This window comes from Coregonus clupeaformis, chromosome 20 (assembly GCF_020615455.1).
Source record: "Coregonus clupeaformis isolate EN_2021a chromosome 20, ASM2061545v1, whole genome shotgun sequence".
In the NCBI taxonomy this organism is placed as follows: domain Eukaryota; kingdom Metazoa; phylum Chordata; class Actinopteri; order Salmoniformes; family Salmonidae; genus Coregonus; species Coregonus clupeaformis.
The window spans coordinates 44,365,969-44,420,189 of record NC_059211.1 but is presented as its reverse complement, the minus strand read 5'-3'; the positions used below and the strand labels follow the sequence as shown (position 1 = coordinate 44,420,189).

At 44.8% G+C, this 54,221-nt stretch overlaps 1 protein-coding gene across 2 annotated transcripts; it reads right to left on the bottom strand.

Moving 5' to 3' along the window:
- Window positions 1–14,576: 14,576 nt before the first annotated feature.
- Window positions 14,577–49,013, bottom strand: rgl1 (ral guanine nucleotide dissociation stimulator-like 1). 2 transcript variants are annotated; one of them, XM_045205507.1, is made up of 17 exons: window positions 48,396–49,013; window positions 33,183–33,293; window positions 25,749–25,957; window positions 25,347–25,421; window positions 24,953–25,146; window positions 23,285–23,418; window positions 17,635–17,954; window positions 17,440–17,524; window positions 17,228–17,317; window positions 17,003–17,089; window positions 16,756–16,788; window positions 16,513–16,634; window positions 16,277–16,366; window positions 15,843–16,029; window positions 15,394–15,642; window positions 15,162–15,276; window positions 14,577–15,074 (listed from the first exon to the last, which is right to left on the bottom strand). In XM_045205507.1, the coding sequence occupies exons 1-17, from the start codon at window positions 48,549–48,551 to the stop codon at window positions 14,887–14,889; spliced, it is 2,445 nt and encodes an 814-aa protein (XP_045061442.1). In that variant the 5' UTR covers window positions 48,552–49,013; the 3' UTR covers window positions 14,577–14,886. The 2 variants fall into 2 exon arrangements, with proteins under 2 accessions (XP_045061442.1, XP_045061443.1); XM_045205508.1 differs by lacking the exon at window positions 48,396–49,013 and adding an exon at window positions 35,443–35,811.
- Window positions 49,014–54,221: the final 5,208 nt, after the last annotated feature.

Below are 54,221 nucleotides of genomic sequence, written 5' to 3'. Positions count from 1 at the left end.
GGCCGTCGTGGTATCGGCTTGAGGGGGAATATACACGGCTGTGACTATAACCGAAGATAATTCTCTTGGGAGGTAATACGGTCGGCATTTGATTGTGAGGTATTCTAGGTCGGGTGAACAAAAGGACTTGAGTTTCTGTATGTTATCACAATCACACCATGAAACATACACCACCGCCTTTCTTCTTCCCGGAGAGTTCTTCATTCCTGTCTGCACGACATTACTTTCACTGGCATAACAGGTTATGTGCAATGAAACTAGACCCATTCAGGCTGTAACCGTTCAGGTAGAAACTAATATGGCATAGCATGAACATTACAATCAACTCAATACAGATAAACCGACGTGACAAATCAGGAGAACTAGAAGAAAAGAGAAGTGTTGGGACCAGCACCGATGTGGAAAACAGGAATGCAGTCTACTGCGTTACTAACATTAGCTAGCTATAGCTAGTGGCAGTGCATAGTGCAGTTGGCAAGATAACTATCTATGGCCACATGACCTACCAACATATTTTTTTGCAGCATTTCTCCTGCTGTGTTCACCACTGAATTAAATACCTGATATTGTCATCAGACCCTGTAACAAATTTGAACACGTTTCAAGTTTTAATGTCACATGCACAAGTACAGTGAAATGCCTTTCTTGCAAACTCAAAACCCAATAATGCAATAATCAATAACAATGTATTCATATAAAAAAACACTTGAGAAATAAGAATTGGAGATATGAGATACACAATAAAGTATGTAAGTAAGTAAGCATACCATATACAGGAAATATTGAAAAAGTCCGTTCCAATACCATATTTGCAGGGATACTGGAGTGATGGAAGTAGATATGTACAGGGGCATGGGGACTAGGCAACAGGATATAACATATACAGAGTAGCAGCAGCTTGTATGTGAGTGGGTGTGCGTGTGTGTATAGTCAGTATAAATGTATGTGCATATTATGTGTGAGTGAGCAAATTATGGAATGAGTGTTTGTGTTGGAGTGACAGTGTGTGAGTGTGTAGGTGCCTGTGAGTATGCTTAGAGACAGTGCAAACATTGAAATAAAAGGTCAATAAAGATACAAGGTTAACTCAGATAGTCCGTGTAGCTATTTTGTTAGCTATCTATCAGACAATGCTTGGGGATAGAAGCTGTTCAAGAGCCTGTTGGTGTCAGACTTGATGCACAGTTACAGTGGGGAAAAAAAGTATTTAGTCAGCCACCAATTGTGCAAGTTCTCCCACTTAAAAAGATGAAAGAGGCCTGTAATTTTCATCATAGGTACACGTCAACTATGACAGACAAAATGAGAAAAAAAAATCCAGAAAATCACATTGTAGGATTTTTAATGAATTTATTTGCAAATTATGGTGGAAAATAAGTATTTGGTCAATAACAAAAGTTTCTCAATACTTTGTTATATACCCTTTGTTTGCAATGACACAGGTCAAACGTTTTCTGTAAGTCTTCACAAGGTTTTCACACACTGTTGCTGGTATTTTGGCCCATTCCTCCATGCAGATCTCCTCTAGAGCAGTGATGTTTTGGGGCTGTTGCTGGGCAACACGGACTTTCAACTCCCTCCAAAGATTTTCTATGGGGTTGAGATCTGGAGACTGGCTAGGCCACTCCAGGACCTTGAAATGCTTCTTACGAAGCCACTCCTTCGTTGCCCGGGCGGTGTGTTTGGGATCATTGTCATGCTGAAAGACCCAGCCACGTTTCATCTTCAATGCCCTTGCTGATGGAAGGAGGTTTTCACTCAAAATCTCACGATACATGGCCCCATTCATTCTTTCCTTTACATGGATCAGTCGTCCTGGTCCCTTTGCAGAAAAACAGCCCCAAAGCATGATGTTTCCACCCCCATGCTTCACAGTAGGTATGGTGTTCTTTGGATGCAACTCAGCATTCTTTGTCCTCCAAACACGACTGAGTTGAGTTTTTACCAAAAAGTTATATTTTGGTTTCATCTGACCATATGACATTCTCCCAATCCTCTTCTGGATCATCCAAATGCACTCTAGCAAACTTCAGACGGGCCTGGACATGTACTGGCTTAAGCAGGGGGACACGTCTGGCACTGCAGGATTTGAGTCCCTGGCGGCGTAGTGTGTTACTGATGGTAGGCTTTGTTACTTTGGTCCCAGCTCTCTGCAGGTCATTCACTAGGTCCCCCCGTGTGGTTCTGGGATTTTTGCTCACCGTTCTTGTGATCATTTTGACCCCACGGGGTGAGATCTTGCGTGGAGCCCCAGATCGAGGGAGATTATCAGTGGTCTTGTATGTCTTCCATTTCCTAATAATTGCTCCCACAGTTGATTTCTTCAAACCAAGCTGCTTACCTATTGCAGATTCAGTCTTCCCAGCCTGGTGCAGGTCTACAATTTTGTTTCTGGTGTCCTTTGACAGCTCTTTGGTCTTGGCCATAGTGGAGTTTGGAGTGTGACTGTTTGAGGTTGTGGACAGGTGTCTTTTATACTGATAACAAGTTCAAACAGGTGCCATTAATACAGGTAACGAGTGGAGGACAGAGGAGCCTCTTAAAGAAGAAGTTACAGGTCTGTGAGAGCCAGAAATCTTGCTTGTTTGTAGGTGACCAAATACTTATTTTCCACCATAATTTGCAAATAAATTCATTAAAAATCCTACAATGTGATTTTCTGGATTTTTCTTTCTCAATTTGTCTGTCATAGTTGACGTGTACCTATGATGGAAATTACAGGCCTCTCTCATATTTTTAAGTGGGAGAACTTGCACAATTGGTGGCTGACTAAATACTTTTTTCCCCCACTGTACCTCATGCCATGCGGCAGCAGAGAAAATAGTCAATGGCTTGGGTGGTTTGAGTCTTTGATGATTTTCCCGGCTTTCTTTTCACACCACCTGATATAGAGGTCCTGGATGGCAGGGAGCTCGGCCCCAGTGATCTACAACCCTCTGTAGCACCATGCGATCCAGGGCGGTGCTATTGCCATACCAAGCAGTGATGCAGCCAGTCAATACATGTATGCTCTCAATGGTACAGCTGTATAACCTTTTGAGGATTTGAAGGCCCATGCAAAACTTTTTCAACCTCCTGGGGGGGGAAGAGGCACTGTCGCGCCTTCTTCAGTACTGTGTGTGTATGTTTGGACCATTTTAAGTCTTTACTGATTTGGACACCAAGGAACTTGAAGCCGCCCGTTGATGTGGATGGGGGCGTGATCGCCCCCCCGTTACCTGTAGTCTACGATAATCTCCTTTGTCTTGATCACGTTAAAGGAGAGGTTGTTATCCTGGCACCACACGGCCAGGTCTCTGACCTCCTCCCTGTAGGCTGGCTCATTGTCGACGGTGATCAGGCCTACCACCGTCATGTCGTCAGTGAACTTGATGATGGTGTTGGAGTTGTGCCTGGCCATGCAGTTATGGGTGAACAGGGAGTACAGGAGGGGACTGAGCACGCACCCCTTAGGGGCCCCCATGTTGAGAATCAGCGTGGCAGATGTGTTGTTACCTACCCTCACCACATGGGGGCGGCCCGTCAGGAAGTCCAGGATCCAGTTACAGAGGGAGGTGTTTAGTCCCAGGGTCCTTAGCTTAGTGATGAGCTTTGAGGGCACTATGGTGTTGAACGCTGAGCTGTAGTCAATGAATAGCATTCTCACATAGGTGTCCTTTTGTCCAGGTGGGAAATGGCAGTGTGGAGTGCAGTAGAGATTGCATCATCTGTGGATCTGTTGGGGCGGTATACAAATTGGAGTGGGTCTAGGGTTTCTGGGATAATGGTGTTGATGTGAGCCATGACCAGCCTTTCAAAGCACGTCAGGGCTACAGACGTGAGTGCTATGGGTCAGTAGTCATTTAGGCAGGTTACCTTAGTGTTCTTGGGCACAGCGACTAAGCTTGAAACATGTTGGTATTACAGACTCAGTCAGGGACAGGTTGAAAATGTCAGTGAAGACACTTGCCAGTTGGTCAGCGCATACTCGGAGTACACGTCCTGGTAATCCGTCTGGCCCTGCGGCCTTGTGAATGTTGACCTGTTTAAAGGTCTTACTCACATTGGCTATGGAGAGCATGATCACACAGTCGTCCGGAACTGCTGATGCTCTCATGCATGCTTCTGTGTTGCTTGCCTCAAAGCGAGCATAGAAGTAATTTAGCTCGTCTGGTAGGCTTGTGTCACTGGGCAGCTCGCGGCTGTGCTTCTCTTTGTAGTCTGTAATAGTTTTACAAGCCCTGCCACATCCGACGAGCGTCGGAGCCGGTATAGTACGATTCAATCTTAGTCCTGTATTGACGCTTTGCCTGTTTGATGGTTCGTCTGAGGGCATAGCGGGATTTCTTATAAGCGTCCAGGTTAGAGTCCCGCTCCTTGAAAGCGGCAGCTCTACCCTTTAGCTCAGTGCGGATGTTGCCTGTAATCCATGGCTTCTGGTCACTGTGGGGATGACGTCATCAATGCCCTTATTGATGAAACAAGTGACTGATGTGGTGTACTCCTCAATGCCATTGGAAGAATCCCGGAACATCTTCCAGTCTGTGCTAGCAAAACAGTCCTGTAGCTTAGCATCTGCATCATCTGACCACTTCTTTATTTACCGAGTCACCTGGTGCTTTCTGCTTTAGTTTTTGCTTGTAAGCAGGAATCAGGATGATAGAGTTATGGTCAGATTTGCCAAATGGAGGGCGAGGGAGAGCTTTGTACGCTTCTCTGTGTGTGGAGTAAAGGTGCTCTAGAGTTTTTTTCCCTCTGGTTGCACATTTAACATGCTGGTAGAAATTAGGTAAACAGATTTAAGTTTCCCTGCATTAAAGTCCCCGGCCACTAGGAGCGCCGCCTCTGGATGAGCGTTTTCCTGTTTGCTTATGGCCTTATTTTATTAATTTAAATTAAATGTTTTACCTTTATTTAACTAGGCAAGTCAGTTAAGAACAAATTCTTATTTACAATGACGGCCTACACTGGCCAAACCCGGACTACGCTGTGCCAATTGTGCGCCGCCCTATGGGACTCCCAATCACGGCCGGTTGTGATACAACCTGGAATCGAACCAGGGGGTCTGTAGTGATGCCTCAAGCACTGAGATGCAGTGCCTTAGACCATTGCAACACTCGGGAGGCTTATACAGCTAGTTGAGTGCGGTCTTAGTGCCAGCATCAGTTTGTGTTGGTAAATAGACAGGTACGAAAAATATAAATGAAAACTCTCTTGGTAAATAGTGTGGTCTACAGCTTATCATGAGATACTCTACCTCAGGCAAGCAAAACCTTGAGACTTCCTTAATATTAGATTTCGTGCACCAGCTGTTGTTTACAAATATACACAGACCGCCACCCCTTGTCTTGCCGGAGGCAGCTGTTCTATCTTGCCGATGCAGCGTATATCCCACCAGCTGTATGTTATCCATGTCGTCGTTCAGCCACGACTCGGTGAAACATAAGATATTACAGTTTTTAAGGTCCCGTTGGTAGGATATCCGTGATCGTAGTTTGTCTATTTTGTTATCCAATGATTGTACGTTGGCTAATAGGACTGATGGTAGAGGCAGATTACGCGTTCACCATCAGATCCTTACAAGGCACCCCTACCTACGTCCCCGATATCTCTGTCTCTTTCTCATGCGAATGACAGGGATTTGGCCCTTGTCGGGTGTCTGACTCGTTAAAAAAAGAAATCTTCATCCAGTACGAGGTGAGTAATCGCTGTCCTGATATCCAGAAGCTATTTTCGGTCATAAGAGACGGTGGCAGAAACATTATGTACAAAATAAGTTACAAATAACACGAAAAAACACACACAATAGCACAATTGGTTATGAGCCTGTAGAACAGCAGCCATCTCCTTCGGCGCCATTCTTACAACAAGTAGCTAGCTAGCTAACTAGGCTAATGTTAAATATGACGTTGTCGCTCAACAGCAAGCAAGAAACCCTGTAGCTAATGTTACTAGCACGTACCTAGCTAAAGGCACAGCAGGGAGTAGGCTGCACATCCGTTTTCAGATTTAACATTACGATGAAATAGTCGTGATAATTTTAAGGAGAACAAAAACGACTTACATTTGAACACCACGGCAGAAGCTTCGCTAATCGCCATCTTCCAAGTTCTTTTGTTGTTTACTTGAAGAGAAGTGTGTAGCGAATTCTACTAGATGAAAAGTCTAAATGAGTATAACATCTTGGCATTTAAAGCATGTTAGATTTTTGAAAATTCAGATAAAACGTTATATTTTTGCATACTGAGAATGTGTCATGTGCGATTGCGTTGTTTCCCGCTATTCGTTGATTTCGATAGCACATCCCCATATCTAATTGATCAGCTGTTGTCAAAGCCAAAATGAGTATGGCATCCGGACATTTAAAGTATACTAGATTTCAGGAATGTCACCTACTATTAAACTTTCTTATTTCTAGCATATTCAAACGGTCTACTATTTAGGACGCAAGTATGGTATTCGGACAGTTTCTCCAGAATTGAAAGCGCTGTCCTTTGCTCTCAGTTCACGACATTTGACTTGAATCTCCTGTTGACGTCACACTGTCTCCATTGCGTTCAGAGGTTTGAGTAGGTTGAAGCTTGTGCATAGCTCATCATGAGTAGCGATGCTGATCTGTAAGAAGGGTGAACTTCCTCGCATACAAGTACTGGTGAAACGCACTCCAAAAATGATGCCTAGGGCTTCACGTTCTATCTGTGGGTAGTTACTTTCTGCTTTGTTCAATGTCCTAGATGCGAAAGCAATTGGCCTCTCTTCACCGGAAGGCATGATCTGGGACATGATTGCTCCCATACCATATGGACAAGCGTCACAAGCTAGTTGGATGGACAATGACAGGTCGAAGTGTGTCAGTGCCTCAGATTTCATGAGTGTTTCCTTGGTTTTCACGAATGCTTCCTCGCATTGTTCAGTCCATTTACATGTTTTGTCCTGACAAAGCAACTGATGCAGCGGCTTCAGCTTCGTTGCTAAACTCTGAATAAAGCATCCGTAGTAATTCAGTAACCCCAGGAAAGAACGATGAGCCTTGATTATTTCACATGGCAATGTGGAAGCTAAAAGGCTAGCAAGTTTGCAGTGTTTAGCCAACTTGCTAGCAAGGGAAGACAAGCCAAGAGAGACACTTATTTTGCTTTCAAAACAAATGAGAAGACAACAAGAAAACCTCTGTCACTCCCTTGTGAATGTTGCTATTAGGGAGTCTGGATTGGTGAGGTATTAAAATCAAATCAACATTTATTTGTCACGTACACATATTTTCAGATGTTATCGCAGGTGTAGCAGAATGCTTGTGTTTCTAGCTCCAACAGTGCAGTAATAAAAAACAGTACACAGATAATCCAAAAAGTAAAAAAGAAAGAAATATCATAACGAGCAATGTCAGAATGCGTAATATACAGTGCATTCGGAAAGTATGCAGACCCCTTGACGTTTTCCACATTTTGTTACGTTACAGCCTTATTCTAAAATTGATTAAAATATATATGTATCTTATCAATATACACACAATACCCCATCATGACAAAGTGAAAACAGGTCTTTAGAAATTGTTGCAAATTTATTAAAAATAAAGTAAGTATTCAGACCCGAAATTGAGCTCAGGTGCATCCTATTTCCATTGATCATCTTTGAGATGTTTCTACAACTTGATTGGAGTCCACCTGTGGTAAATTCAATTGATTGTACATGATTTGGAAAGGCACATACCTGTCTATGTAAAGGTCCCACAGTTGACAGTGCATGTCAGAGAAAAATCCAAGCCATGAGGTCGAAGGAATTGTCCATAGAGCTCCGAGACAGGATTGTGTCGAGGCACAGACCTGGGGAAGGTTACAACAAAATTTCGGCAGCATTGAAGGTCCCCAAGAACACGGTGGCCTCCATCGTTCTTAAATGGAAGAAGTTTGGAACCACCAAGACTCTTCCTAGAGCTAACCGCCCTACCAAACTGAGCAATCGGGGGAGAAGGGCCTTGGTCAGGGACCAGAAAAAAACAGATTCTCTGGTCTGATGAAACCAAGATTGAACTCTTTGGCCTGAATGCCAAACATCACGTCTGGAGGAAACCTGTCCCCATCCCTACGGTGAAGCATGGGGGTGGCAGCATCATGCTATGGGGATGTTTTTCAGCGGCAGGGACTGGGAGACTAGTCAGGATCGAGCTAAAGATGAACAGAGTATAGAGAGATCCTTGATGAAAACCTGCTCCAGAGCGCTCAGGACCTCCGACTGGGGCGAAGGTTCACCTTCCAACAGGACAACGACCCTAAGCACACAGCCAAGACAACGCAGGAGTGGCTTCAGGACAAGCCTCTCAATGTCCTTGAGTGGCCCAGCCAGAGCCCGGACTTGAACCCGATCAAACTTCTCTGGAGAGACCTGAAAAAAGCTGTGCAGTGATACTCTGTACTTTGCTCCGTTCATCTTTCCCTCGATCCTGACTAGTCTCCCAGTCCCTGCCGCTTAAAAACATCCCCACAGTATACTGCCACCACCATGCTTCAGATTTAAACAAAATATCTTTCTCTGAGCAATTGTATTAGTATAAAATAATATATACTGAACAAAAATATAAATATATGTGTTGGTTCCATGTGCTGAAATAAAAGTTCCCAAAACAATTTCATACGCACAAAAAGCTTATTTTAGAGAATTTGGCAGTACATCCAACCAGCCTCACAACCGCAGACCATGTGTATGGCGTCGTGTGGGCGAGTGGTTTGCTTATGTCACCATTGTGAACAGAGTGCCCCATGGTGGCAGTGGGGTTATGGTATGGGCTGGCATATGTTACGGCCAATGAACCCAATTGCATTTTATCGATGGCAATTTGAATGCACAGAGATACCGTTACAAGATCCTGAGGCCCATTGTCATGCCATTCATCCGCCGTCATCACTTAATGTTTCAGCATGATAATGCAAAGCCCCATGTCGCAAGGATCTGTACACAATTCCTGAATCTGAAAATGTCCCAGTTCTTCCATGGCCTGTATACTCACCAGACATGTCACCCATTGAGCATGTTTGTGATGCTCTGGATCAACAGCGTGTTCCAGTTCCCGCCAATATCCAGCAACTTCGCACAGCTATTGAAGAGGAGTGGGACAATATTCCACAGGCCACAATCAACAGCCTGATCAACTCTATGCGAAGGAGATGTGTAGCGCTGAATGAGGCAAATGGTGGTCACACCAGATACTGACTGGTTTTCTGATCCCCACCCCTACCTTTTTTTAAGGTATCTGTGACCAGATGCATGTCTGTATTCCCAGTCATGCGAAATCCATAGATTAAGGCCTAATGAATTTATTTCAATTTACTGATTTCCTACTATGAACTGTAACGCAGTAAAATCATTGAAATTGTTGCATGTTGCGTATATATTTTTGTTCAGTATATTTGTCCAAATGTTATGAGCATACAACAGAACTCAGTATTTGCATTATTTATTTTATAGTCCTTTTTGCTCATCTTTATCAAGGGTGTCAATAATTATGGGCCAGACAGTAGGTGTGATGTCATTACTCTACTACAATGAGGGGTTGATATTGATAGAAATGTGTGCAGATTAGATGTATTGGTTTATCTGTGATGAAAGGCTGACATGCCGCTGAACAATCAGTTTCTGTTGAACAAACATTCACCTGTTGTTTCTACACATCTTTTTCTGAACATATGCAACTGATTTCAAAATAAAGCATATTTATTTTTCATGGAGGCGATCTCAACAATGAAAATATGTTCACTCGATTGCCTTATTAGCTGATGACTTCAACAAAAATACTGTATATTAGATTTCCATGTATACTCGATCGACTTGGCTCTGGGGTATTTATGTATGTTTTCTCAGGGTTAAATTGTTTGCTCAAAATGCTTTAAAACACGTTTGTCAATGAATTTCTATGAATTTGCACATGAGCAGGATGTAGCTTCAAGAGAGGATAGGTCATGACTGCATTGAAGTCAGTAAAAATGTATTCAACTCAGCAAAATAACTTGAATGATTTACAAAGCCCACAAATTATATGGTGCACTGGCTTTATAGGACTTTATAGTTACTTGTCATCTCATTGAAACATTTTATTTTATTGTAAAGAAATTACCAAGTACAGTGGCTTGCGAAAGTATTCACCCCCCTTGGCATTTTTCCTATTTTATTGCCTTACAACCTGGAATTAAAATTGATTTTTGGGGGGTTTGTATCATTTGATTTACACAAGATGCAAAATATATTTTCTTGTGAAACAAACAAGAAATAAGAAAAAAAAACAGAAAAATTTAGCGTGCATAACTATTCACCCCCCCCCCGCCCCAAAACGTCAATACTTTGCAGAGCCACCTTTTGCAGCAATTACAGCTGCAAGTTTCTTGGGGTATGTCTCTATACGCTTGGCACATCTAGCCACTGGGATTTATGCCCATTCTTCAAGGCAAAACTGCTCCAGCTCCTTCAAGTTGGATGGGTTCCGCTGATGTACAGCAATCTTTAAGTCATAGATTCTCAATTGGATTGAGGTCTGGGCTTTGACTTGGCCATTCCAAGACATTTAAATGTTTCCCCTTAAACCACTCGAGTGTTGCTTTAGCAGTATGCTTAGGGTCATTATCCTGCTGGAAGGTGAACCTCCGTCCCAGTATCAAATCTTTGGAAGACTGAAACAGGTTTCCCTCAAGAATTTCCCTGTATTTAGCGCCATCCATCATTCCTTCAATTCTGACCAGTTTCCCAGTCCCTGCCGATGAAAAACATCCCCACAGCATGATGCTGCCACCACCATGCTTCACTGTGGGGATGGTGTTCTCGGGTGATGAGAGGTGTTGGGTTTGCGCCAGACATAGCGTTTTCCTTGATGGCCAAAAAGCTCAATTTTAGTCTCATCTGACCAGAGTACCTTCTTCCATATGTTTGGGGAGTCTCTCACATGCCTTTTGGTGAACACCAAACGTGTTTGCTTATTTTTTTCTCTAAGCAATGGCTTTTTTCTGGCCAATCCTCCGTAAAGCCCAGCTCTGTGGAGTGTACGGCTTAAAGTGGTCCTATGGACAGATACTCCAATCTCCGCTGTGGAGCTTTGCAGCTCCTTCAGGGTTATCTTTGGTCTCTTTGTTGCCTCTCTGATTAATGCCCTCCTTGCCTGGTCCGAGAGTTTTGGTGGGCGGCCCTCTCTTGGCAGGTTTGTTGTTGTGCCATATTCTTTCCATTTTTTAAATAATGGATTTAAAAATGGTGCTCCGTGGGATGTTCAAAGTTTCTGATATTTTTTTATAACCCAACCCTGATCTGTACTTCTCCACAACTTTGTCCCTGACCTGTTTGGAGAGCTCCTTGGTTTTCATGGTGCCGCTTGCTTGGTGGTGCCCCTTGCTTAGTGGTGTTGCAGACTCTGGGGCCTTTCAGAACAGGTGTGTATATATACTGAGATCATGTGACACTCAAATAAAGTCCACCTGAGTGCAATCAAACTAATTATGTGACTTCTGAAAGTAATTGGTTGCACCAGATCTTATTTAGGGGCTTCATAGCAAAGGGGGTGAATACATATACATGCACCACTTTTCTGTTAATTCTTTTTTATAATTTTTTGAAACAAGTTATTCTTTTCATTTCACTTCACCAATTTGGACTATTTTGTGTATGTCCATTACACGAAATCCAAATAAAAATCAATTTAAATTACAGGTTGGAATGCAACAAAATAGGAAAAACGCCATGGAGGATGAATACTTTTGCAAGGCACTGTATATCGTTCAATGGTAATAACACAGTTATAACCCATTGTTTGTACCAGAATAATAATTGGAAGTATCGTTTAACTCTGGAAATCTTATACGTTTGTTCAAGGTCAAACACACAAAAGTCAATCATAGTAATGATAATAATTTATTTAGGTAGAGAATTCTTTGGCAGTGAAGAAGTACACAGAAAGTTCATGAGAGAAAAATCACAAGTGCTTAATGAGAATCAAGACAGGGGGAAATCGCCCACAGAGTAAACCTTGCCTAGCCTTTAATAGGACCAATAACAGACCAGTGCACTGCTCTCAGTGAAATGGCCAGAATGTCAGTATTAGAGAACGAGTGTTCTAGCCATAACCACAGTGTGATGGAGAGAATAGGTATGAAAAAGAGGAGTGTATATGGCACAGTAGGGACAGCATTCTGTGTGTGTGTGGCAGATGGGGTGGTGGTGTTAATGCTGGTTAGGCAGTGTGTGGGAGCCGGCATGGGATTCTGTTAGTGGGAGGTGTGTGTGTGTAGAGGCCTGGGCACAGGAGGAAATGAGTTAGTGTCATAGTGTGGGCTAGTGTGATTTTTTTTTAAATATCGTCTGTGACTCAAACTATTGGGAGTGAGTGATTGGCTGAAGCTCGGTGCACAGGGGGCTGCAATGTTCAGAATGTTGTAATGTAAGAGCAGACATGACTGCCTATTCTGAATGACAGTCTGTTCTGCACAGTACATTTCCATCTGAACGTTTACTCAAACGGAGCAAAACGCAGAACTTGAATGTCGTTTTTCATCACAAAATCGGCGGCTCTTTTTAGAACGTAAGCCTGCCCAGTTGCTTGCTACGCAGATTTTCTCCACCAAAATGTGGAAATGCAATGTATTATTCCTTGTGTGAGGGTGGGGGCACTGTTGTGTAGATAATGAGGCTGTATTTTACCACCAAACTCACTTGGTTGAAATGGAACCCCAAAAAATAGATTTTGTTCCTTTCTCTTTTGGCACAAAGTTGTTTCACACACTGATGTAGTGGTACAAAAATAATAATATGGGAAGGGGGTGTGTGGTGTGGGTAAACTTATCGCCAGTCGTGGTGCGAAAAGTAAAGCTCTTTATACTTTCAATACATGTTTCCGCAAAACGTTACCCTTCACTACACCACTGGTTTCACGAAATAATTAAGTCTACATCTATCAATTTGCTCTAAAAATCAGCACCAGTGTTGCTATAAATCCGTGAAAACAAAAGTGATGGAAGTATAAACGCTGTTCCTTGATCTGATGCTATGAACCAAAGTAGCCTATTTTGCATTGATAACTAAATATAATCTCAGCGACTGTTTAAACAATAAACCAAACAACAGTATTATAGCCTTATTAGAACCCCCCCACAAAAGGCATTTTGTTTAGAAGTAATAACTACTTGTATTTCGTGGCTATTTTTAAATGGTAAAAACTGCTGCTAGCCATGTGCTTTTTCTCCATGAGCAAAAATGATGACATTCTATCTTTAGCTGATATGGGAGCGAATACATTCAAGCAGCATATTAAACTGGAATAATGTTGTAGGTTACACTGGCAAGTATAATAATATTTGCCAGGGCATTTATTTAATTATATTTCTGATTATTTCACATGGGGAAGATATCGGAGGCTAGCTTGCTTGCTGTTTTTAGCCTACAGCCAACTGGCAGGCACAAAATGAGGTACTGTAAAACTAACCGAAACTTTCATTACATGTAGCTATTATTCAAAAATGCAGTTGGTTTTTACAGTGGTAGTTTTCAACGTGATTCTTCGTTTAATCACAAATGGGAAGACAACAAGAAAATCTCTGCTATCGCCGCCTTGTGAATGTTTATAAATCGGGGGTCTAGGAACACATGGACCGGCGAGGGTATCATGTTACCAAAAGGTGCGCGTTGCTCTAAAAAATGTGACTCCACCCAAGTGCACATGGTAAGTGACGGAGTGTTCTGTAGATAGACCTTAACCATGCACCCTCCTGAATAAACCCCAGTACTCATTAATGTAATGTGCACCCACTGAGCACTAGAGTGGCAGTCTGTCCCTCTGTCACGATTCCAAATGCAGCACAGCAAATCTGGCACTGGCTTTTTTCTGACAATCTGAATTCACATATAATTTAAGAACATCATCCTTTGTAACCCTCTCCAAGTTTGTTGATACATATTTTTCTTTCTTCTGCCCTGTAAAAAAACAAATCAGAGGAAAACAAAACTATACTTCATTTTGTGCAGAGGTGAAAATAAGAAGATGAGATGAGAGTAGGTCACTCATTCCACCTCCTGACGTCACCTAGCCACCAACAAGTGCATCTCTATTAGGACTGCTAATCAGCGCGGCAGGCAGCTCAATCCGGGCCTCACATAGAGACCCATCCTATGTGTCACTACACCATACAGATGAGATAGGACAGCTAAGCAAGTTCAAAAAGAAAGGACTTGTTAAAACCAAGTAGGAACCTATCAGAATGCCTCTATAATGGCATTCGTCACACAGCTCACAATATGAGAGGCGCAGTCCGGTGTGTTACACACAGTGCACACAATGATGTGAAGGAAACAAAGAAGGAAGATAATGACATCACACAGCTCCTGTCAATCAATCACCCAGATTAACACTGACACAAGAGTTCATCATTCATCATCATTAATAAAGGCAACAGGACTGGACATCTCAGTCTCACTCTCCTTCCATGCTCCCATCTCCCTCTGAATGGGACACATAACACAGGCATCACAGGAAAGAAAAGAGTGGATAAAAAAAGCTGAATACTGATGGAGGGCAGGAGTCACTCCTCCTGCGTGTGCAAAACCTCTTCATGTGGAGAGAGGCAGGTTGGGGGGCACTGTCTCGCTCTGCCAAAGGCATCTATATTCTATATGGCACTGCAGTCCCACTACACATCCATAATAGTCCATAGGGGTTGGGGGGTGACAGGGATTGGAAGGCCACAGGCTGCTACTGGAGTTGGGGGATGTGTGTGAATACTGAGAGGTGGGGGTCCGATTGGGGACAGGGGATTTGGGAATAGGGTATTCAGAGTCTATCATCTCATTGACTTCAACTCATTCCCCCATGCCTGGTCCTTCTCAGTCTCCCACCCCCTCCAGTCTGGGGTCCCTCCAGGCCTCATGCCCTTGTCCTGGGAGTCACAGTGTGACCTTGCTGAGGCGCAGAGACAGGCTGGAGCGCTGCTGGGCGCGGGGGAGTGTGGAGGCGCAGCGACTTCTCAGCTGGACCGGCCTCCCCGCAGTGCCTCGCACACGCAGCAGGAAGTCAAAGTTGGCTGAGGTGTTCATGGCGTAAAAGACGTTGGCGTTGTCTGGAATCACCAGCTCTGAAAAAGGAAGGTTTTTTAAATGACTTTTTCACAATATTATCAAAACTCAGAGGCTAAAAAGAGTGTCAGGGAGAATGTTTGTACCTCTCTCGTCAGAGATGACCTGCACCAGCTCGTATCCCTCCCCAGGCTCACTCTCCAGGTTGTGTTTGGCCACAGCTCTAGAGACCACTGCTGGAGTCTTATCCTGACTCGTCAACTGGGGAGGAAACAACACAACATATTTTAATATCAAAATCAGTGTGAATCGTCACTTTTGAACCACCTTTAGAGACATTTTCACAATCATAATCACACATCTTAACATGAGACGTACCAGGATGCTCTTGTAGAGGTTGCCGTTGCCCTGCTCCAGGCTGACTCTGATGATACAGGCGTCCTGGGCCTGGGTGTTGTAGGCCGGGGGCAGGGGGGAGGAGGGGGACATGGGTGTCAGGGAGACAGAGCGACGGTGCATGCAGGGTGGCCCGGGGAGAGAGGGAGAGGCCGGGGTCACTGGAACACTGGCTGAGGACGAGGTGGTGTCCATGGAGTGGAGAGAAGTACAGGAGGAAGACTCGGACAACTGGAGACACACAGATGACGCATAGTAGTTAGCACACAAACGACCTCCATATTGCCAACCTTTTGGATATAATTATAACTTTATTTGCACACATTGGTAAACAAAATACAGAATAGAAAGAAAAAAAACAATAGGGCTTGCGCAAAACCCCCACCAACTAAATACAACAAAAATACAACACAAGTATCTTAGTGCCATACCTTGTTCTGCTGAGTGTCGGAGGTGTGTATAGGTGTCATGGCCAGGCCCTCGCTTTCTGAAGGGCTGGAATCACTGGACGACACGCTTACTGAGTCCATGCTCTCCCCAGAGCTGCCAGTAGGGGGCGACTGAGGTGTTTCCCTCACCGGGGAACTCACTGCCGAGGAGTCTACTCCCAGAAACAGTCTGACAGAGAAAAAAAGACAGGTAAAAAAAAAAAAGGAACACATCGGTCAGATGGATCTAATATAAACAATGATTTAATAGATTCCTGTTAAAACATCAATATTATGTCAAAGGCTAAGGTTCCAAAACTGATTGTAGTCAGAGGAATTCTACACCATTACAATAATGTCTATTATTCAGGGTAGATTTCTTTTAAATCTAAATGTCAAGTACAGTATATGTTATAATTCCTCCAGAGTGTACTTACAGGCTAAGTCTCTTGACCATGCTCTTGCGAGGTTTGGGTGAAGTAGGACTGCTGTCTCCCACTCCTTCAATGTCACAAGACATGGCATAGCTGCAAGAGAAACCAAAAAGAATCATGACATCACTGCTACCAGTCCACTTAGCCTGAGTAAAACAATCAGAAAGAAAGATAGAGCAGCGGATAGAGAGAGCTGATGTAGTGATATATATAGTGTGAATGATTGATGATGTTTGTACCTCTCCTCCTCACTGTGCTGGGGCTGGCTCTTGAACCAGCGCAGGAAGGCAGCGTCAGCACTCAGACAGTAGCTGTTACATGCAGACTGCAGCAGCTTGATCTGAGCTATCACCTCAAACTCCTGAAAGAGAGAGAGAGAGAGATCAATGTCAGTCATGTCAATTGAGCTGACACTACTAACATGAATTACTTTTCCTAATCACCTAATGAGTGGTTTAGAACAGGTTGAAAATTACACTCACCCTTCGCCTCTTCTCAAAGTTGATGAGCCCACCCTGCAGAAGACACAAAGAGGACACTGTGAAAGATTGAACTTTCATACCACGCTGGGCTGCCAAGACAAACAGCGGTGGACTTCTCCAAAAACTGCCAAACAAATTCCTCACATACTCATGGAAACTCATCCTCTAGTTGCAAACAGTGGTCACAACACACAAGGAGTCTCTACAACCACACATAATGAGTGAGTAGGATGATAGTAAGGCTCACCTCTACTAGGTCTGGCAGAGCAGTATCTAGCATGGTCAGGTCTGTCAGGAATGTGCCCAGGTAAGGTATCGTCCCCTGCATGGCACCCTGGGAGGAGAGACAACACATAGGTTAAACCATCCCAATACATCAGCAGGCACAGCCAAGCATCTCACTTTTACCCCTTTCCTGAAATGGAAACAAACAGGGCCGCAAACTCATAGTGCTCATTGCTCCATCTCTCACCATTTCCTTCTGCAGCTGGAGTCGTTTGTGAGTGCGTTTCTGGTGATCCTTAGCACAGCCTTCCAGATTGGCAAACTTAGAGGTGCCCTCCTGTAGGGGAAAGAGTAGATTGTGTAAATATCAAATCACTACTTGAATCAATCAATTAATCATCAATCAACCACTTCCTCAACATCCACAATGTCTATGGTATTCCCAGGGAAGAGTCTCACCCTCATCAGCAGCTCTCGGCTGGTCAGGTAGTTGTTGTGATCTGAGAAGATGTCTGATAGTTCCTCGAACGTAGACATGCTGTCTCTGTGGAAATGACATAGAGAAAGGTTAGAACTAATTGGGAATGCATAGGAACTACATCACATGAGTTGTGACTAATCAATTCATATGCATTCAGCTTGTGAAAGACCCACTTGTGCACGCAGGACCAGGCCCTCTTCAGTCTGTAGAGTGGGTTGGACTGCAGTGCAGATACGATGGCGTGCAACGAGGAGAAGTTCTTACGCATGCGACACTCCTGAGCGACGTCTATCCAGCGCTGGATGACCCGTGCCCTGAGGTGTGGGCGGATCTGGCGTCGGTGCAGTATGGTACTGACCACACATGCTGCCACAGCATTGAACTGGGTGATGGTGGCACGGATGGTGGAAGCACTGTGCTTGTTCTGCTTCTTATCCCTCTGGGACCAGATGGAGCCCAGGCAGTGATGAGGAACAACCTTCTTGAACAACAACTGGAAACGGACAAACAATGAGACTATTAGTATTAAATAATATGCCATTTAGCAGACGCTTTTATCCAAAGCGACTTACAGTCATGCGTGCATACATTTTTGTGTATGGGTGGTCCCGGGGATCGAACCCACTACCTTGGCGTTACAAGCGCCGTGCTCTACCAGTTGAGCTACAGAGGACCACATTAAAACTTTTAAAGTACCGTTGAAGTCTGAAGTTTACATACACCTTAGACAAATACATTTAAAAACTTTGTTTTTCACAATTCCTGACATTTAATCCTAGTAAAAAAATCCCTGTCTTAGGTCAGTTAGGATCACCCCTTTATTTTAAGAATGTGAAATGTCAGAATAATAGTAGAGAGAATGATTTATTTCAGCTTTTATTTCTTTGCCTCCTTGCTCGCACACGCTTTCAGTTCTGCCCACACATTTTCTATAGGATTGAGGTCAGGGCTTTGTGATGGCCACTCCAATACCTTGACTTTGTTGTCCTTAAGCCATTTTGCCACAACTTTGGAAGTATGCTTGGGGTCATTGTCCATTTGGAAGACCCATTTGCGACCAAGTTTTAACTTCCTGACTGATGTCTTGAGATGTTGCTTCAATATATCCACATAATTTTCCTTCCTCATGATGCCATCTATTTTGTGAAGTGCACCAGTCCCTCCTGCAGCAAAGCAGCCCCACAGCATGATGCTGCCACCCCCGTGCTTCACGGTTGGGATGGTGTTCTTTGGCTTGCAAGCTACCCCCTTTTTCCTCCAAACATAACGATGGTCAGTATGGCCAAACAGTTCTATTTTTTCCAAAAAGTATGATCTTTGTCCACTGTAGTCTGGCTTTTTTATGGCGGTTTTGGAGCAGTGGTTTCTTCCTTGCTGAGCGGCCTTTCAGCTTATGTTGATATGGGACTCGTTTTACTGTGGATATAGATACAGTGCCTTGCAAAAGTATTCATCCCCCTTGGCGTTTTTCTTATTTTGTTGCATTACAACCTGTAATTTAAATGGAATTTTATTTGGATTTCATGTAATGGACATACACAAAATAGTCCAAATAGGTGAAGTGAAATGAAAAAAAGAACTTGTTTCAAACAATTCAAAAAAATTAATAACGGAAAAGTGGTGCGTGCATATGTATTCACCCCCTTTGCTATGAAGTCCCTAAATAAGATCTGATGCAACCAATTACCTTCAGAAGTCACACAATTAGTTAAATAAAGTCCACCTATGTGCAATCTAAGTGTCACATGATCTCAGTATATACAGTGGGGAGAACAAGTTTTTGATACACTGCTGATTTTGCAGGTTTTCCTACTTACAAAGCATGTAGAGTTCTGTAATTTTTATCATAGGTACACTTCAACTGTGAGAGACGGAATCTAAAACAAAAATCCAGAAAATCACATTGTATGATTTTTAAGTAATTCATTTGCATTTTATTGCATGACATAAGTATTTGATCACCTACCAACCAGTAAGAATTCCGGCTCTCACAGACCTGTTAGTTTTTCTTTAAGAAGCCCTCCTGTTCTCCACTCATTACCTGTATTAACTGCACCTGTTTGAACTTGTTAGCTGTATAAAAAGACACCTGTCCACACACTCAATCAAACAGACTCCAACCTCTCCACAATGGCCAAGACCAGAGAGCTGAGTAAGGACATCAGGGATAAAATTGTAGACCTGCACAAGGCTGGGATGGGCTACAGGACAATAGGCAAGCAGCTTGGTGAGAAGGCAACAACTGTTGGCGCAATTATTAGAAAATGGAAGAAGTTCAAGATGACGGTCAATCACCCTCGGTCTGGGGCTCCATGCAAGATCTCACCTCGTGGGGCATCAATGATCATGAGGAAGGTGAGGGATCAGCCCAGAATTACACGGCAGGACCTGGTCAATGACCTGAAGAGAGCTGGGACCACAGTCTCAAAGAAAACCATTAGTAACACACTACACCGTCATGGATTAAAATCCTGCAGCGCACGCAAGGTCCCCCTGCTCAAGCCATCGCATGTCCAGGCCCGTCTGAAGTTTGCCAATGACCATCTGGATGATCCAGAGGAGGAATGGGAGAAGGTCATGTGGTCTGATGAGACAAAAATAGAGCTTTTTGGTCTAAACTCCACTCGCCGTGTTTGGAGGAAGAAGAAGGATGAGTACAACCCCATGAACACCATCCCAACCGTGAAGCATGGAGGTGGAAACATCATTCTTTGGGGATGCTTTTCTGCAAAGGGGACAGGACGACTGCACCGTATTGAGGGGAGGATGGATGGGGCCATGTATCGCGAGATCTTGGCCAACAACCTCCTTCCCTCAGTAAGAGCATTGAAGATGGGTCGTGGCTGGGTCTTCCAGCATGACAACGACCCGAAGCACACAGCCAGGGCAACTAAGGGGTGGCTCCGTAAGAAGCATCTCAAGGTCCTGGAGTGACCTAGCCAGTCTCCAGACCTGAACCCAATAGAAAATCTTTGGAGGGAGCTGAAAGTCCGTATTGCCCAGCGACAGCCCCGAAACCTGAAGGATCTGGAGAAGGTCTGTATGGAGGAGTGGGCCAAAATCCCTGCTGCAGTGTGTGCAAACCTGGTCAAGACCTACAGGAAACGTATGATCTCTGTAATTGCAAACAAAGGTTTCTGTACCAAATATTAAGTTCTGCTTTTCTGATGTATCAAATACTTATGTCATGCAATAAAATGCAAATTAATTACTTAAAAATCATACAATGTGATTTTCTGGATTTGTGTTTTAGATTCCGTCTCTCACAGTTGAAGTGTACCTATGATAAAAATTACAGACCTCTACATGCTTTGTAAGTAGGAAATCCTGCAAAATCGGCAGTGTATCAAATACTTGTTCTCCCCACTGTATATACACACCTGTTCTGAAAGGCCCCAGAGTCTGCAACAACACTAAGCAAGGGGCACCACCAAGCAAGCGGCACCATGAAGACCAAGGAGCTCTCCAAACAGGTCAGGTACAAAGTTGTGGAGAAGTACAGATCAGGGTTGGGTTAGAAAAAAATATCAGAAACTTTGAACATCCCACGGAGCAACATTAAATCCATTATAAAAAATTGAAAGAATAATGGCACCACAACTAACCTGCCAAGAGAGGGCCGCCCACCAAAACTCTCGGACCAGGCAAGGAGGGCATTAATCAGAGAGGCAACAAAGAGACCAAAGATAACCCTTAAGGAGCTGCAAAGCTCCACAGCGGAGATTGGAGTATCTGTCCGTAGGACCACTTTAAGCCGTACACTCCACAGAGCTGGGCTTTACGGAAGAAAAAAGCCATTGCTTAAAGAAAAAGAGAAGCAAACACGTTTGGTGTTCGCCAAAAGGCATGTGGGAGACTCCCCAAACATATGGAAGAAGGTACTCTGGTCAGATGAGACTAAAATTGAGCATTTTGGCCAACAAGGAAAACGCTATGTCTGGCGCAAAGCCAACACCTCTCATCACCTCGAGAAGACCATCCCCATAATGAAGCATGGTGGTGGCAGCATCATGCTGTGGGGATGTTTTTCACCAGCAGGGACTGGGAAACTGGTCAGAATTGAAGGAATGATGGATGGTGCTAAATACAGGGAAATTCTTGAGGGAAACCTGTTTCAGTCTTCCAGAGATTTGAGACTGGGACGGAGGTTCACCTTCCAGCAGGACAATGATCCTAAGCATACTGCTAAAGTGGTTAAAGGGCAAACATTTAAATGTCTTGGAATGGCCTAGTCAAAGCCCAGACCTCAATCCAATTGAGAATATGTGGTATGACTGTACACCAGCAGAACCCATCCAACTTCAAGGAGCTGTAGCAGTTTTGCCTTGAAGAATGTGCAGAAATCCCAGTGGCTAGATGTGCCAAGCTTATAGAGACATACCCAAAGAGACTTGCAGCTGTAATTGCTGCAAAAGGTGGCTCTACAAAGTATTGACTTTGGGGAGGTGAATAGTTATGCACGCTCAAGTTCATTTTTTTTGTCTTATTTCTTGTTTGTTTCACAATTTTTTTTATTTTGCATCTTCAAAGTGGTAGGCATGTTGTGTAAATCAAATTATACAAACCCCACAAAAAATCAATTTTAATTCCAGGTTGTAAGGCAACAAAATAGGAAAAATGACAAGGGGGTGAATACTTTCGCTAGCCACTGTACTTTTGTACCTGTTTCCTCCAGCATCTTCACAAGGTCCTTTGCTGTTGTTCTGGGATTGATTTGCACTTTTAGCACCAAAGTACGTTCATCTCTAGGAGACAGAACGCGTCTCCTTCCTGAGCGGTATGACGGCTGCGTGGTCCCATGGTGTTTATACTTGCGTACTATTGTTTGTACAGATGAACGTGCTACCTTCAGGCGTTTTGAAATTGCTCCCAAGGATGAACCAGACTTGTGGAGGTCTACAATAATTTTTCTGAGGTCTTGGCTGATTTCTTTTGATTTTCCCATGATGTCAAGCAAAGAGGCACTGAGTTTGAAGGTAGGCCTTGAAATACATCCACAGGTACACCTCCAATTGACTCAAATTATGTCAGTTAGCCTATCAGAACCTTCTAAAGCCATGACATCATTTTCTGGAATTTTCCAAGCTCGTTTGGAAAAGGCACAGTCAACTTAGTGAATTTTAACTTCTGACCCACTGGAATTGTGATACAGTGAATTATAAGTGAAATAATCTGTCTGTAAACAATTGTTGGAAAAATTACTTGTGTCATGCACAAAGTAGATGTCCTAACCGACTTGCCAAAACTATAGTTTGTTAACAAGAAATTTGTGGAGTGGTTGAAAAACGAGTTTTAATGACTCCAACCTAAGTGTGTGTAAACTTCCGACTTCAACTGTAACTGTCCAGTGAAAATATGACTTAAAAAAAACATAATATTCTGTTAACGCTTACCTACCCAAATATTGTTGTTGACTCGTCCTATATCGTATTTGTGGCCAAAGCATAAGTTGGAGAAAAACCCCCACCTCAAACTTGTATCTTAAAAATGCTTGCTATTTCTTCATAGAACATGATGTCATGTTGGCTCATTGGCTGAGCTGGCCAAATCAGCGGTCTACTCGCATTAATATTTTAAATTATGACCATTCTGTTGGGGTACGCACACATCATTCGAACACAGAAAAGCTGCTTTTTAACATATTTAATTATCATTGTTTTAAAGGAAAACTACTTCACTCATATTGTAATTAATTATAGGTCATATTTCATAGAAATATGGTAACACTGGACAGTTACTTTAAAACGTATATTTATCCTGTATTGTTCAAATCCCACCTGGAAATCCATACTCCAACCCAGCCTCCCTCAGCCTTTCTCTTACCGCATCCATATAGGTTAGCTGCTCAGCAACCAAATCTGCATCAAATGACAGGAAGTCTTCCTGGACCTCAATCTCCACTTCCTCATCCTCACCCAAGCAGAAGGAGCTGTTGCCATGGAAACCGCCAGAGAAACCTACCAAGAGGAGTAATGATCAGATGAATGATTTCATTATTGATGGCAGGGCTGCCAACTTTTGAAGATAGATTCGAGTGAGATCTCTCGAGTGAATGTCATTGGCTCCACCCCTAGCCAGGGTTAAAGTTTGGACACACCTACTCATTCAAGGGTTTTTCTTTATTTTGACATTGTAGAATAACCCTTGAATGGTTAGGTGTGTCCAAACTTTTGACTGGTACTGTCAAAAATATATGCGGGATTGGAAGTAATGCTGACAATTACATTGATGGAAGCTACAATCTATCTGCAATATTAAAGCTGATCAATCCCCACAAAAAATAAATACATTCTAAAAGTAAAAATGGAGGTTTGAATATATTCATGTGACTTTTGATTTCTACACAGTACTCCACATTCAAGAAAAATCGAATGAATATCAATTTTCAGGTGGTTGAGGCTGATTTGCAAAACCTTGCCATCATCTTACTCTACATGGGTAAGATCTTGTGCACAATACTAAAATGACAAAACAGGATATGAGGCAAGGGGCATTTCAATATAGCCTATTCTCATTTTATAGTTTAGCCTATATTCAACACTGTCCGTAAATGCATAGCCCTCATTTCACTTTATTTATTTATTCAAGACAAGTTGGCATATCAGATTTAAAATAGCCTAATTACACCAGCAACATTGTTAAGAAGTGAAAAAATAAAAGTCTGGGGAATAACATTAGTGTTCTTGCTGAAATAAGCACACTAATTAGTCTATATTCTAGCCCATTGTAGGGGATGGTAATTGTTCTAATGACTTACATAATCTATTGTGAAAGACCAAATAAATTAAACAGATAATAAAATCTCCTGAAGACAAGATGACTTCGCCTAAATCTGCCCCTACACCAAACCCAAATTATCTTTCAATGTATTTCTGCGACAGGGACAGGAGTGACAGCAAATGCACTTTTTGACAGTTATGTGTACAAAACAGCTTCAAGTTGCCATGCTGCTCTTCTGAACATTTAGTTCATAAACTTTGATCAGCGGAGAACGAACGTGCCTGTCCTGTCTGCCGTGGCTGCTCCCATAGAAAGGCTGCTCAACGGTAATCGTGAGGGACATTTCTTTACAAACGCGCATCCAATCACCTTGGTCCTGGACCCTCACTAAACCAATCGCCATCTTCAATCTGCTGCGGTTCACAGTGCGGTGGCAGGAAAATTATGGATCAATTGAAAAAAGTTAACGCACTGAACATACACTGTATTCATCAGAAAAGAAAAGCAGCAGGCCTACTTTTTTCAATGCGTGAGAAATAAGAGGTGTGGCGTGTGAAGAGGGTCAAATCTGTGTGTCTCATGCCAATGCGTGAGAATTGGCAGCACTGTGATGGAGAGAAATAGATGGAGATATAAGTAAATAGAGAGAGAAATTAAGAAGAGAGAGAGATAGACAACAGAAGCAGAGGGATAGAGACAAAGATAAGAAGACTACAGAATTGAGGGAGGATAGAGTACTAATGAACTAGATATCTTAGATTGTTCACCCACCCTCGGAGTCTGGATCCAGACTGGCCTCGGCTTGCAGCTGCTCCAGTAGACTCTGGGCTCTACGAATGGGCTCCGATCCAGGCAGGGCCCTCTGTAAATACGCCATGACCCTGTGGAGGCAGGGGTAAGATGGAGGCTCCTGGAAGTCCTCTGGACACTGGTCCAGCCAGACTCGCAGGATGGAGGCCAGGGCACTGAGGGGGAGGAGGGAGGGCAGAGAGAAAGTCAGGGAAGGCTGCTGGGAGCAAGCTGCTGCTGACAGAGGGAAAGGCAGACTGGGGAGCTACACAATAACAACTCAGCAACAACTCCGCTTGAATCCATATGGAAAGCAAGCAAAGACAGACAGACGGACAGACAGACTAAGTAAGTAGGAGATGTTGAGAAATCTTACGTTCGAACGGCTCCTTTGGTTTCAGAGGGTCTACATCGTTCCATCTGTCCTTCACTATCCTCTGCAATTCCATATCTGAGAAAAATACCAAGAAAATAACATTTCAGCACCAACGTCTACCATCAGTCTGTAAAAGAAGTGAGACCAATACGTTTCCTTAGCCTCTCAATGTAGAGCAGTAGTGTTCCTCAGCCATTGTTCTCCAGCCACAGTGTGTCCCAGCCCAACACTTATACATACAATTCACCTCATAAAAATCATGATGATTAGCTGATTATTTGAACCAGGTGTTATAGCACTATGGCTGTGACAAAAGCCTGCACACATTGGACCCACCAGGACCAGGAGTTGTCAGCCTCTGCTGTACACTACAGCCACCATGGCCCCCAGACCCAGACGTACTTATCTAACAGCAGCTTAAGCACGGTGTGTGTGCTGGCGAAGGCGCGGTACGTGGACAGGAAGATGCTGGTGTAGGTGAGGTCATTGTCCCCGAACGCCGTCAGCAGGGTCTCCACCAGCCGCTCCAGCGTTCCCGCCCGGATACTCCGGATCTTACAGGTTTCCAGCTGGCTCACTGTGTGGCCAGGGGGCAGCCGGTCCCCCTCCGCCTGTGATGGGACAAGATGTGAAGAACCAAGGATATTAGAACGATGAGAGCGGGGGAGAGAGAAATGGAGGGAGAGACAGAGAGGTGTTGAGACAAAGGCATGCTATTTTTAATTCTTAAGCAGATGTGTCCGAGTATTGTGTCTGCTGGGAGAAGAATTAGGGGAGAGAGAAAAAGGGAGAGAGAGAGAGACCTTGGTGCTGCTAGCACGCTAAAACAGGAAACTCTCCAATCTGCTTCTAATAACGGAGCAGAGCGCCCCTCCTCCACCCAGTCCTCTGGCTAAGAGAGGGCGGCAAAGAGGACAGCAGACTCAGTCCAACTCCAACACACAGTAGCTCTCTACTCTCATAGTCAGCACTGCTCTCTTGCAAAAATCTAGCCACAAATGACCTGACTGTCAAGTACCAAACATACAGTACCAGTCAAAAGTTTGGACACACCTACTCATTCAAGGGTTTTTCTTTATTTTTACTATTTTCTACATTGTAGAATAATAGTGAAGACATAAAAACTTTGAAATAACACATATGGAATCATGTAGTAACCAAAAAAGTGTTAAACAAATAAAGATATATATTTTAGATTCTTCAAAGTAGCCACCCTTTTGGCATTCTCTCAACCAGCTTCATGAGGAATGCTTTTCCAACAGTCTTGAAGGAGTTCCCACATATGCTGAGCACTTGTTGGCTGCTTTTCCTTCACTCTGCGGTCCAACTCATCCCAAACCATCTCAATTGGGTTGAGGTTGGGGGATTGTGGAGGCCAGGCCATCTGATGCAGCACCCCATCACTCTCCTTGGTCAAATAGCTCTTACACAGCCTGGAGGTGTGTTGGGTCATTGTCCTGTTGAAAAACAAATGATAGTCCCACTAAGCCCAAACCAGATGGGATGGCGTATCTCTGCAGAACGCTGTGGTAGCAATACTGGTTAAGTGTGCCTTGAATTCTAAATAAATAACTTACAGGGTCACCAGCAAAGCACCCCCACAGCATAACACCTCCTCCTCCATGCTTCACGGTGGGAACCACACATGCGGAGATCATCCGTTCACCTACTCTGCATCTCACAAAGACACGGCGGTTGGAACCAAAAATCTCCAATTTGGAGATTTCAGGCCAAAGGACACATTTTCACCGGTCTAATGTCCATTGCTCGTGTTTCTTGGCCCAAGCAAGTCTCTTCTTATTATTGGTGTGTCCTTTAGTAGTGGTTTCTTTGCAGCAATTCGACCATGAAGGCCTGATTCACGTAGTCTCCTCTGAACAGTTGATGTTGAGATGTGTCTGTTACTTGATCTCTGTGAAGCATTTATTTGGGCTGCAATCTGAGGTGCAGTTAACTCTAATTAAAACGTATCCTCTGCAGCAGAGGTAACTCTGGGTCTTCCTTTCCTGTGGCGGTCCTCATGAGACCAGTTTCATCATAGCGCTTGATGGTTTTTGCGACTGCACTTGAAGAAACATTCAAAGTTCTTGAAATGTTCCGGATTGACTGACCTTCATGTCTTAAAGTAATGATGGACTGTCGTTTCTCTTTGCTTATTTGAGCTGTTCTTGCCATAATATGGACTTGGTCTTTTACCAAATAGGGCTATCTTCTGTATACCACCTCTACCTTGTCACAACACAACTGATTGGCTCAAACGCATTAAGGAAAGAAACTGCACAAATTAACTTTTAAGAAGGCACACCTGTTAAATCAAGGCAAAGGGTGGCTACTTTGAAGAATCTCAAATATAAAATATATTTGGATTTGTTTAACATTTTGTTGTTTTACTACATGATTCCATATGTGTTATTTCATAGTTTTGATGTCTTCACTATTATTCTACAATGTAGAAAATAGTAAAATGAACAGAAAAACCCTGGAATGAGTAGGTGTGTCCAACCTTTTGACTGGTACTGTATACGTTCACATTTTATTTACATTTGTATAGCATTTCTTCGGATGGCACTCTATGGGCAGTGCCACAACAGTAAACAAAGCACCAGTGTGGCACTGTGGCTTGCTGTTTACATTATCTTGCTTTCCCACTAAAGAAATGGGGGGATTACAATCACCATCAACCACAGAGAGACAACCAACAGAACAGACAATGTCTTGTTTTCACTGGCTTACTCATACATACGCATATACAGAACTCCCACTCACTCCCACTCAGGGGCTGGATAATGCCACAATAAACAAGTACTCCAAATTTGTACTGTCCTGTTATAATGTGGAGTAGTTGTTCTCCTCTATATGCTTTGCTTTTACGGGATGCAACATGCAGGGAAAGAAGAATTATGGTGGCAGTTGGATCGTTCCATCTCAAAAAGCACATGAAAGACGATTTCAAAACCCACCATCTCAGATTGTTCTGAAATCGTTTCTGTTGTTAGAAACAGATCAAATTAGCATTCCTGCAATGTTATTTTGTTGAAATATACATTTGTTCTCTGAGAAATTAAGCTGATTGATTGCACCCAAATTGGCCATTTTAATTTATAGGATTCGTATAAATATTCAAAATTGATAGTACCCAACATCCGATTTGGAACAAACTTTTTTCTAACAATGAGTAAGACAAGGAATCCAAAGAAGTGGTCAAAATCCATCCACTGACACGCAACGCCAATACCACGCCAACAACGAGTATATTGTATCAGTTCTCTATGTTTGACAAGTTGTATGCCGCTGCAGCTCGGAGTATTGTTTCTTAATCCTATGTAATGATTTCTCAGTGAATTTTGTGATGATTTCTTTCCCCCTGTTCAGATAAATTTGTCAATGAATTTGTTGGATGTACAGTTGAAGTCGGAAGTTTACATACACTTAGGTTGGAGTCATTAAAACTCGTTTTTCAACCACTACACACATTTCTCTCAAACTATAGTTTGGCAAGTCAGTTAGGACATCTACTTTGTGCATGACACAAGTAATTTTTCCAACAATTGTTTACAGATAGATTATTTCACTTATAATTCACTGTATCACAATTCCAGTGGGTCAGAAGTTTACATACACTTTGTTGACTGTGCCTTTAAACGGCTTGGAAAATTCCAGGAAATGATGCCATGGCTTTAGAAGCTTCTGATAGGCTAATTGACATCATTTGAGTCAATTGGAGGTGTACCTGTGGATGTATTTCAAGGCCTACCTTCAAACTCAGTGCCTCTTTGCGTGACATCATGGGAAAATCGAAAGAAATCAGCCAAGACCTCAGAAAAACAATTATAGACCTCCACAAATCTGGTTCATCCTTGGGAGCAATTTCCAAACGGCTGAAGGTACCACATTCATCTGTACAAACAATAGCACGCAAGTATAAACACCATGGGACCACGCAGCCGTCATACCGCTCAGGAAGGAGGCGCGTTCTGTCTCCTAGAGATGAACGTACTTTGGTGCGAAAAGTGCAAATCAATCCCAGAACAACAGCAAAGGACCTTGTGAAGATGCTGGAGGATACAGGTACAAGAGTATCTATATCCACAGTAAAATGAGTCCTATATCGACATAACCTGAAAGGCCGCTCAGCAAGGAAGAAGCCGCTGCTCCAAAACCGCCATAAAAAAGCCAGACTACGGTTTGCAACTGCACATGGGGACAACGATCGTACTTTTTGGAGAAATGTCCTCTGGTCTGATGAAACAAAAATAGAACTGTTTGGCCATAATGACCATCGTTATGTTTGGAGGAAAAAGGGGGTAGCTTGCAAGCCAAAGAACACCATCCCAACCGTGAAGCACGGGGGTGGCAGCATCATGCTGTGGGGCTGCTTTGCTGCAGGAGGGACTGGTGCACTTCACAAGATAGATGGCATCATGAGGAAGGAAAATTATGTGGATATATTGAAGCAACATCTCAAGACATCAGTCAGGAAGTTAAAGCTTGGTCGCAAATGGGTCTTCCAAATGGACAATGACCCCAAGCATACTTCCAAAGTTGTGGCAAAATGGCTTAAGGACAACAAAGTCTATGTATTGGAGTGGCCATCACAAAGCCCTGACCTCAATCCTACAGAAAATGTGTGGGCAGAACTGAAAAAGCGTGTGCGAGCAAGGAGGCCTACAAACCTGACTCAGTTACACCAGCTCTGTCAGGAGGAATGGGCTGGAATTCACCCAACTTATTGTGGGAAGCTAGTGGAAGGCTACCCGAAACATTTGACCCAAGTTAAACAATTTAAAGGCAATGCTACCAAATACTAATTTAGTGTATGTAAACCTCTGACCCACTGGGAATGTGATGAAAGAAAGAAATGCTGAAATAAATCAATCATTCTCTCTACTATTATTCTGACATTTCACATTCTTAAAATAAAGTGGTGATCTTAACTGACCTTAGACACCAAATTCACTGAGAATACATTACATAGGATGAAAAAAACAATACTCTGAGCCGCAGTTCCATACTAGTCATCAAACATAGAGAACAGATACTATACAGTCCATTCCGAAAGTATTCAGACCCTTTAACATTTTCCACATTTTGTTACGTTACAGCCTTATTATAAAATGGATTAAGTAAATATTTTTCCTCCACAATCTACACACAATACCCCATAATGACAAAGCGAAAACAGGTTTAGAAAAAAAAAAAAAAACTTATTTACATAAGTATTCAGACCCCTTGCTATAAGACTCTAAATTTAGCTCTGGTACATCCTGTTTCCATTGATCATCCTTGATATGTTTCTACAACTTGATTGGAGTCCACCTGTGGTAAATTCAATTGATTGGACATGATTTGGAAAGGCACACACCTGTCTATATAAGGTCCCACAGTTGACAGTGCATGTCAGAGCAAAAACAAAGCCAAGAGGTCAAAGGAATTGTCCGTAGAGCTCCGAGACATGATTAGGTCGAAGCACATATCTGAGGAAGGACACCAGAAAGTTTCTGCAGCATTGAAGGTCCACAAGAACACAGTGGCCTCCATCATTCTTAAATGGAAGAAGTTTGGAACCACCAAGACTCTTCCTAGAGCCAACCGCCTGGCCAAACTGAGCAATCGGGGGAGAAGGGCCTTGGTCAGGGTGGTGACCAAGAACCCGATGGTCACTCTGAAGGAGCTCCAGAGTTCCTCTGTGGAGATGGGAGAATCTTCCAGAAGGACAACCATCTCTGCAAAACACTCCACCAATCAGGCCTTTATGGTAGTGGCCAGGCAGAAGCCACTCCTCAGTAAAAAGGCACATGACAGCCCGCTTGGAGGCACCTAAAGACTCTCAGACCATGAGAAACAAGATTCTCTGGTCTGATGAAACCAAGATTGAACACTTTGGCCTGAATGCCAAACATCACGTCTGGAGGAAACCTGGCACCATCCCTACGGTGAAGCATGGTGGTGGCAGCATCATGCTGTGGGGATGTTTTTCCAGCAGCAGGGACTGGGAGACTAGTCAGGATCGAGGCAAAGATGAACGGAGCAAAGTACAGAGAGATCCTTGATGAAAACCTGCTCCAGAGCGCTCAGGACCTCAGACTGTGGCAAAGGTTCATCTTCCAACAGGACAACGACCCTAAGCACACAGCCAAGACAACGCAGGAGTGGCTTCGGGACAAGTCTCTGAATGTCCTTGAGTGGCCCAGCCAGAGCCCGGACTTGAACCCGATCAAATATCTCTGGAGAGACCTGAACATAGCTGTGCAGCGACGCTCCCCATCCAACCTGACAGAGCTTGAGAGGATCTGCAGAGAAGAATAGGAGAACCTCCCCAAATACAGGTGTGCCAAGCTTGTAGCGTCATACCCAAGAAGACTTGAGGCTGTAATCGCTGCCAAAGATGCTTCAACAATGTACTGAGTAAAGGGTCTGAATACTTATCTAAATGTGATATTACAGCTTTTTATTTTTTATAAATTTGCAAAATTTTCTAAAAAACTGTTTTTGCTTTGTCATTATGGGGTATTGTGTGTAGATTGATGTAAGGAAAAAAGAATTTAATCCATTAGAATAGAATAAGGCTGTAACGTAACAAAATGTGGAAAAAGTCAAGGGGTCGGAATACTTTCCGAATGCACTGTATACTCGTTGTTGGGGTGGGATTGGCGTGAGATGTTGGGGGGTCCGTGGATGGCTTTTGACCATTTTTTTGGATTCCTCATGTCTTACTCATTGTTAGAAAAAGGTTTGGTCCAAATCATATGTTAGGTACTATAATTATTGAATATTATATTGATCCTATAAATTAAAATTGACAATTTAGGTGCAATCTCAGAGATCAAATCATATTTCAACAAAATAATGTTTCTGGAATGCTTGTCTTATCTATTTCTAACTACAGAAACAATTTAAGAATAATCTGAGATTGTGGGTGTCAAGGCTTGCTGAAATGACATGGAATGACCTAGTTATAACCGGACAGAGATAGTTAGAGGATGCAACATTGCACCTGTCCCATTATGGCATCTGTGAGAGCAGGGCAGCACCATTGAGGCCATCTCCATTTTGCAGTAGTACATTTTATTATTCTACTACTTCTATGAGTTGGTAAACAAACTGAAAGGGTGCATTTTGAACAAGTATAAAGCCAAGGTTGGCATTTTACTACCACCTGCAGTTATGCAATGTGAGTATAATTAATTAGTATAATTCATTGGCTGATCCCTCTTGATGATGTGGATGGAATTTGTGATCCTTCCTTAACCCATAGGAAGTCCCTCCCAGTTGACTACTTCAAAATGGTGAAAGTCCTCAATGGCGCTGCCCATGCTAAAACAGGCTTTTGGGCACTAGAGTCCTCTCTATCGAACTGGCAAATCAGGAAATCACATGACTTAGACAAACAGTTGAGTAGGCTACTTGTGAAAAAGTTGTTTTTATACGGCCTGCGCAGGGTGTTGGCAAAAATTGGAAAATTCAATAGTTTAAATGTTAAAACAACAGACCTTCAACACAATGCTGTGAGACGCCCTGTGATTGCAAATTGGCATTACTGTATATCTTACAATGAAGCTGCCAAGCTCTATCCACAAAACTATTATTATACACCTCTCCTTTCACAAAGAACTATAGACTTACAATAACTCCGCAAAGTAATACAATCTGTCCAATGTTGCCATGTTCAACTAGTGATTGTATCATGAATTCTCCAATGGAAAGACTAAATCTGTCTATAGATATAACTCATTCAGCAGAGTTATTGTTTGAGCCTGACAAGGTCTCTCACAAGTTCTCAAGTTTGTGTGCTTTCAATCAGTGTGCTGTAGTGAAAGAGCAGAGTGGTCCACTCACCCCCAACCATCTTGCTCCCTTGTTGGCAGCCTGCTGGATCTGGACCCTCTTCAGTGTCACGTTGTATATTGCTCCCTCCTCCACTTCCTCCCCCCAGTCCTGCACTGAGCTCTGTGGGAGAGACATAATGAGCTGTTGACACACAGACAAACCATCCTCTAGTACACAGGACCACAAAGCTGAACAAACCAAAACTGTAGCTAAATGTATCACATTTAAAAAGAATTGAAGTGTGTCTAGAAACAAAAGAGGAGTACTTTTGTTATGACTCAATGACAGAGGGAAAGAAAGAAAGAGAATTAGACTGAGCAGAGCTCCACAGAGTAGGAGAGAGACTGTCTCCACCACCCCCACTCCTTTCGCCCTCTCTGAGAGCTGAAGAAGGCCACTGGAGATGAGAACTAAAGCTGAGAATTGTCTGTAGACTAAAGACAATAAAAGATCCCCTGCCTGTCTGGTTGAGACTGGCTCAACCTGAAACCTCCCTCCCGGAGCCTGGAGCTGGTGGAAATACAGTACATGTACTGCTCACTGCGCCACACACACACAAACACACTCACTCCACACACACACGCTCACTGCTCCACATATACACTCTCACTGCTCCTCACAATGCAGTCTACTCTGTGGCTCTGAATCCATATTGGCGGCATACTGCCTCTCAGCTATGCAGAGCACACAGACACAGATCTGCAGTTTCCTCTCAAATTAAAAAAATCAGCCGAGTCAAGGAGGAAGGCAGCCACATGCAGTGACTGCAACCAGAGCTCATTTCAATCCCATAAAGAGGAGCTGTTTAGAGGACAGAAGCACTCCAGCCAAGTCCACACTCTCACTTTTCACTGCCACCATAACAGGACAATGGCAAAATCCACTCCCTCCCCACACAGAGTGGTGGCAGCTAGAGTCAAAGGTCACGACTGGCCGTTAACAGGCTCAAAGACCAGCTCTGAAGGCCAGTGGCACTTAGCCCGAGACTGTTGTGGGTGGCTGTTTGGGTTGTAACAAAAACACAGCACAGAGGGCCAGGCAGGGAACCCACCCCAAACAATCACAGTCAGGCACTGATAAACTGTGTGGTGGCAATGGGCTCTGGTGGAGAGAGAAAGAGGGCCACAGAGGAGTAACTGAGTGCAGGAGATAAAACAGGCCAGCATGTCTGTATTTTCCATCCGTTTCCTGTACAGTGCTGCCTCTCTGCCTGCCTGAGAGATAAATACTTCACTCAGTGAGTTATGCAGTCCAGTCCACTCCAAAACAATAGCAGGAGGTATTTCTGCTCTGTGGCCCAGCCTGCTGAGTCCACAGTCTGTGCACAGAGCCTGCTCTTTGTGCCAGGCATAAATGTTTTTCAGACTGGGGTTTAAAGGCCTGCCTGCTTTGTGGACCAAGATGGGGCTTATGGTGTACCAAAGGCCCCAGGCGAAAATTATAAAAAGAGAGATCAAACAAGTTATTATGTCACAGGGGACATTTTAGCCTCTAAAAGGACCCAGCTCAGTGTGTCATCTAATAGGCCTATAATACAAAAGCTGAGATAAACACAGTTGTGAATAGGAATGAGTTCAGAGACTACATGGCATATTAAATGACCCCAGGATATAAACAGGAGATGGCTTGTTTACTAACTCCAAGTTCAGACTTGCTGGACAGGCTTCGGTTTGGAAGGATGCTCCAATTTATTGGAGGGGGATGCTGACTACAGAATTGACTATTTGCTCGGGCAAATAACAGTAGTCTGTCTCCGACCACCTTCTGCTGACATCACAAAACACTGGTGTTGAGCCGAGTGAAAACAATACGCTCAAGATAGTCTTTGGGCTGATCCGTAGGCTTTGTGCTTGCTCCAGACGCAGCTGCAGGGACCTGTGGAGGAGCGCTCACCCCAGGGCCAAGGCAATTGTTCTCCCATTTCACTCTCGGCTCAGAGACAAACGTTTTTCATTTCTATTGGGAAAAACTAACGGTAAAAAAAATTCGGCCACGAGTTACATTTCCAGAGCGCGCCCGCGTCTTTACGCAAAACGTTTACGCGTAGGCGATACAGACCATTTAAAGTGCACCACGAGAGCGTCGAGGGAGAGAAAACAATTAAAACTCACTCTTCAAATGTATCCCCCGCCGCCCCCCCTCTTCCTTTCCTTTATCCGCTACTTTCCCAAGCATACCCCCTCCCTCTCCAGGCTCTCTGAAAGCTGACTCTCAAACCACAAAATCAACAGTCTGCAGCACGGAAAACAGAGGAACTTTTTTTTTTTACCATCTTAGCTTTCCAGGCGAATCTCATGGTCAGCGCTTCTCTCATAATCCGGGGACTGCATCAGAACACGGTATAAACAGTCAACCCAGGCAAGAAATGTTTCCAGTCCCCAGCGTTCCTGCTCTGTAAAATATTTTCTTCACTACACAGAGACAATCCGTCACAGCTCTCTTGTCTGTGTTGTTCCCCCTCTCTCAATCCTCCTCTTCTCTTTCAATCTCCTCTCTTCCTCCGTCCCCCGTTGAATGGCTGAGCCCTGCCCACTGAACTCGCGGTCCTCCCCATAACTCCTCCCGTTTCCATTTTCTTGAAATGTTTCATTTTCAGTGAGAACATCATGTGAAAGATACAACCTGACAACAAATGTAATATAGTAATTTAGTGCCCGTCGAGATTTACGTTGATATTACGCATGAATGCTCCCCCCACTCCAAAAAAAACAAACATTGTAAAGTGGTTATCCCACTGGCTATAAGGTGAATGCACCTATTTGTAAGTCGCTCTGGATAAGAGCGTCTGCTAAATGACGTAAATGTAAAGCTTAAAGGGTCAATCTGCAGTTCCTACATCCATTTTTGGACTTTAATTAATAATATATACATATTGATTCTTGAAGAATATAATTTATAATTGCCTCATGACCTTAGTTCAACTGTCAAACCATATCAGAACTCCAAATATAAGCTTGTTTTACTCCAGTGTTTGTAAACATTGTAAATAAACACTACATAGCCTCAAAACATGCTTGAAATTATCATTTTGATATCTTGGATGGTCAGTCCTAGCTCTGTCCATGAATTTGAGTGGTTACATTTCTCCAGGCCCACCCTTTACCTTTTAACCAAAACAGAGGCAGGGTTACGCTTTGTTATTGTTTCAACTAAGGATTGGCCCTTTAAGCCAGATTGTCCAAGTTCCAGTGAGACAATGCAAGAAGGCTGGAGATGCAGTCACTACTGTGTATTGTTTATGTGAATAGGGTATGTGTGTGAGAATAGTCAACAACTGTTCCACTGTGTATGTATTTGTAAAAAATACTTTAAAGTACTACTTTAAGTTGTTTTCTGGGGTATCTCTACTTTACATTACTATTTATATTTTTGACAACTTTTACTTTTACTCCACTACATTCCTAAAGAAAATAATGTACTTTTTACTCCATACATTTTCCCGGACAATCAGAAGTACTCGTTACATATTAAATGCTTAGCAGGACAGGAAAATTGTCAAATTCACACACTTCTCAAGAGAACATCCCTGGTCATCCCTACTGCCTCTGATCTGGCAGACTCACTAAACACAAATGCTTTGTTTGTAAATGATATCTGAGTGTTGGAGTGTGCCCCTGGCTATCCCTAAATTTTAAAAATAAATAATAATAATAATTTGAAATGATTTATACTTTTACTTTGACTTTTGATACTTAAGTATATTTTAGCAATTACACTTTCTTTTGATACTTAAGTATATTTAAAACCAAATACTTTTAGACTTTTACTCAGGTAGTATTTTACTGGGTGACTTTCACTTTTACTTGAGTCATTTTCTATTAAGGTATCTTTACTTTTACTCAAGTATGACAGTTGAGTACTTTTTCCACCACGGTCAACCACTTGTCTGAGTCAGTGGAGAGATAGAAATCAGCAGGTGGTCAAACATTTAGAGAGTTATTACGAAGCTATTAGGATGATCAATAACATGTCTCATGTAATAACTTCAGCCACCAAGACCCACACAATGCATTGTGTGTCATGTACTGCACCAGTAGGACTAGACTTCCAGTGGACAATGGGAGCCCTCTGTCCGAGAGTAGGCTGGCCATGCCTTGACCCATGTCCTCTGACTCTCATACACTGGCCCATGTAACACACAACGTCACACAGCATCACACCAAACGTCACACACAGTGTCAGTCGGTGCCCACAGACGTATAAGCCAGCCATGGTGTCACTGCCCCACAAACAGCCCAGTCCAGGTTGGCTGCAGGCCGGGCCAGAGGCCAGAGGCTGCCTGCCTGGAGGGCCAGGGGTCCAGGGAAGCCCTGTGTAGCCTGGCTGGAGGCCAGTTCCCAGGCTGGCTTGCCCCACCATTCACATCAGTCTCCAGGGCTCTGGGAAGCATCGACAGGCAGTGGGAAAGGTTGTGACCCCTGGCTCTCCCCCGGGGACTGTTGTGCTGCTCTCAGAGGAGAGTGATGTCATCCTTCTGTGCAGCAATACTCCTTCTGACAAATGTGACAGGCACGGCTCAACTCTACTGGACCGATGAACACACAGCTCCCATTTCACAAGGAGTTGGTTTGGGATGCAGGGAGAGAGGGCTAAGATCTATGGTGCAAACGACAGAGTTTGGCGCTGTAGTGTTCAGATGAAATAAGAGACTGTTTGTATTGCGCCAGCTGCTGGGGATAATAAATAAAGCCATATATCTGGTTGATTTACAGTACTAAGATACTACTGCTGCTCCAACAGATCTTATAGTCCAGAGCAAGTCTCTATGGAAAAGGAGGTTTGTTTGTCTAGGGGGGCGGAGGAGGGGGGCTGTTCTTCCTGAGATCTGAGATAAAATATATCTCAAATATCACAGCACAGACTGGGGGACTGTACAGAGGGGTCAGCTCTCCCCCTGGCTGGACCCCTGGACACCTGGCCTCCAGCCTTCCCCCCGTCCTCCCCTCTGTCTCCCTGCAACAAAACCAGGACAGGGAGCTGCAGCGCGGAGTGGAGCGGGACAAAAACAGGAGGAGCACGACGCTGTTGTTGCACCACTGTGGGGAAAAAGGCACATTCCAGGAAATCTCCCACTTCCTGCCTGCAGCCTCCCGACTCCACAGAGCCTGCTATCCTCATACATGACGGGTGGGGCTGGCTGGGCTAGAGACATAAAACGCTACTACTGCTACAGAGGGACAGGGAGGAGAGGACAGGAGAGGACAGGAGAGGACAGGAGATGAAAGGAAAGGAAAGTGGAGGAACCATAAAACTCTACATAAAGGGGACAGGACTGCAACAGAACACTCCCTTAAAGAGAGAAGAGAGGAGACACTCAGTACAGCACTATAGGGACATAACTATCCATCTCAGAGCCCAGAGGGTTTTACAGATCAGACAGCCAGACTGTGCAGGATGGTTTGAAGCTGCTCTGTTTAAGTGAAGAGGATCAAGAGGTCAGTGTCAGAGAAAGTGTACTGTACTGTTGGAGAACAGGCCGTTTAGTGGGTGTTGTCAGAGCTGTGTGCGCATGTGTGTGTGTGTGTGTGTGTGAGTGAGTGTGTGTGTGTGTGATTGTGTGTGTGTGTGTGTGTGAGCGCATATGCTCGGGTCATAGAGAGTTCACAGCAAGGTCAGGAGCTCATAGAGAAGCCATTTAAGCCAGAAGAGATCAAGCCCAAAACAATAACAGAGTCGTTAGTGGAATTCAGAGGGAACGTCGGAATAATTATTATATTTTGGACATCAGGCTGGATGGAAAGAATAGCACTAAGTGCCTTTCATTAGCCTGATATGAGCAAAAAAGAAGATTCATCCTCACTATTAAAGTATTGGCAGCAGTTAGAGCCAGAGACTCCAGTGGAAACTCTGTCGTTGCATCATTGCAAAACAAAGAGTACTAGGAAGGTCGTCTGTCTGTCTGTCTGTCTGACACGGGGAGGGATCACTTCCCCGAAGCCTCTACTCCCACTGCTACTGTCACTATTGTTACTACGTTGTGACCGGTACACTTTGTGCTTGTGTGTATGTGTCTGTGTGTGATTTACACTGTCTGCGCATGCAGATCAGTGTGTGCGTGTGTTTGTGTTTTTACCACACTGTCCAGTAGGGAGCAGTGTACAGTCGTGGTCAAAAGTTTTGAGAATGACATAACTATTGGTCTTCACAAAGTTCGCTGCTTCAGTGTTTTTAGATATTTTTGTCAGATGTTACTATGGTATACTGAAGTATAATTACAAGCATTCCATAAGTGTCAAAGGCTTCTATTGACAATTACATTAAGTTTATGCAAAGAGTCAATATTTGCAGTGTTGACCCTTCTTTTTCAAGACCTCTGCAATCCGCCCTGGCGTGCTGTCAATTAACTTCTGGGCCACATCCTGACTGATGGCAGCCCATTCTTGCATAATCAATGCTTGGAGTTTGTCAGAATTTGTGGGTTTTTGTTTGTCCACCCGCCTCTTGAGGATTGACCACAAGTTCTCAATGGGATTAAGGTCTGGGGAGTTTCCTGGCCATGGACCCAACATGTCGATGTTTTGTTCCCGAGCCACTTAGTTATCACTTTTGCCTTATGGCAAGGTACTCCATCATGCTGGAAAAGGCGTTGGTCGTCACCAAACTGTTCTTGGATGGTTGGGAGAAGTTGCTCTCGGAGGATTTGTTGGTACCATTCTTTATTCATGGGTGTGTTCTTAGGCAAAATTGTGAGTGAGCCCACTCCCTTGGCTGAGAAGCAACCCCACACATGAATGGTCTCAGGATGCTTTACTGTTGGCATGACAGGACTGATGGTAGCGCTCACCTTGTCTTCTCCGGACAAGGTGTTTTCCGGATGCCCCAAACAATCGGAAAGGGGATTCATCAGAGAAAATGATACCCCAGAGAAAATGATACCCCAGATACCCCAGTCCTCAGCAGTCTAATCCCTGTACCTTTTGCAGAATATCAGTCTGTCCCTGATGTTTTTCCTGGAGAGAAGTGGCTTCCTCGCTGCCCTTCTTGACACCAGGCCATCCTCCAAAAGTCTGAGCAAGCTCTGCACTGGTGGTGCCCCGATCCCGCAGCTGAATCAACTTTAGGAGACGGTCCTGGCACTTGCTGGACTTTCTTGGGCGCCCTGAAGCCTTCTTCACAACAATTGAACCTCTCTCCTTGAAGTTCTTGCTAATCTGATAAATGGTTGATTTAGGTGCAATCTTACTAGCAGCAATATCCTTGCCTGTTTAGCCCTTTTTGTGCAAAGCAATGATGACGGCACGTGTTTCCTTTCAGGTAACCATGGTTAACAGAGGAAGAACAATGATTTCAAGCACCACCCTCCTTTTAAAGCTTCCAGTCTGTTATTCTAACTCAATCAGCATGACAGAGTGATCTCCAGCCTTATCCTCGTCAACACTCTCACCTGTGTTAACGAGAGAATCACTGACATGATGTCAGCTGGTCCTTTTGTGGCAGGGCTGAAATGCAATGGAAATGTTTTTTAATTGCAATTCATCTGATCACTCTTCATAACATTCTGGAGTATATGCAATTTGCCATCATAAAAACTGAGGCAGCAGACTTTGTGAAAACTAATATTTGTGTCATTCTCAAAACTTTTGACCACGACTGTATATGTAAGATGGTGAATTTCTCCATAATCAGTGTTGGGTTTGCCAATGCAATGTGCAAGAGCCTAATTTCAGTTTATGTGACAAAATAAGCAATGCATAGTGTAGAGAATCATTGTACCATCTAAACTGCTGTGAAATATGTTTTCCATAACAACAAATATTGTATTTACATCTTTTTGAAACTGGTGTACAAAACTGAAACTAAAAGACTCAAAAACGAAACTTAAGAACAGGAAGCATAGAAATAGCACACATATAACAGATCTACTGCCTCTTAGACTTGCTTTCTATGAGAATGACAGATCTATAACTCACAATTCTATGTGAGTTTGGTCGAGTCGCCCAAGAAGTTACATATTGCAGCTTTAAATGTCTTGCTCCTCGTCCAAGACCAAGGGCACAGTCAGTGCCCACTAACAGGCTGAACCTCTGTGACCTCTCAATCATAATAATATAATAATAATATGCCATTTAGCAGACGCTTTTATCCAAAGCGACTTACAGTCATGTGTGCATACATTTTTACGTATGGGTGGTCCCGGGGATCGAACCCACTACCCTGGCGTGACAAGCGCCATGCTCTACCAATTGAGCTACAGAGGACCACATCATGCAAATTACAGTTTCCACTCTCTTGCTCATGTTGCTCATCTCTCTTCATATCCTGTGGTCCTCTGTAGCTCAGCTGGTAGAGCACGGCGCTTGTAACGCCAAGGTAGTGGGTTCGATCCCCGGGACCACCCATACACACAAAAAATATGTATGCACGCATGACTGTAAGTCGCTTTGGATAAAAGCGTCTGCTAAATGGCATTATTTATTTATATCAGTCCTCCATGTTTCTACCCTCTCCTTCTCTCTCTCCCTCATGCTTCTCCCCTATTTCCCTATCTTCTTGAGTTGCCCCCCTTTCCCATGTTTCCCCCCTCTTCTCTTGTCTCCCCCCACTCTCTCTGTAGTGCATGTTTCTCGGCTCACCTCTCATTTTTCTCTCCCTCTTCTTCTGTCCTCTTCTCTCCTCCTGGTCTCTGGTCCATTGTTACCCTGTGAGCCCCTAAGTGAGGCTCTAACAGTGGCCTCCTGGCCTCATCAGCATAGTGATTCATGCAGCCGGCCAGGCTCCAGAGGAATGACATCATCACCACTGCCAGTAAACCCCACTAAGACACAGAGAGCCCCTCCCCTCCCTCTGGATGGCCACCAGCTGGGGCTGCAGTGTCTTACAGAGGTCTTTGGGAGCACAGACAACATTACACCATGGCTTATACAGACTGATCCTAGAACTGCCTCAGAGAAGAGTAAGATGACATGGCTCCTAGATACTGAGGTCATTTTTACATTTCCCCCCACCTAAGCTGATCCTAGATGTGTGCCTAAAGGCAACTTATAGGCCTATCCAAAGCTTTCCGAGAGGCAATATTACAGGCTGATCCGGAGTGTTCCCCAGTGTTCATCTGGGGTCAATAGGCTTGAGCCGCCCTCGGCACCAAAACAAGGATAATCCTCAGTTCTAGGCTGTGTTTTATTATGACTCATACTGTACTGCCGTGTCTTATAGACATTACGGTAACTTGGGGTATCCCCAGTAGCCCTCCATCCCCACCCCTGACCCCCTGCCTATAAGCCCTAATTAAGAAGTACGGGTCTGCCTGTCTGGCCTCCTGTTACAGTCAGAGCCATCTGTCTCTCACAGCTACTGGATCACTCCAATTCTGCTGAGATAAACACCCACGGATCCATAGAACCACTGAGGGCTCCAAATGTGACTCTGTTCTGTATTGAATGCCTAGAAATAGACACACTAGATCTGCAAACATTTTATGGCCTGAGGGTTCAGACTACAAGTGGGTGAGATGCTGACATGCCAGATTGCACTAGTGCTGACCATTCATATTAATAACTGTCCTGAGTACACCCTCCTGCACTGCCCACTTGGACATCGGCCCCCTCTATACCCTCTCCTCCACACACACACACACACACACACACACACACACACACACACACACACACACACACACACACACACACACACCTCTGCTCACTCAGGCAGAACATGCAGTAAGCTGGGACACATGACTGGGATCAGGCCGGGGTGTTGTGGGGAGGGGAGGGGGCTCACATTGTTTACCGCAGTCCTCTTGCACAAGCTGCCAGGGGCTGGTGTTTTTGTGGTGTGCAGTCCAGCTTTTGTGTGTGTGTGTGTGTGTGTGTGTGTGTGTGCATGCGTCCATTTGAATTAAAAAGGTTAGCGTGCTTATACAGCTTACAGCCACTGTGCCACTAACATCCACAGCCTGAAGCCCATCCAAATGTGTGTGATCAAAACCACTCAGAAGTGTGTTACCCAGTAGGGGGGCACCATATTGCCTTCTGCCCCTATGGTCTGATGTGTTTCTGCCCCAGTTGAGTGATCTGACCCTCTGGTGTGATGTGTGATGCCCAGGCCTGGACAGGAGGATGACAGGGACAATAGCCTGACCATTGACTCTTCACACTATCACACTCTCCCTTTGCCCCAATTAGTCCAGGACCCACAATACAGTATGAACCATTGAGCAGCTAGCTAGACTTGCAAGATGCCACCCAAGAGTGTGAAATTAATAGGATGCCAGCAAAGAGGTCTACGTTGAAGAAAATATTGCAGACCCATTTATTTGGTATCTGGGGCAATACGGATTCACCATTGTATTATGTGACTGGAGTAGTCAGCGTTTTTCTGTACTTTTGGGTCAACACAGAAATACATTTCTATTTAGGACAATCAAGTGTCAGTTTCCTTCCTCGGACTGTAGCAATGGGAGGTTTATTGAATGGCAGTGTTTTACAGACAACCTCAGTTCTCCTCTGTGCCATAATAAATCACTCCATAACAGACCCAACCCAATTGTCGCGTCATAATGGCACATGACTGTCAAGAAATCAAAGGTTAGCTAGAAAGGAAACATTTGAACGTCACATAAAAATAAAAGCACAAGAAAATAAGAAAAAAACGGGAAGGAGGACTGCTTGGTCAGCTTTTCTATTCTTCCTTGGAAACCACATCATCATTGTGGATTTACTCTCGTGGTCTGCTATTGCTTCTGCTATTTCGATGACCCACTATCGAATGGCCCTGCTGGGTTTATTACCAGTCATTGGGTTTTGCTGAATATTGCCTGTATTCTAGTTTATTGACCTGCGTGCTTTATCACCAAGCTGCTCTGTTACACTCTGTGGCTGTGAGTGGGAGAACAGAACACAGTATCATCTTCCAGGAGCCAGGAACTAGGAGGCAGCTCTATCTGTCTTTATGAGGCTCTAAGTGCCCAGTAACATGGAACAGGGACACCTCAGCGTTACATCTCTCTCTCTGACCTGCACTTTGAACCTGACGCCCATCATCAGGACCACATAACAGGGCCATTAAAACACAGATTAGTTCAATCACTGCTTTACTTTATGGCTGGCCTGGTTTCGTAACCGATCATGAAGAAGGGGAGAAGAGAGGAGGAAGGGATACAGATAGATAATAGTTTACATTACAACAAAGCTTCACAAGCCAAGGGAGCAGCACAGTCAAAGTCTCAAAGTTCTACTGGACATTTACATTTGAGTCATTTAGCAGACTCTCTTATCCAGAGCGACTTACAGTTAGAGTGCATACATTTTTTTTCTTCTTCATATTGGTCCCCCGTGGGAAACGAACCCACAACCCTGGCGTTGCAAACACCATGCTCTACCAACTGAGCTACACGGGACTAAATGCATAACAGGCATAAATGTTATGTAACTGTAGTCTGTAAAGTTGGAACACTGTTTCTCCTGTGACCAATAACAGGAGGAAAAATATGAAATACTAAATGTACCTGTGACATTCAAATAGATAGGGAGGAGAGAAACGAATATATCAAATCAAATCAATTTGTATTTGTCACATATACGTGTTTAGCAGATGTTATTGAGGGTGTAGCGAAATGCTTGTGGTTCTAGCTCTGACAGTGCAGTAATATCTAACAAGTAATATCTAACAATTTCACAACATATACCTAATACACACACATCTAAGTAAGGAATGGAATTTAAGAATACATATATGGACAAGCAATGACAGAGCGGCATGGACTAAGATACAGTAGAATATTATAGAATACAGTATATACAGTTGAAGTCGAAAGTTTATATACACCTTAGCCAAATACATTTCAACTCAGTTTTTCACAATTCCTGATATTTAATCCTAGTAAAAACTCCCTGTCTTAGGTCAGTTAGGATCACCACTTTATTTTAAGAATGTGAAATGTTAGAATAATAGTAGAGAGAATTATTTATTTCAGCTTTTATTTCTTTAATCACATTCCCAGTGGGTCAGAAGTTTACATACACTCAATTAGTATTTGGTAGCATTGCCTTTAAATTGTTTAACATGGGTCAAATGTTTCGGGTTGCCTTCCACAAGCTTCCCACAATAAGTTGGGTGAATTTCGGCCCATTCCTCCTGACAGAGCTGGTGTAACTGAGTCAGCTTTGTAGGCCTCCTTGCTCGCACACGCTTTTTCAGTTCTGCCGACAAATGTTCTATAGGATTGAGGTCAGGGCTTTGTGACGGCCACTCCAATACCTTGACTTCTTTGTCCTTAAGCCATTTTGCCACAACTTTGGAAGTATGCTTGGGGTCATTGTCCATTTGGAAGACCCATTTGCGACCAAGCTTTAACTTCCTGACTGATGTCTTGAGATGTTGCTTCAATATATCCACATAATATTCCTTCCTCATGATGCCATCTATTTTGTGAAGTGCACCAGTCCCTCCTGCAGCAAAGCACCTCCACAGCATGATGCTGCCACCTCCGTTCTTCACGGTTGGGATGGTGTTCTTTGGCTTGCAAGCCAACCCCTTTTTCCTCCAAACATAACGATGGTCATTATGGCCAAACAGTTCTATTTTTGTTTCATCAGACCAGAGGACATTTCTCCAAAAAGTACAATCTTTGTCCCCATGTGCAGTTGCAAATCGTAGTCTGGCTTTTTTATGGCGGTTTTGGAGCAGTGTCTTCTTCCTTGCTGAGCGGCCTTTCAGGTTATGTCAATATAGGACTTGTTTTACTGTGGATATAGATACTTTTGTACCTGTTTCCTCCAGCATCTTCACAAGGTCCTTTGCTGTTCTGGGATTGATTTGCACTTTTCGCACCAAAGTACGTTCATCTCTAGGAGACAGAACGTGTCTCCTTCCTGAGCGGTATGACAGCTGCGTGGTCCCATGGTTTATACTTGCATACTATTGTTTGTACAGATGAACGTGGTACCTTCAGGCGTTTAGAAATTGCTCCCAAGGATGAACCAGACTTGTGGAGGTCTACAATTTCTTTTCTGAGGTCTTGGCTGATTTCTTTTGATTTTCCCATGATGTCAAGCAAAGAGGCACTGAGTTTGAAGGTAGGCCTTGAAATACATCCACAGGTACACCTCCAATTCACTCAAATGATGTCAATTAGCCTATCAGAAGCTTCTAAAGCCTTAACATCATTTTCTGGAATTTTCCAAGCTGTTTAAAGGCACAGTCAACTTAGTGTATGTAAACTTCTGACCCACTGGAATTGTGATACAGTGTTGGAAAAAGTACTTGTGTCATGCACAAAGTAGATGTCCTAACCGACTTGCCAAAACTATAGTCCGTTAACAAGAAATTTGTGGAGTGGTTGAAAAACGAGTTTTAATGACTCCAACCTAAGTGTATGTGAACTTCCGACTTCAACTGTACATATGAGATGAATAATGCAAGATATGTAAACATTATAGGGAAACAGAGTGCGCTATCAGAGTACAGTGAGGTTGGTCATTCCCTGATAAACAATCAAACAAACAGCATTCAGACTGCATTTAACACAAACAGACTCATTGTTTGGTGTGTCAAGGCCAAAACTAGCTTAGGCCAATTAGCCTACACACTGTGATTGTGTGTACACGAGCGTATGTACGCAAAATCTGTGTGTGTGTATTTATATTTTTATCTATTGAAATCACAAATCTGTATGTTTGGAATCTGTGGTCAGAGGGAGAGGCCTGGCCTCTCTGTTCGGGGAACAATGGGCGGAAACTGTCCAGTGAGTCGGGAAGAGACGTCAGCCAGGAAGTCAGATAAGAGGACCAGGGGAGGAACAACACAAACATACACATTTGAGTCATTTAGCAGACGCTCTTATCCAGAGCGACTTACAGGAGCAATTAGGGTTAAGTGCCTTGCTCAAGGGCACATCGACAGATTTCTCACCTAGTCGGCTCAGGGATTAGAACCAGCGACCTTTCGGTTACTGGCACTACGCTCTTAACCACTAAGCTACCTGCCACCCCTATACACTATGTCACACGCTCTATCTACTGAGCACACACAGACCTCCATTCAGATTCCATCCATATTCACCATATCAACAGTATGTACTTCAGTACTGGGCCACAGACCTACTAATAGTTGCCGTATCTACACTGTATTGGTCGAACATACACAGACCACCCAAAGACCTCTATTCTTAGACACCACATCAACAATGTTTAGGTAAATGCCAGATTTAAAAGATTCAGGGCTCAAATAGGTACACAAAACATCTATCTCATGCAAACACTAAAAGTGACATGGTTAATAAACTGTTATTACCTCTCCATAAACACACACTAATAGCACATCACATGTAAACACAACCATGGTTCATGTTCCAGCTACATGGCTGATAGACTCTGATGTAACCACTTCTTGGTAGTCGGTACTTGAACTGTGTGGATGGCAGCAGTGATACAGGTTCCCTGAATGGATGGATGACCACTCAGCAGGTCAGTAGCGGTCAGGAGCGGTCAGAGAGAGTGACCGTGTGTTACCAGCGGTCAGCGCAGGCTGCATGTTTCTGTGCAGCAGAACTGCTGACGGGGGCTAGAGACGAGGCTTCGCTTCCCGCTCAACAACCACCCCCCTCCTTCTCCTCCCCTCTTTCCCTCCTCCGTTTCCTCAGAATCACCACAACCACACAGACCGACCTTTGAGGAATAAACAGAGCTCAGCAGAACTACAGGTCACACTTCTCTGTGAAGGTGGATCTGTCCCCCTGTCTGTCTGCCCTCTACCATCACTACTGTACACAATCACATTGGGCTGTTCCTTCTAGTACACTATAGACGTTGGACATTGAATGGTCTGCCACTGTCTACTTTTGTGTCAATTTCCTGAATCCCTTTGTACAGTGTCTCTCTCACACCTCAGCCCAAATATGAAACTACCAAAACATATCTCCATGAATTAGGCCCTGCAGACCTGAACACAGCATCACAGAGAGATTGAACACAGAGACAACTCAGACAGAGAGACAGAGCAGGAAAAGGAATAGACCCACTTCAGATGAGAAGACCAGTCCATCATACTGTAAGGACACACCAGAGAGTGTGAAACAATGTTTCCCTAACATCAAAGACTATCAACCATAGATAGAGACAGACAGACCGATTGACATAGGGACACACAGTGAAAGGTACATGAAAGACAGCTACACACACATGCTCAAACACACACACACACACATGCACACACATGCACACACACACACACACACACACACACACACACACACACACACACACACCCACTCCGGTAGTTACTGACCCAGTGTCGGGGGCTGCTCTCTGGTGATCGAGCCTGGTACCTCTGCAGGGCCACCCCTCCCTTCCCATCCAGCAGAGAGGCCTCCATGTCGGAACAGTGTCCGTGGGGGCCGTGGGGCCAGGGCAACAGTGTGGCCAGGGGGTAGTGGGATATCATGGTGCCCCAGCGGCTCAGCGGCAGGGTTGGCTGGGCTGGCAGGACATACTCTACTCTGGAAGGCAGCGTGAGAGTGCTGTTGGGGGTTCCTCTGGATCTCTGGGTCTCTCGTTCCTCAGTGTCTGGATCAGGGTGGTAGAATGTTGTTGTGGGTCCACTGGCTCAGAGTGGCTGTTGTCCCTGGTCTTCTGTACCCAAAGGGCTTGGTTATATTTTCTGTTATAGGTGCCTGTGTGGTTCAGTAGGCTGGTCAGTCCTCCTGCTCCCAGGCTAGGTTGCTGTGTCCCCGGTCTTGCAGTTCCCTCTTCGCTGTGAGCCTGGAGTTGTGAGTGAGGCTTCCTCTCCAACTGACACTGTTTCCTCTTTCTCTTCTCCTTTAAACTCACACTCCTTCTCTCTCTTTTCCCCTCTCAGTGCGTGTGGAGCTTGGCTGTAGCCTACCAGCTCTAACCACATGAGTGATTCAATTCTATTGTCTATCTCTCCTTCTCTCCCTCGCTCCCTCGCTCTCTCTGTCTCAGCCAAGAGTGGGAGGAGCATAGGATAAGCCCCTTAACTATCTAGTGACTAAAAATGTTGATGAAATATGGGAAAAGAGAGAAGGGGGGTTTCAGGATTTCCAATATATTCTAATGGATGTTTTCCATGATGTTAACTTGGATGGCCCCATTTCTGTGATACCTGAGCCAAAATTACATACACCACTCAAACCACTCAGCGCCACAGCCACAGCCATTATGAGAAAAGTAACACAGAGCATGGTAAAGTATGATAGAGGTATGGGTTGTCCCAGAGATCTGAGAGTAACAGTACAACCCTAACTGCTCTATGCTTCAGTAGTTACTAATTCTACTGGTTTGTTAACCAACACTCAAGAAAGCATGGCAGATGATGCCCTTTGAGACTGGAGGCAAGGTTCAAATGGTCATAAATGTATAACGCTGAAGAATAGGAATGAATAGGGACAGAGAAAGAGAGAGAGAGAGAGAGAGAGTAGGTGTGTGTGTGTGTGTGTGTGTGTGTGTATGTGTGTGGATGTGTTTAACTATACTTGTGGGGACCAGAAGTCCCCACAAGAATAGTAAACTAACAAAAATGTGACCAACTGGGGACATTTTGTTAGTCCCCACAAGGTCAGATGCTATTTCTATGGGGTTTAGGTTTAAGGTTAGAGTTAGTGTTAGGGTTAGAATTAATGTTAGGAGCTAGAGTTCGTTTTTGGTTTAGGAGCTAGGGTTAGGTTTAGGGTTAAGGTTAGGTTTTGGGGTTAAGGTTAGGGTTAGGGTTATGTTTATGGTTAGGGAAAATAGGATTTTGAATGGGACTGAATTTTGTGTCCCCACAAGGTTAGTTGTACAAGACAATGTGTGTGTGTGTGTGTGTGTGTGGTGTGTGTGTGTGTGTGTGTGTGTGTGTGTGTGTGTGTGTGTGAGTGTGTGTGTGAGCGTGTGCAGTAGGGATGAGAGTCAGTCATGTGTAAAACACAGCCGTTGCTGAGGAGGATTATCTGGGACCAGGCACCGCTCACACACAAACACACACACACGTAGGCCTACGCTCAGACCGCCCTGCCTGGTTACAACAGTTAATAGGACACAGAGCGTGAGGAAAGTTGCTTCGGATTGTTGCCAAAGCTCTGGATTCAGGCCTAGCATCCTGTCCTCAGGTGAATCAGCAGCCACTGTATAAACATCAACACATCCGGAGCAGCCCTCTAAAGACCCCTGTACACACACCAGTCATCACTAATTAGTATGGGTTTCCTAACTCAACTACGTACACACTCACGTGCAATCTGGTGAAATCTGACATATCCATTCACTCTGTGCTACCATGTTGTCACGAATACCGCCGAGGCTGCTCCTCCTCCTTGTTCGGGCAGGCTTCGGCGTTCGTCGTCCCCGGAGTACTAGCTGCCACCGTTTGATGTTTTCGTTTGTTTGGTCATGTCTAGTTTAGTGCACCTGTTTCGTATTCTGTCCTGATTATGTCACCTATAAGTTTCCCTGTGTTATGTTTTGTAGTTGTGTGTTATTGTTCCACATGTCGTGTGTTGTAGGTTCGGTGCCTTGTCTGAGTTTAGTGTTTTACGCACTGTGCGTATTTTGTTCGCCTCCTGTGTTTGAGGCCGTTTCTTTTTGTGTCTATTTACAAGTACAGTAAAGTCGCTTTGACTGATCCTCTGTGTCCTGCGATTGACTCACCCACCGCATCCACATCAACACATTTTCTGACAGAATAACACACCTCTTTACTATGGAGTCAGCAGGAGCAGCGGCGAGAACCGAGTCGCTGGAGGATCGGGTCAGCTGCCAGGACGCCAGGATCCAGCAACTCGGATCTGCCATGCAAGAGATAATGGACACCCTGCGCCGATGGGAGAGAGGAGGCTTGCCCACACCTCCTCCTACCTTACCACCACCATCGGCCAGCCCCACCATACCAGCTCCGGAGTCCAGCGGTATTCGGCTCTCGTTCCCGAGGGCATATGATGGCACCGCAGCCGGGTGTCAGGGGTTCCTCCTTCAAGTGGAGCTCTACCTGGCAACCATACACCCGGCGCCCTCGGGATACGAGAGCTATTCCGCCCTCATCTCCTGTCTCTCCGGCAAGGCGTTGGAGTGGGCCAATGCCGAATGGAGGGGAATAGACGCCGCCACCATCAGCTACGCTGAGTTCTCCCGCCGCTTCAGGGCTGTTTTCGATCATCCCCCTGAGGGTAAAGCGGCGGGGGAGCGTCGGTTCCACCTTCGACAGGGGAAGAGGAGCGCACAGGAGTTCACCCTGGACTTCCGGACTCCAGCGGCGGATGCGGGGTGGAATGAGAGGGCCCTCATCGACCACTATCGGTGTAGCCTGCGTGAGGACATTCGACGAGAGTTGGCCTGCAGGGACACCAATCTTACCTTCGACCAGTTGGTGGACATGTCAATCCGTCTGGATACCCTGCTGGCCACCCGCGAACGTCCAGAGTTGGGGCCGTCCATTCCATCCCCCAGCACCTCCGAGCCGAGCCCTATGGAGCTCGGGGGTGCTGGCGCTAGAGAGAGGAGGAGAGAGATACCGAGGGAGGCCGTCCCCTGCACCAACTGTGGTCGTAAAGGACACACTGCGGCTAGGTGCTGGGGAGGGTCTCCAGGGGTTCGAGGCAACAGGTCGCGCACTGGGGATTCATTCCAGGTGAGTAGGCGCCCAACTCACCCAGAGCTCTCTGTTGTTCACTTTTGTATACCTGTAGTATTTCCTCAGGTTGCATCTCAGTCCCAGCATAAGGCGCTAGTCGATTCAGGCGCAGCTGGGAATTTCATTGATCGTAATTTTGTGTGAGGTTAGGGGATTCCCCTCCTGCCCGTTGATGCACCCTTCCCTATCCATGCCCTAGATAGCCGTCCGTTGGGATCTGGGTTGATTAGGGAGGTCACAGCGCCACTTAAGATGAGGACGCAGGGGGTCATGAAGAGATTATTCAGTTGTATCTGATCGACTCTCCTGCGTATCCCGTGGTACTGGGGCTTCCTTGGTTAATCGCCCATGATCCCACCATTTCGTGGCAACAGAGGGCTCTCAAGGAGTGGTCTAACCAGTGTGTCGGGCGATGTTTAGGTGTTTCCGTAGGGGCGACCACGGTGGAGAGTCCGAACCAGGTGCCCGCAATGCACATTCCCCCCGAGTATGAGGATTTGGCACTCGTGTTCAGCAAGACTAGGGCGACGTGATTGCCACCTCATAGACGGGGAGATTGTGCGATAGACCTCCTGGCAGGTGCGGCACTTCCGCGGAGCCATGTGTATCCCTTGTCTCAAGAGGAGACAGCGGCTATGGAGACTTACATAGCCGAGTCTCTGAGACAGGGATACATACGGCCCTCCACTTCCCCTGTGTCCTCGAGTTTCTTTTTTGTGAAGAAAAAGGATGGAGGGTTGCTCCCGTGTATTGATTACCGCAATCTCAATCAGATCACTGTTAAATACAGTTATCCTCTTCCTCTGATTGCGAGTATGACGGAATCATTACGCGGAGCGCGTTTCTTCACAAAACTGGATCTCAGGAGCGCTTACAACTTGGTGCGCATTAGGGAGGGAGATGAATGGAAGACAGCATTTAGTACCACCTCGGGTCATTATGAGTATCTCGTCATGCCATACGGGTTAATGAATGCTCCTTCAGTCTTCCAATCCTTTGTGGACGAGATCTTCCGGGGACTTGCATGGGCAGGGTGTGTTTTGTACATTGACGACATTCTAGTGTACTCGTCTACACGAGCCGAGCATGTAGCCCTGGTACGCTGAGTGTTGGGTAGGCTGTTGGAGCATGACTTGTATGTCAAGGCAGAGAAATTTCTGTTTTTCCAGGAGTCCATCTCCTTCTTGGGTCATCGGTTGTCCACGTCAGGGGTGGAGATGGAGATTGACCGTGTGTCAGCCGTGCGTAATTGGCAGACTCCAACCACTGTTAAAGAGGTGCAACGGTTTTTGGGTTTTGCCAATTACTACCGGAGGTTTATCCAGGGTTTTGGACAGGTGGCAGCTCCCATCACTTCCCTGCTGAAGGGGGGCCCGGTGCGTTTGCAGTGGTCGGCTGAGGCGGACAGGGCGTTTGATAAACTGAAGAACCTGTTCACCTCGGCTCCGGTGCTGGCGCATCCTGACCCCGCTTTAGCGCTTCCAAGTGGAGGTGGACGTCGCAGAGGCCGGTATTGGGGCAGTATTGTCTCAACGCTCAGGCACGCCTCCTAAACTCCGGCCCTGCGCTTTTATTCTAAAAGCTCAGCCCGGCGGAACGAAATTATGACGTAGGGGACAGGGAGCTGCTAGCCGTAGTTCAGGCCCTAAAGGTGTGGAGGCATTGGCTTGAGGGGGCTCAACACCCTTTTCACATTCTGACTGACCATCGTAACCTGGAGTACATCCGGGCAGCTAGGAGACTGAACCCTCGTCAGGCTAGGTGGAACATGTTTCTGACCCGGTTTGTTTTTAAGCTTACTTACATCCCAGGCTCCCAGAACGGTAAGGCAGACGACCTTTCCCGGCGGTATGACACAGAGGAGAGGTCCATTGAGCCCACTCCCATACTGCCGGAATCTTGTCTGGTGGCACCGGTGGTGTGGGAGATCGATGCGGAAATCGAGCGGGCGTTACGCACCGACCCTACTCCTCCAGAGTGTCCGGTGGGGCGGACGTACGTGCCGCTCGAGATCCGTGATCGTCTCATATATTGGGCTCACACGTCACCCTCCTCTGGACATCCAGGTATTGGCCGGACAGTGCACTGCCTTAGTGTTAAGTACTGGTGGCCAACATTGGCTAGGGACGTGAGGGTTTATGTCTCCTCCTGCTCAGTGTGCGCCCAGTGTAAGGCGCCTAGACACCTGCCCAGGGGGAAGTTACAGCCCCTGCCCGTTCCACAACGGCCGTGGTCTCACCTCTCGGTAGACTTTGTCACTGACCTACCCCCTCCCAGGGGAATACCACTATTCTGGTCGTTGTGGATCGGTTCTCTAAGGCCTGTCGTCTCATCCCAATGCCGGGTCTCCCTACTGCCCTACAGACCGCTGAGGCTTTGTTTACCCACGTCTTCCGGCACTACGGGGTTCCCGAGGATATAGTGTCCGATCGAGGTCCCCAATTCACCTCTAGAGTCTGGAGGGCGTTCATGGAACGTTTGGGGGTC

Bases quoted from the DNA above. Each gene is read 5' to 3' on its own strand.
- rgl1 (XM_045205507.1), bottom strand. From the start codon at position 48,551: ATGATATCCCACTACCCCCTGGCCACACTGTTGCCCTGGCCCCACGGC. The intron at 25,422-25,748 runs GTACGTCTGGGT...TATTTTTCTCAG, and splicing joins CTTAAGCTGCTGTTAGATAA to ATATGGAATTGCAGAGGATA. The intron at 17,090-17,227 runs GTGAGAGATGGA...CTCTCCTCCCAG, and splicing joins TCCAGCTGCAGAAGGAAATG to GGTGCCATGCAGGGGACGAT.